Genomic DNA, 72,089 nt, shown 5'->3' with positions numbered 1-72,089 from the left:
AACATGGCCTGACACCTACCCCCCATTCACACACCCACTACAACCTACACACAACGCACGCATACACAATACATACATATACCTCTCCCCCCACTGACTGAACTCTCTCCTGTGCAATACGCCCATATGCCATACTTGTATTACTGCTAAATGTATGCCAATTGTAGTATGTTCATGTGCACACCGGACTGCACCTTGAGCACTGCTGTTATTTTGAATTTTTTAAAATTGTTTTGTTTTAATTCTTTTTTTTTAATTAAGGGAGTGCCATTGTAATTTTGTTGTGTTGTTGTCTTGCACAGCAGTACAATGACAATAAAGTTTCTATCTTATCTTATCTTATCTTATCGTACCATAACATCTGTTCCAGTGTCTCGTCTTGGTATGAATGAACCAACAGACAGGAAGCTTACCCAGCTTGGCCAATGAGGCCAACATGATCCACAGCACTATCTCAAATGGTGCCTGCACATGGTGGTAGTCCACACTGAAAACCCTTAGAGCCATGGGGAGATTCATGGCCAGGCTGCCATCACTGCTGTTGAAGTCCAGTTTTGTGACCAGAATCTGGGGCTGAGGCACTTCAGCGCGGGCTGTCAGGCCTGGACATCTGAACAGGCAAGCGCCGAGCAACAAATTGTGAATCCAGAGTCTAACCATCCCGTAACCATGCTGGGAATGACATGAGAGAGGAAAAGATTAGGAGAGCAGTTATAGAGACAGGGGAGGGCCCAGCACATGGACTAACTCTCTCTCTTCCCCCCTCTCGAACACAGAACACACACACACACACACACACACACACACACACACACACACACACACACACACACACGTCTATCCAGTGAGTGCCCATGCAGCTGCTAATATGCACAGGAATCCCTGAGCTAGCAATGATGCTCAAATACCCCTATAGAGTGCAAATACCACTATAGAGTTTATGAGTGAGAGCAAATTTTGGTGCTCTTCAGACACATAGACAGCACAACTTGCAAACTTGGATGAAAACAGAACCTAAAATTGGTACTTATAATATATTTATAGACAAGGAGTATTAGGCCTGAGTAACTTGTGTTTTTTTTTAAGAATTATTATTCTGTATGATATTGTATTGGATCAACTGTAAATGGCAATAAGGCCGCAACAGCTGGCAGATGACTTCTCTTCAGTTGTGCATGTTAATGAGTGAAACTGTTGTGGTTTGCTTTGTCTGAATGGCAAATTGGCAGCTTAAGTCAACATTGCAAAGCCAAACAAAAACACAACGAATCAAGTGAGAATTGCATAATAATGTGAAAAAAAACAGCGTTAAATGATTAAATTTTGTTTCGATAGGAGTTTCGTAAGAGGGAATAACAGACATATGTATCAATCTTTTCAGGTATTGATAAAATGCTTTATCATTCTTTGTGGCCAAGTTGACTAGATCCTCATTTCCATGTATTGGTGAGATAACAAACCGCAGCAGTTGCTCATCATCAGGGTGATTACCTCCGATGATATTTGCAGCCAATGCCGATTGTTTCAAAAATAGACCGACGTTGTGTTACCATAAGTTTATGGTCATTAGCATCATCTAACTGTCCTTTTTAGTTTACCTGAGAACAACTAAATGAAAAGTGCAAAAAATGTCTCTTTCTCTCATGAATGTCATTGTGCGGACATGCGGAGTCCCTCCTCACCTTGTTGGTGCTGGTTCATGAGGCATGTGCGACTCCAGCTCGGTCACTCGCTTCTTGGGCGGCACGGTGTCCCAGTGGTTAGCACTGTTGCCTCACAGCAAGAAGGTCCTGGGTTCAAACCCCAGGCCATCCCAGGTCCTTTCTGTGTGGAGTTTGCATGTTCTCCCCGTGTCTGCGTGGGTTTCCTCCGGGTGCTCCGGTTTCCTCCCACCATCAAAAAGACATGCATGTTAGGTTAATGCTCCTGTCTGTGCCCCTGAGCAAGGCAATGGAAAGAACTGCAGTTGGTCCCCGGGCGCTGCATCTGCCCACTGCTCCTATACAATAGGATGGGTCAAATGCAGAGAACAAATTTTGCTGTAACCTGTACAATGACAAAAAACACACGTGGCCTTCTTTCTTTCTTCTTCTCTTAAGTTCGACAGAGATGTTCACACTGAACGGTGTGTCATGGTCGCTCTTCTTGGTGCCCTCAGTACCTACCCACAGATGGCTGAACTGCTCTGTGGCTATGAAGCTGCAGGATAACATGAGTGGATTGTACATAAGACCCTTTCTTCTTACAGGGCATCGTGTAAGAGCGGGTTTAAAAGTCACTTGCAGGGGCCTGGACAGGTTGTGTTCTCTCTCTGTCGGTTGTTCCCAAGGTCTTTAACAAAACTCATCACTCTGATGAAGTGGGAGGCGTGTAAGTGGCGGGTGAGTGATGTCACGTTCGGAGCCCGTCAAAAGAACGCACGCTCTGAACATCTGTCCACACTCACATCCTCCTTTAAAAAGGATGGATGGGGTTACTCCACCCGGTGTCAGAAGTGAAGAAGCCGTCCGGATGACTGGCAACGCATCTTCAAACTGAAAACGAACATCCAGTGGATAGATTCAAACCGCTCTGGGATATTTTACTTCCTGGATGACTGAAATTAATCTACATAAACATATGTTGTGCCAGATTTGTTTTTCAGAAGCATAGTTTTGCACACACTGCGAGAGGTTAAGGTTTTTCTCTGCATCTGTGAATGACTTAGCCAATGACCAGGATCAAGGCTCGGGATCTTATTTATGCTTCCCTAATGAGTGGTCCAGCTGGTCTCAACATAAATTGAAGTCTTAGCTCTCTCCTGTGGCAGAACTCTGCTCTTACATCATGTCACGGATCCCATCTGCAGCAATTCTGTTTTCACCACCCTTCACATCCGTCCCATATCTGTATCCAACAACTGGCCTCATTCAACTGTGTGCACAAAATTATGAAGAAGAGGCATGGTTACAGTATTCTGTAAACCCCGAAATCCAATGACATGCAGTGTCAGGTATCAGATACTCCTGCCATTGCGCCACTTACCTCAAAATTTTGTTAGAGGTTGGTACCCAGGCACTGGACTGTGACTGGCTGCCCACTATCAACCTATATTCAAAGAAATAGATGGTGCTGCAATTTCCTACTAACTGTCCTGCTACCAAGGTGAGTTAGTACATCTCCCCAAAACCAAGTTCTTCCTCAGAAGGGAAGTCCTCTTAGCCATCCGTCAGTTCTTCCTCCTGGGCGTAGTCCCATGGTGGTAATTCAACAGACCTTTCTCCAGGACTTCATTCTCCCAAAGGAGGGAACCCTCCTCCTCCACTCAACCTGTTACAAAGGTAAGAAACAACTCTCCCTAAGTGTCACATACCTTCTTCTTCTTCTTCTTTTGCAGGGCATCAGATGTTCCCAAAGAGGGGACGTTTTCATGAACACGAGCATATCAGGGTGTTATATCTTGTTTTGACTCTCATAATGCATATTTCAAGTTATTGCAAGTAAAATTGTCTTGTCCCGCTAGCAAATACTATTGCTTATTTCAAGGAAGTGTACTTGTTTCATGGTCACAAGACTTGTTAGAAAGTAAAACAAGAAATTTGGTAAGAGACATTCTTTCTGTTTTAAAGGAAATGTCTTGAAATAAGACTAGGTCAAAGCCTAGATAAAATGTCAAAGTTGATATCTTCAGATGTCTTGTTTTGTCTGACCAACAGCTCAAAACACAAAGATATTCAGTTTACTGCCATGTATGACAAAGAAAAGCATCAAATCCTCACATTTTAGAGACTGCCGGCCGCAGAGATGCAGTTGGCGAACGCATGCAGTACGAGGGTGGGTGTTTGAACTAAAATAGGGATCGATTGGCCTCTAAACTTGGAGAAAAAGGGAAAAATCAGAAATAAAAATGTAGAAAAAATCCTCACATTTTAAAAAAAAAACTTTAACCAGAAAATGTTGAGGATTTTCACTAGAAAAATAATCAATTATTCGTTTATAAACATAAAGTGGCTTCAGAAAGTTTGATTTTTAATAAAATTGACAAAGATTTCCCTAAACATGTTTTCAATTTGTAGTAATGTAGTAGCAGCAGGCGTGCACAGCGCACTTGTTACCATTCAATGGCTCATCTTTTTCGTCTTCTACTTTAATTGGTGGTTGGCAAACAGCTTTTTAGTGCACCACCGCCACCTTCAGTGACTCATTGTATTAGGTTAGCCTTGTATAAAATGTGTGTGTGTGTGTGTGTGTGTGTGTGTGTGTGTGTGTGTGTGTGTGTGTGTGTGTGTGTGTGTGTGTGTGTGTGTTGTCTTACCTCCCATAGGTGAGATGTCCTGCTGATCTTGCTGAGGATCAATCTGTGCTTCATTAAGGAACCGCTAGACAGAGGTGAGGAAGTTGGATCAGTGTTTCCTACAATTCCATGACGCGGTGGTGCTTTGGCAAAGAATTCTTGTTTTTGATCACTATTCGGGTCTGATTATATTTCAATATTTTTTTCAAATGCTGAGAAAGTCTGTAATTATAATCAACAGTCTACTTTTAAAACATTTTGACTAGGCCTAGGTGAGTTGTCAGGTGATCTCCACCTCCCTCTCTCTCAGACCTGAGTCCAGCCAGACATAGCAGAGCACGAGGAGCTCCCTCACACCACCACCAGGACCACCCTGACCACAGCATCAGACCAGAGCCAGACTTCCACAAGCTATCTCTTGGTTTCCCCAGAGAACTGCTCTGTGGCTGAGCTGTGCAGCTCCAGCATGGTTTGGTGCTACCACAGACCGCACCATAAGGAGACTGAACAGAGCAGAGTTGACAGTTCAGGCTGTTCATCCTCCTAGGACTGTTACAGGAAGCCCAACCCTGCCACTGCCAGTGGGATTAGCAATATAGGTGGTGTATCAATGTACATGATCATGGTTTACATATTGGCATGTTGAAAAAGATTTTATATTTGCATACAGACACATCTATGTGAGTACATGTACACACTTGTTGGACAGGTTTATGTGTTCACTGATTGCACGTGATTCAACTTGGCTCCAGCCTGTCCAAATCCTTGCATTTCAACTTTGTTTCTCTCCCCTGCAGATAACGCTTCATTCAACAGTTTCATCACAATTTTGAATAAGTGACATTATACTGACATTTAATTTTTGGGTTTGCAACTTCATTATTATACCAACATTTTTTTCCCCTAGTTTTGGAGACACATTGTTATCTGGAGATATTTCTTTATGGTAACACTGGAGAGCTAACTGAACAGTTTTTTGTTTGTTTTTTGGCGTATGCCACTTTACGGCCCTTCTGAAACGTTGGAATGGAATTTGCCATCAGACCAACTCTCATGACTCTAATCCAAGTGGTACCGCCAGAGCTAGTGGTTATAGTGAATTTTTAATGGCCGAGGTTCCCACCTCAATGTCTCTGCTCCGAGGGTTTATGGATTTGGCACCGTTCTTTTCAGCAGCGTTCTCTCTGTTTATCACTGCAACCTTCCCCCTGTTTTTTTCTAGATACTTGGTTCCTTCCTGACCTCAACTCCTCCATGGCCATCTTGAAGACATCGTCAATGACGAAAACAGAGTCAGCATGTTTCCCCTACCATTCCTCCTCCCCAACCTAGCACAATGCATCCTGCAGTGTTTCAATTCAACATATCTGCATCTCTGTGGTTATCCTTCCGTGTGGGTTAGATGGATGGATGATAGAATAGAACCAGAGGGTCTAACTGACAACTACTAACTATGCAGTGTGATGGCCCCAGAGCCTTGGTTGTGTGTACTATGTGTATGTGTGTGTGTGTGTGTGTGTGTGTGTGTGTGTGTGTGTGTGTGTGTGTGTGTGTGTGTGTGTGTGTGTGTGTGTGTGTGTGTGTGTGCGTGTGTGTGTGTGTCTCTTGCAGGTCGTTGGCAGGGTGGAGCTGAGGCGTCATCACAATCACCGGGAAAACCTGGCCAGTGATATAAGTTACTTAACCTCTGACGTCAAACACCGTCACCCTTCACTGAGCTCTGCGTGCACGTTTGTTTTGTTACCTCATTTTGTTTTATACGGACAACACATATCTCACACGCTGCACTCATGCACTTTCACACACCAATACCTTGAATTCTCCCCCTCAAATTATCCTCCCTCTCCATCAGAGGTTTGCAAAATGGCTGTGTCCGAAATCATTCACTACTCACTATAAAGTCTACTAGCGCACGACATTTTGTAGCGCTGTCCGAACGAATAGTAGGAATTACTATACTGTAGCCAGTGTTGTAGTCGAGTCACTAAACCTCGAGTCCGGACTCGAGTACTACAACACGGACTGTAGCGAATTCGGGGGACAACGCAACCACAGGAACTGCCGCGGCCGGGAAGCGAACCTGTACCGCCCGCACCGCAGGAGACATCGCTAACCGCTCGACTAAAGGGTCAGACCCGCGACCTAGCGGCCAGCGTGTCTTCTTATCCATGCACGTTACAATACTATATATGGTGGACCAATAGTATCCCGCAATGCATCGTGAAAAGCAGTGTACAACCAATCGATGGTCGCTGTTGTTTCCCCGATATGAACTTAGGGAAACCCAAGCAATGTATACCATCATGCATTGCGCTGAAAGCAAAATGGCAGACGGACCAGAGGAGAGGGAGCTGTCGTACAAGTGTAAGCAATTTTCGGTTTAACTTTCGATCATATGATGAAGTTTTTTGTAACAGTTTATTAGCCATGTAATAAATTGTGAATGCATTGCGCCATTACGGCCCAAATCACGGCTAGCGACCCAGCTGTCTAGTCCTCATCTATTGATCACAAAAAAATATATGCAGATTTACACAATGTAAAAATGCTCCATTAGAAGCAAAACTCCTACATTTAAAATCCTACTTAAGTAAAAGTGTAGAAGTATTACCAGCTAAATGGACGTAAATTACTACAGCAAAAGTACACATTTTGCAGAAAACCGGGCTGTGACTAATATATTGAAACGCTGCTTATGTATACGTCAACTCATCAGTATTAATGAAGTACTTTGTTAAATTTATTTAAATCAGATACTTTTACTTAAGTAAAATGTATCATTGTTATTTAGTGTGACTGCTGGGCATTCACACTATTGCGTTGCAGTTCTTTATTTATTTTTTCTCCCGCCCATTTTTCGACACTTTGTAGCTCCTTCATACTTTTAGCTACTGAAACCATTCAACTATCAAAATGTTCAACTCATTAAGGACATTATTGCCCCCCTTTCAGATTTTTCATACCTTTTGAACCTTTTGAAATATCCAACTTTTTTCAGCCATTTTTTGAATGGTAGTCAATGGGGGACTTTTGCAACCTTTCCACCTCTTTTACTCCTTCATACTTTTAGCCACTGAAACCATTTAGGCATCAAAATGTTCATCTCTTTAAGCCCATTAAGGCTCACATTTCGGTTTTTTGGAAATCTTTTATACTTTTAGACACATTAAGCTTTTTCTACTTTTTCGAAAAAATGGAAGTCTATGGGGAAAGGTTGAAACCCTCATCACCTTTGAACTGTATCTCCTCCTTCATTTTTTGAGCTAGAAACCCCATTTAAAGCTTATACAGTTCAGGACATTCAGCTCTTTCAGAATCCTATTCAGATTTTAAAAATATTTTATAGTTTTTGAACAATTCAGCTCTAAATTTTAACAATTCTGCCATACACTTTGCCTGTTAGAATGTTCAGTCCTATTGTGACATCACATATCAACTTGAAACTCAACTGCCAGCCTAATTCACACTATCGCTTTGCAGTTCTTTATTAGTGGTACCACTTCCACTTTTTCATACTTTAAACTACAGAAACCATTCAACAATCAAACTATTTATGTATTTAGCACATTATGGCAAACTTTAACATTTTTTATACCTTTAAAACTTAAAATATTCAGCCATTTCACATTTCAGTTTCCAGGTATTTCAGGTAGGCTAGAGACTTTCTGACTTTTTCTATTTATCCATTTTCAGCAATGCTTTCACGATTTCTTTCAGCAACTCAGCACTCACACGCTTTTTCTGTGGAAAAGCATTTTTCTAGTTACTATTTATTATGGACGGTCCACCCGACGTTGGTCTGGCACGTTTGTAAATTCAAGATTCAAGATTCTTTATTTGTTACGTCTCATTATAAAAGTATAAGAGAGTAAAATTATTGAGTTTTATCTCCTTAACACTGCAGCAACAATAGCAATAAAATAACAAAACAGAACAAAAAAGCAGTAATAATAATAAATAGTGTGTGATGTAAGGTGCTGTGTGTGTGTGTGGGCCCAGCCTTAAGAAATGTGCATATATGTGTAGTTGTTTGCATATTTGTGTGTGTTTGTGTATGCCAAGCTACTTGTGTGTGTGTGTGTGTATAAGTAAACTGATGATCCACTGAAGACGATAGGTCAGTCAGTACCATAAGGCCGGCACCAGGCTTAGTGTCTTTTAATGTTCTTTGTTCAAAAGCCTGGTTGCTTGGTGGAAAAAGTTTTAATTGTGCAACAGCAATGACGTAATTAACGGCGCAGAGAAAATGACCCGAGTAGTGTCCAAAAGTGTTTTTTCATTTTGCCAATGAGATCACTATACATATATTCCTCTACATAGAAGTCCCTTATATAGGGAGTAGAGATTAGTGAATGACTGAGTGATTTCAGACACAGCCAATAACTTTTACTCTAGACTTGTGACATACTGAATATTAATGTGTTACCTTAGCACCCACACCTTAAGGCATCATCACAGAAACATCTACTACTACTACTTTCGGCTGCTCCCGTTAGGGGTCGCCACAGCGGATCATCCGTTTCCATTTCTTCCTGTCTTCTGCGTCTTCCTCTGTCACACCAGCCACCTGCATGTCTTCCCTCACCACATCCATAAACCTCCTCTTTGGCCTTCCTCTTCTCCTCTTCCCTGGCAGCTCCATATTTAGCATCCTTCTCCCAATATACTCAGCATCTCTCCTCCACACATGTCCAAGCCATCTCAATCTTGCCTCTCTTGCTTTGTCTCCAAACCTTCCAACCTGAGCGGTCCCTCTAATATAATCGCTCCTAATCCTGTCCTTCTTCGTTACTCCCAGTGAAAATCTTAGCATCTTCAACTCTGCCACCTCCAGCTCCGCCTCCTGTCTTTTCGTCTGTGCCACTGTCTCCAAACCATATAACATAGCTGGTCTCACAACCAACTTGTAAACTTTCCCTTTAACTCTTGCTGGTACCCTTCTGTCGCAAATCACTCCTGACACACTTCTCCACCCACTCCAACCTGCCTGCACTCTCTTTTTCACCTCTCTACTGCACTCCCCGTTACTTTGGACAGTTGACCCCAAGTATTTAAACTCAAATGCCTTTGTCACCTCCACTCCTTGCATCCTGACCATTCCACTGTCCTCTCTCTCATTCACGCATAGGTATTCCGTCTTGCTCCTACTGACTTTCATTCCTCTTCTCTCCAGTGCATACCTCCACCTCTCCAGGCTCTCCTCAACCTGCACCCTACTCTCGCTACAGATCACAATGTCATCCGCGAACATCATCGTCCATGGAGACTCCTGCCTGATCTTGTCCGTCAACCTGTCCATCACCATTGCAAACAAGAAAGGGCTCAGAGCTGATCCTTGATGTAATCCCACCTCCACCTTGAACCCATCTGTCATTCCAACCGCACACCTCACCATTGTCACACTTGCCTCATACGTATCCTGCACCACTCCTACATACTTCTCTGCAACTCCTGACTTCCTCATACAATACCACACCTCCTCTCTCGGCACTCTGTCATAAGCTTTCTCTAAATCTACAAAGACACAATGCAACTCTTTCTGGCCTTCTCTATACTTCTCAATCAACATTCTCAAAGCAAACATTGCATCTGTGGTGCTCTTTCGTGGCATGAACCCATACTGCTGCTCGCTGATCATCACCTCTCCTCTTAACCTAGCTTCTATTACTCTTTCCCAAATCTTCATGCTGTGGCTGATCAACTTTATACCTCTGTAGTTGTTACAGTTCTGCACATCGCCCTTGTTCTTGAAAATCGGTACCAGTATGCTTCTTCTCCACTCCTCAGGCATCCTCTCACTTTCCAGGATTGTGTTAAACAATCTAGTTAAAAACTCCACTGCCATCTCTCCTAAACATCTCCATGCCTCCACAGGTATGTCATCAGGACCAACTGCCTTTCCACTCTTCATCCTCTTCATAGCTGCCCTTACTTCCTCCTTGCTAATCCGCTGAACTTCCTGATTCACTATCCCTACATCATCCAACCTTCTCTCTCTCTCATTTTCTTCATTCATCAGCCCCTCAAAGTATTCCTTCCACCTTCTTAGCACACTCTCCTCGCTTGTCAGCACATTTCCATCTCTATCCTTGATCGCCCTAACTTGCTGCACATCCTTTGCAGCTTGGTCCCTCTGTCTAGCCAATCGGTACAAGTCCTTTTCTCCTTCCTTAGTGTCTAATCTGTCATACAACTCACCATACGCCTTTTCCTTTTCCTTTGCCACCTCTCTCTTTGCTTTACGCTGCATCTCCTTGTACTCCTGTCTACTTTCTTCATCTCTCTGACTATCCCACTTCTTCTTTGCCAACCTTTTCCTCTGTATAATTTGCTGTACTTCCTCATTCCACCACCAAGTCTCCTTGTCTTCCTTCCTCTGTCCTGATGACACACCAAGTACCTTCCTAGCTGTCTCCCTCACTATTTCTGCAGTGGTTTACCAGCCATCTGGCAACCCTTCACTACCACCCAGTGCCTGTCTTAACTCCTGCCTGAACTCCACACAACAGTCTTCCTTCTTCAACTTCCACCATTTGATCTTCGGCTGTGTCTTCACTCGCTTCCTCTTCTTGGTCTCCAAAGTCATCCTACAGACCACCATCCGATGCTGCCTAGCTACGTTCTCCCCTGTCACCACCTTGCAGTCTCCAATCCCTTTTAGATGGCGCCTTCTACATAAGATATAGTCCACCTGTGTGCACTTTCCTCCACTCTTGTATGTCACCCTGTGTTCCTCCCTCTTCTTGAAATATGTATTCACCACAGCCATTTCCATCCTTTTCACAAAATCGACCACCATCTGTCCTTCCACATTTCTCTTCTTGACTCCATACCTTCCCATCACCTCCTCATCACCTCTGTTCCCTTCACCAACATGTCCATTGAAGTCCGCTCCAATCACCACTCTCTCCTCCTTGGGTACCCTCTCCACCATGTCGTCCAACTCACTCCAGAATTCTTCTTTTTCATCCATCTCACACCCAACTTGCGGGGCATATGCACTGATAACATTCAGCAATAAACCTTCAATTTCCAGCTTCATACTCATCACTCTGTCTGACACTCTCTTCACCTCCAGCACGCTCTTGACATACTCTTCCTTCAGAATTACCCCTACCCCATTACTCCTCCCATTCACACCATGGTAGAAGAGTTTGAACCCACCTCCAATACTCCTGGCCTTACTCCCCTTCCACCTGGTCTCTTGCACACACAGTATGCCTACCTTTCTTCTTTCCATCATGTCAGCCAGCTCTCTCCCTTTACCAGTCATAGTGCCAACATTCAAAGTTCCAACTCTCACCTCCACATGCCTACCCTTCCTCCTCTCTAGCTGCCTCTGGACATGCCTTCCCCCTCTCCTTCTCCTTCGCCCAACAGTAGCATAGTTTCCACCGACACCCTGCTGGTTAACAGTACCGGTGGCGGTCGTTGGTAACCCGGGCCTCGACCGATCCGGTATGTAAGTCTTATTTATGATCCGCATATTTGATTTGGCAAAGATTTTACGCCGGATGCCCTTCCTGACGCAACCCTCCCCATTTGTCCGGGCTTGGGACTGGCACTAAGGATGCACTGGCTTGTGCATCCTCAGTGGCTGGGTTATCATCACAGAAACATAATGTAGCGAATTAGGGGGGCAGCCCGGGAACCGCCGCCACAGCCGGGACGCAAATCCGTATCTCCTGCACAGCGGGCGACAACGGTAACCAGTCGACTAAAGGGTCCGACCCGTTAGCCAAGGGCTAACGTGTCTACTTATCCATACACGTTACACTACCCCCCTCCTCCGGGAAGCACGTCCCTGTGCTTCAGCATATCAGCTCCCTCATGCCCCTGGGCGCATGTGCTTCCAATGACCTCATGGTCTCACCATCCCACTCCTGACACCTACTACTACTACTACTACTACTACTACGTTTGGCTGCTCCCGTGAGAGGTCGCCACAGCGGATCGTCCGTTTCCATTTCTTCCTTTCTTCTGCGTCTTCCTCTGTCACACCAGCCACCTGCATGTCCTCCCTCACCACATCCATAAACCTCCTCTTTGGCCTTCCTCTTTTCTGTCCCTGACAAGAGCCCTGGTGTTGTGTTTCTGTTCATATTGGCTCTGTGCTCGCTTTCATAGTATCTGTGTTCACTGTTGTTGCTCCTGCTGGCCCAAGTGTAGATGTCGCCTGTTCCTTCTCACCTCTCCTCCCCTCAGTGGTTCACTTGATATGGGCGCTGAGTACAGCTCTCCCGGATGACAGATGCTGGTCCTTTCCTTGTCTTGTCCTCGTCCAACTTTAACAGAACTTGATCTCCCAGTTTTAACAGTGGCAAGTCCTTTACTCCATGTCTCCTGTTGAAGTAAAAGGCCTGTTTTTGCTTAGCCTCTGAATCTGCATCTGATGAGGGCTTTACCAGGCTACTTGGGGACCAGATTCCTTTTGAATGAAGGGAGTGTGGTTCTGATCTCTGTCCAATGAGTAGTTTAGCTGGGCTTACACCAGTAGAGGTCATTGGTGTTGCTCTGTAGAACATTAATGCTAATAGTGGGTCTTCTTGTTTAAGCATGCATTTTGCGGTTTGAACAGCACGCTCATCATGTCTGTTACCCCGAGGGTTGTGGGGACTGGATATGATATGCACAATAGGCGATTTTCCATAGGAAGAACTACACGAACTCCCAAGCTGGCACGAACTACAAGTGGAACTACCCCGTAGTCGGCCCTCTTGAGTGTCGTGTTTCCATAGCGATGTAGGAACCACCAGGCTCATGAGCTGATGTCAACATTTTGCGACAGCTTTCACCGCGACATAATTTTCGGCGCGCCCTGGTGCCTACGACAACAACAGATGAAGGAACTTTAGCTTTTTTATTTTCTCCTAGGTGTGTGGATCAAGTACCGACACCGGCACTGCTTGGCTGTGTGATGTATACTGAGCCCATCCAGGTGGCGAGAAATGTCTAGGTAAATCTTCTCGTTTCTCCTTGAGGACCCGAACTCCCACTGAACCTCGTCGGTGGCGTAGTAAGCCTGCACCTCCTCGTCTGTCCATTTTTCTCCATTTCGCTTGATCGAAATTCTCTAGTGTTGTGCTTGCTACCACACAGGTCGGTTGCTGGCTTATAAAAATGGCGCTTGTTGAACACTGAAATAGTAGGCTGGTTGCTTCCGACATTCAACCAATCAGCGTCGAGCCCTGTCCAGCAGGTTTTCAGGGCCGCTCAGAAGTACCTACCCCAGAGCAGGGACTACAGACGTTCCTGTAAAAGTCCCAGTAAGAGTTCCAGTCAAGGGGTAGTGCCTCTAATGGAAACACAAGCAAAGCTACCAGCCCCCTAAAAGGTTCAGGTAGTTCAGGTAGACCGGCAGTGGAAACCAGTTATTTCGAAAATAAATGGCAAGGTGGGCCAAATAGAGTCCTGTGTGTCCCCCCTCCTTCCTTGATCATGATGATGATGATGATGATGAGAGACTGAGGGCCCCCCCCAACAACACCTGGGGCCCCACCCAACTAGAACACAACGCAGAGCTAACGATGAGAGTGACGGGCGTGCAGCAGGCTGACCAGCATAGAACACCATAGGACTGCCCCCGTTACATTGGTGCCGTGACCCTCCTGGATCCTGAGAGCGACATCAGTTGCTCGCCGCGGGAGGCTGCTGTCGTCATCAAGCCCCAGACGTCCTCAGGTATTTCTATAGACTGTACACTCATGTTACAGTGGACTGGAGTTGAGCTGTGTGGACACTGGACAGTCATAGCTGTGGTTACCATGGACTGGGCTTGTGAACAGGACATTTGTATATATTGAAGGAAGAAAAACACACGGAAAAAAGGGGGAAAAAAGTTAATGTTGATATGATTGAAGGACTCGTGTGAATAATCTATTGATGTAAACTACTAGATATGTGAATATGTGATTAATCTATTGGTGAATTTGTTGATTTTGTGTGATTGTTTCAATCTCTTAGTGCTTTCTAGATTCAATTATTTAAATGAATTGAGCTTTTCACTTTTTTATTTTATTTTTTATTTTATCTGAGTGTTAGAGGTAGGAACATGGCAGAGGGTGGTTCGTACGTAGGTGAGGGTAACATTGCTGATCAGGATCTTTTGGATCGCCAGTGTGCTATGGAGAGGGGGTACCAGTTAGATGTGGGTGGGAGTTTACGGCTAGGTGTAGGTAGGAGTTTCGGGCAGCTCTTAGAGGGCGGGGAACCAGACACCAGAGCACCAGGACCTAGAGACCCGACCACATTTGGCACTCCTCAGTTCACCTCCACACGCTACGTAGAACGGGCCAGGCCAGGTATCAGTGAAGGGGCTGTGCTAGGTAACAGCGAGCAGCCAGTGGGTGAGTTAGCCATGCTCATTACTCAGTTAGCAGAGAAGATAGGAGAGTCAATCACTGCTAAGCTGCAGGAAACACAAATGCTTAGAAACACACACACAGACAGTGCTAGGTCTGCTGAACAGCATTCGGAGACAGTGCCTAGTGTTAGAGTAGTAATGCAGACAGACGCTAGGGAGCCTCCTATTTTCAGGGGCGATAGCTCTGATAAGTTTACAGTTCATGAGTTGGAGAGCCTTATGACTTTGTATTTGAGGAAGCGAGCCATTCCAGTTAGTGAGCAGTCACATGAGATTCTAGCTAAGCTTATGGGGAAAGCAGGGGACGTGGTGAGGATAAAGCTGCGCAACACATCTGTCGACCACATAGCGAACCCCCACATTATTTTTGATGTACTGAAGCAACACTTTAGTGACCTCACATACTCGAGCATGCCCCTGGCGGACTTTTACAGTATGCTACCCAAGCCAGGTGAGGACGCTATGGAGTATTGGATTAGGCTTAATAAGACAGTGGAGGTGGCTGACGAATGCTTGAAGCGGCAAGGCCGTAGTATTGAAGAGCCAAGCCACGAGGTAAGCATGATGTTTATCAAACACTGTCCAGATCAGTCTCTTGCCAATGTTTTTAAGTTCAAGTCCGCAGGGAAATGGTCTGCTAGCGAGATCCAGGAGAGGCTTGATGAGCACATGCTGGAGAGGAAGTCTCATGTTGCTGCAGGTGGATAACGTGAAGCAGGCGCGGTAGAGCGTAGGTTCCATTCACAGGTTCATGTCCCTGTAGTCGACGTGGCTCCCAACTTGAACACGACCGTGCCGGTGGTGCCATCTCCCGTCCCGGCTCATGCGTCATCTCCTACACCATTTTGTGCAAGGTCTTCTACACCGTCTCCCGCACCGTCTCCCGCACCTGTCTCTGGCGGTGATGACTATATGAGGAGTTTGGTGAGCTTGCTAGACCGTTTGGTCACAATGCAGACTCAGGTTCCAGTTAGCGCTGCAGTCCGGACACCGACGCTGACTCAACCGCCAGCTAGCGCCGCAGGGTGGGTGCCAGACGCACCACAGCGGTTGTGCAGGGTTTGTAAGTCTCCGGATCACTCCACATTTTCCCACTGCAGCCGGGAGAACCGATGTATAAACTGTTTGTCTCCTGGTCATTGGAAGAGGGACTGTCCTCACCCTCAGTTGCCCAACCAGCTCCGTTCTCAGCCTGGTGGAAGAGCTGGTCGTCAGTCTCGTCCGTTAAACTACTAAACCCACACCTAGAGAGGGATGGTGTGGGTAATGTAGATGTATCCCTCACTGATGTCTCCGACCTGGCTCACTTGTATGAAGACAAGTGTGCCAAAGCACCTCAGGGTTCGCGTATGGTCATTCAGGCGACACAGAGGATTCAGGCTTTCAGTGACTTGTTCTATGCTCCTGTTCTTGTCAACCAGAGTGTGCAGCTTATAGTCCATGGGCCAGAGCCCAAAATTTCCTATTTCGGTACACTCAAGGTGGCAAAACTTACTTATAATTTTTGAAAGGATCCATGTCTGTAGATGATATTTTGGTATGATAACCATTCCTGAGTGACAGCTGTATCACAGTTATCAGCTCATGAAGTTAACCACCCCCTAAAGTAAATTGCATTTTAGACGCTGGTGCATATCCTGGTTTAGCCTCATGGTCAGGACATTTTTCAATGTTCTATAATACTGTGTTTGGTATCATTTTAAAGGGGACCTTCTTAGCTTTCATTCAAGCCCTGTTGTGGATATTTCTCACCAATATAGAGGTCACTTGAGCTCTTCAACCCGTCAATAACACACATCTTTCTGCAATTTTCGCCTAAACTATATACTTTCTTTTAGCCCTGTGGCATCTAGGAATATCAGGGACACAAAACACAAAAACTGGAATACTCACAGGACTGTAAAGATTCAGGAAATGTATAATATACCCATACTATTTCATTGTGTGAGGTGATTGTGAACCTTAAATTAGAAGGGCATTATTACTAAGAAACTAACTAGACCAAAGCCAGTTAGTCCATGGGTCAGACCAGATATCGATATCACCCAAGGTGACACAACTTCACTGGTGCCATTTTATTTGGTACACTAACAGAAGTAAAATAATACATATATTTCCTTTTTCTTTCAGGAAACCTGTTTCTGTGCCTCTCATGATTGTGTATTTGCCCAGATTTTTACAAATATAGCATTTCAACACCCCTGGTACTGATTAGCCTAGCTTAAACTCTGGGACAGTTCTTAGTTGGCCAACAACCAAGGATAACCAGTACTGTGTACTTCCATTCATTGTGCTAAGCTAGGCTAACGTGCAGCCAGATAGCTTTCTACTAAACACATATAGAGGAAACTGGTATCTATCTTCTTGTCTCACTCTGGAGAAGATTGTAAGCTAATTTCCCATAATGTTAGCATGTTCTTTTAATGTATATGTTAATATGATTAGTTAAAGTGGCTACGAGGAACTTTCATCTTGTGTTGATTTTAGCGGCCTCATGTGGACAAAATACAGCTGTTGCATAGCAACTAGGTAATGTATCTATTTGTGGCTATGTAAGATAAATAATGGTAATATGACGCTGGTGAAGCAAAGTAAACTTTGTTTTAGTAGTGTTCATACATCTAAGTTACATGTATTTGTTTGTATGTGGCAGGTGAAAACTGACTGAATATGGCCACTGGTGAACAAGCAAGTTTTTACCCAATACCAAAGCGCCCACGGGTGGAGTGCATTATCCACTGTTCTGATGATACAGATAAGCTGGTTTCACTACAAAGTGTCGACTCATGGAGAACTCTGCTCAGGGCAGCTCAGATACGAAATCATGCACCAGTTTTGAAACTGGCAAAAGACATTCCTGAGGGACAGATTCCAGCAATCTACTACCACAGAAAGTGTCGCAGTATCTTCACTATGAAGCAAATTCTTGATGGCCTCCTTGCAAAAGAAAAGAAAAGTTGTGTCTCTGCTGAAGAGAAACAATCTAAGAGAGTAGCTCGACATGCTCCAAGTACATCTAGGACTTATGATGCAGAGTGCATATTTTGTCAGAAAAACAGCAAATATTCCAAGAGACAGAATACGAGAGAAGTACTGGTGCAGTGTCGAGAACTGCGAGCTGATGCAAAGATCAGGAGTGCAGCCACAAAGAAAAGGGACAGCAGAATCCTTGCCATTGTGAGTAGAGACCTTGTAGCAGCTGAAGGGCACTACCACAGGTCATGCTATAGACTTTACACCAAAGAAGAGGTTTCCAAAGGAGAGGTTGCCAGCAATGAAGATGATGATGCTGCAGCCCAGTATGAAGCTGCTGTGAATAAGGCATACAATGAGCTGTTCCTCTTCATCAGGATGGAGCTTTTTGGCAATCCTCAAGTGATGACAATGACTGATCTCTCTTCTGGACTGGTAGCTTCAATGAACTCCCAAGGCATTGCCCAAGTCAAGGAATCAACCAAGAAGCACATAAGGCGAAACCTGGAGAGTGAGTTTGCTGGAGCCTTGCAGATATTCCCTGATGAGAAAGGAAAATTCCTCCTCTATCCCGATAACTTGTCCATGAGGGAACTTGCCAAAGAAAATCAGTCTCTCAAAAGGGAGCTGCAGACCCTGAAAAGTGTCAGTGCACAAGATGTTATAGCCAAAGCAGCCATCAAATTGAGAGCAGACATTAAAAGTCAAGATGTTCCTCAAACCTGGCCGCCTGAAGTCAAACCAGAAGCAGAATGTCCTACCATTCCAGAGTCGCTCATTATCTTCCTGTACTCTCTACTCACAGGCTCAAATGATCCTGATCATGCATCCCAGAGAGTGCAGTGCCTTCTGCAGTCATTTGGCCATGACATAGTATATGCAGTGACATGTGGAAATACCAAGCCTTCCAAGCACATTGTTCTGCCATTCAGTGTCAAATCGTTGACAGGAAATGTAGAGTTGATAAACATCCTCAACCGACTTGGTCACAGTGTGTCCTATTCACAGATGGAAGAGATCAACAATGCCCTGTGTCTCCAGAAACTCTCATCATCAGGGAGTGGCATTGCCCTTCCAGCTAACATCCATCCTGGCATATTCACAACTTTGGCCTGGGACAATATCGACCGTCTTGAAGAAACTGTCAGTGGTGAGGGAACATCTCACAGAGTCAATGGGATTGCTGTGCAAGCAAAGCCAGTCAACCCACTTCCTGTCCAACCCATGCCCACTGTTCCCAAAACAAAGAAGAGAAGCATTGATGGACCCCGACCAATGTTACCAACTTACAATGCTGGACAATGGGTAGGGCCACCACAAAGCAAAAAGTCAGATGCCGATACTGCAGCCAATACTAAGCTTGCCAGAGAGAAAAACCTTCTTTGGGTCCTAGCACGCATGTCACAACAAGAAGAACAGTCAGTCAGCAGCTGGACAGGCTTCAACATCCTGACTCGAGGAGAGATGACGGTCATCCCCGACAATATAGGCTATCTGCCTACCATCAATGCTCCAGCAACACAAATGTCTACTGTCAACGAGGTGCTTAACCAGTCACTGAGCATCATGCAGTGCTTAGGCCTGAGGAAGATTGTCTGTGTCTTTGACCAAGCCCTGTATGCGAAGGCTGTCGAGATCACATGGAAACACCATGACAAGTTCCATGATATCATCGTTAGGCTTGGGGTATTCCACACCATATGCACACTGCTGGCAATAATAGGAAAGCGTTTCCAAGATGCTGGACTCAAAGACCTCTGCATTGAGTCTGGCATGATTGCAGAAGGCTCAATTGCTGGTGTTATGGATGGCCGCAAGTACAACAGGGCAGTGCGACTACACAAGCTCCTGTATGAGGCTCTCATGCGACTGACCTTGAATGGTTTCCTGTCCTGGTTGGAAGAAACTCACAGGAATGACATGGTTCACCTGAATGAGACACTGAAGACCATTGACAGCCTTGGGAAAGAAGTCTCACAACATGCTTTGAAGGAGGTCCTCGAGAACAGCTCTTGTACACGCATCATGGATCTATTTGAAGTCTACCGTGAGTTCCTTAGAGGTGGAAACGGCAGCCTCTCGAACTTCTGGATGTCCTATTTGGACATGGTTGAAATCTTGTTGGGGCTCATCCGAGCATCCAGAGAGGGAGACTGGATGCTACACTTGGCTAGCATTCGAGCAATGATCCCATGGTGCTTTGCTTATGACAGGATGAATTATGCACGCTACCTCCCCTACAACTACGCCCAGATGTCTGAGCTGCCCATCACACACCCAGATGTGTACACAGAATTCATGGAAGGAGGCTTCTCAGTCCAACTGGGCTCCACCAATCCCTTTGGCCGAATCCCTGTTGACCAAGCTATAGAAGAAACGGTGAACAAAGACACCCAAACAGCTGGAGGGACAAAGGGATTCAGCTTGAAGCCAGGAGCTGTGACCAAATATTATCTCACAGCTGAGTATAGAAGCATGTACCTCAGACAGCTGAGAGACCTGACAGGTCAAGGCAGGTGCAAATGGTCTCATCCAGATCTACAGAGTCCAAGGATCAAGACAGATGAAGCAGATGTCCAGTCTCTCATGGACCTTATGGAGAATAACTGGCTCAATCCTATGTTCTCTGATGAGATTGATTTGGTTAGCCTCTCCACTGGCAACATGGCTCCACCTGATGTGACCATAGATCTCTTGAGAGCTCTTGAGAAAGGAGAAGAGGCCTACCAAGCATTCCAGCAAACAAGGTTAGATGCAGACCCACCACCTGTGAAATTCCACGACAAGATGACCAAGCAAAGTCTGAAAACATTCTCCAATGTCAGCACAAAACAAGCTCATGGAAAGAAAGCACAGGATGTGGTTCTGAAGGCAGATAGAAACCTTTTCAGTCACATGATCCTGGTGGCTGAAAGCAGGAAGGTGAATCTGCAGGATGTCCTTGCCTACCCATTGGGCCCACTACCATGGGCACTGGCAAATGCTGATGGGTCCTTACGAAAAACAAACAAGGCTGCACTTGCCAGAGAGCTTGAAAAGAATGTATCTCCTGCAGAAGACATCCCAATCCCATCTACTTCCATCATTGATGGGATGAGCCTGGTCCAAAAAATGAATGGCAACAACAAAACCTTTGCACAGGTGGCAGAGTCAGCCTTGACCCAGGTCCTCCATGAGGGAGCACAGAGTGGGAGGATTGATGTTGTTTTTGATGTCTATCACCAGACTTCGATCAAAGATGCTGAACGACTGAACCGGGGTGGAGACATCACTCTCCAGTACAAGAATCTTGCAGGGGGACACCACGTCCAGCAGTGGAGAAAATTTCTGTGCAGTTCCTCCAACAAGACCAGTCTCATCAAGTTTCTGGTGGAAGAGTGGAAACTCCCACGATACAGAGCTATGCTGCATGGCAAGGTGTTGTACATGACCTGTGAGGAAACCTGCTACAAGTTGACAGAAGATGGGTGTGAGGAAGCAGCAGAACTGCACTCCACACATGAAGAAGCTGACACCCGTCTGCTCCTGTATGCATTGCATGCAGCAAATGCGGGCTCAAAGTCAGTTATCATCACAGCTGAGGACACTGATATCATGGTGCTTTGTCTTGGCTTCCAGAAGGACATCACCTGTCCCATCTACCAGAAGTGTGGGACTCAGAACCGCACACGGTTTGTCGACATCACCAAACTGGCAAGTTCACTTGGAGACAGCATCTGTGACAGCCTAATTGGCTTACATGCCTTCACAGGCTGCGACACTGTCAGTGCATTCGCTGGTCGAGGGAAGCTGAATGCCCTGAAGATAGTGAGAAAGCACACTTCCTGCCAAGAGACTTTTAGTCAACTGGGACAGACATGGAATGTGAGTGATGAGCTGTTCCAGAAAATTGAGCAGTTCACCTGTCGGATGTATGTTGCTAATAGCAGCACTGCTGAGGTGAACAAACTGCGTTACCAGCTCTTCTGCACCAAAAGGGGAGAGGTTGAGTCCAGCCAGCTGCCACCATGTAGAGACTGTCTCTTTATGCATGTTCAACGAGCCAACTATCAGGCAGCAATATGGATGTGCTGTCTGCAGGCTAACCCTGTGGTGCCAAACCCTACTGAGTATGGATGGACAGACGATGAAGGCAAGCTGGCCATTTACTGGATGCGCTCCCCACCTGCACCAGATGTGGTCTTGGAAATGCTAACATGCAAGTGTGTGCATTCATGCAAAATGCCAAGCTGCATGTGCCTGTCAAATGAACTTCCAAGCACAGACATGTGCAGGTTACAGACCTGCAGTAACCAAAAACAGCAGGATGGTCCAGAACGCGACTTTGAACTTGGGGAGTCAGATGATGAGAGAAACGAGCAGTTTGATGAATGACAGTGTGATGATTCTGATGGTATTACTGTGGTAGTAGTCTATTGATGCACAGGATGTTGATTCTGGACTTGGTTACCCAGAGCTTGATAACAATAATGTAACCATATTCACATATACCCATTACCCTACCCATTACCATTACATATACCCACTAATGATATGGGATTACATGTATCATTGACTAAGTATATGTAAATGTCAATGTTGTTTAAAATATTAAAATGGTTCATTACCTCACTATGGTATTCCTTTTTATCATGTATTTTGATTGTGTATTTAAACAAATGTATAGAGACCAGTTTGTGACCTAACTGGCTTTGGTCTAGTTCTCATTTAAGGCTCACAATCACCTCACACAATGAAATAGTATGGGTATATTATACATTTTCTGAATCTTTACAGTCCTGTGAGTATTCCAGTTTTTGTGTTTTGTGTCCCTGATATTCCTAGATGCCACAGGGCTAAAAGAAAGTATATAGTTTAGGCGAAAATTGCAGAAAGATGTGTGTTATTGACGGGTTGAAGAGCTCAAGTGACCTCTATATTGGTGAGAAATATCCACAACAGGGCTTGAATGAAAGCTAAGAAGGTCCCCTTTAAAATGATACCAAAGACAATATTGTAGAACATTGAAAAATGTCCTGACCATGAGGCTAAACCAGGATATGCACCAGCGTCTAAAATGCAATTTAGTTTAGCGGGTGGTTAACTTCATGAGCTGATAACTGTGATACAGCTGCCACTCAGGAATGGTTATCATACCAAAATATCATCTACAGACATGGATCCTTTCAAAAATGATAAGTAAGTCTTGCCACCTTGAGTGTACCGAAATATCGTCTGGCCCATGGACTATTAATGGCATGTTGGATACTGGCTCTATGTCATGCAGTATCAGTGAAAATGTAGTAGAGAAGCTCCGCTCTGGGGGTGTTTTACCTGAGAAGCAGCAGCCTGAAGAGAACATTGTCTTGATTGGCTGTGGTGGTCTGGAGACTAGGCCTGATGGTTTTTATGACCTCAACATGCAGCTTTATGGTGTTTCCTTTGTCATACCCACTCTGGTCGTGCCCGGTCAGCATGATGATCTGATAGTCGGCACAAACGTCATTAAACATGTGGCCCATGTACTCAAGAGTGGTACTGAGTACTGGGACATCACGTCCAGACAGGAACATCCATCTAGTCCTGACGTTGGAACAGTTCTTGTCCATGTTCATGAATGTAGAGCGCTGGAGGGGTGGTGCAGTTCCTGAGAAGATAGGTACTGTTAAGCTCACCCAGGCCGTGACACTCTTACCGAGGCACGAGCACTTAGTCTGGGGCAGACTTCCTGCTATGGTGCCTATGTCAGCTGGAAGCACTGTTGTTGTGGAGCCGACAGACTCCAAGGCCATGCCACGCGGTGTCCTCGTAGGTCGACTTGTCACACCACTCTGGGGTGATAGGTGGGTACCCATGACTGTTGTCAATCCATCTGACAAAGCCATCACGCTGAAAAGGAACTGCAAGTTGGCTGATGTGTTTCCATGCTTGGCGATTGAGGACTTTAATGTTTTCCAGGGACTGCAATCAGTCGCGGGGAGGCATGAGTCCAACGCCTCAGGTATTGCCTGTCCCCCTGTCCAGCCGGCTAGGAGTTTGTCAGAGCTCGGACTCAGTGACATTGACCTCAGCTCCTGTCAGGTTAGTGAGGCATGCAGGTCCCAGCTCACTCAGCTGCTCACCGAGTACCATGACATCTTCTCCAGGGACTCTCTGGACTGTGGCGAGGTCACAGGATACACACATCGCATCCATCTGGTGGATGAGCGCCCCTTTCGCTTGCCCTACAGAAGGGTTCCCCCAGCCCACTATCAGAAGTTGAGACAGGTTCTCACTGATATGGAGGAGAAAGGGGTTATCCGGAAGTCCTCGAGCGCATACGCTTCACCGCTGGTTATGGTGTGGAAGAAGGATGGCGGGCTTCGGATCTGCACTGATTTCAGATGGCTGAATGCTCGGACCTTGAAAGACGCTCATCCCTTGCCACACCAGTTGGACTGTCTTGCTGCGCTGGGTGGTAACTGCCTCTTTAGTACGATGGACCTCACCTCTGGCTTCTTCAACATCCCAATGCATGAAGATGACAAGAAGTACACTGCTTTCACGACTCCCCTTGGGTTGCATGAATACAATCGCATGCCGCAGGGCCTTTGTAATAGCCCTGCAGCCTTCATGAGAATGATGATTGGGATCTTTGGGGATCTGAACTTCACGAAGCTTTTGTGCTATCTTGATGATCTTCTTGTCTTCGCGCCGTCAGAGGTTGAGGCTCTGTCGAGGCTCCGCACTGTGTTTCAGAGGTTGAGGGAGAACAACTTGAAACTGGCTCCGAAAAAGTGTCATCTGCTGCAGAAGCGGGTGCGGTTTTTGGGCCACGTGGTTGATGGCGGAGGTGTGTCTGTCGATCCCTCCAAAGTAGAGGTCATCTCCAACATGACAGTGCAGGATCTCATGGAAGGTGATGGGTGCACGCCTTCTGTTCGTAGGATCAAATCTTTCCTTGGTATGGTATTTTACTACCAGCATTTCCTCCCGAACTGCTCCTCCGTGGCTAAGCCCCTGTTCGCCCTTACAGCTGGACAAAAGAGGAGGGGGAGGTCAGCTAAGGATAAGAAGCCCCATGGCAGCTTCCGTAAGCTTACCTCCGCAGACTGGATGGCGGAATGTGGGGAAGCATTTGATCTGTTGAAGACAATGTTACTGGAGTGTGTGGTGCTTGCCCATCCAGACTTTGAGGTGCCTTTCATTTTGTCGGTCGATGCGTCTTTGGACGGACTCGGCGCGGTGCTGTCTCAAGTGCTCCGAGGAGAGTCCAAGGCCAGACCTGTTGGTTTTGCAAGCAAGTCCCTCAGTGCCTCACAGCGGAAGTATCCAGCTCATAGACTGGAGTTCATGGCGCTGAAGTTGAGTGTTTGTGAAAAGTTCAGCCACTGGCTGAAGGGTCAAAGCTTTATTGTATGGACAGATAATAATCCGCTGACTTATCTCCTAACGAAGCCGAAGCTTGACGCGTGTGAGATCCGCTGGGTGTCAAAGTTGGCGTCTTACACCTTCGATCTCAAACACCTGCCAGGGAAGAAAAACGTGGTGGCGGATGCCTTGAGTCGCGACCCTTTTTCCAAGCCCGTCAGTCAGAGGCTACTTAGGGAGCCCTACCCGGCCCTTGTTCAGGAAGCCGACGGGGTTGAGGGGGACTCTGTGCAGGATGTTTTCAGACTCAGCTGCCAGTCCCAATCAGTGAGTAGTGCGCGATCTGGGTTTGCTTGTGATGCAGCTGAGGTCAGGGCTTTTTGTCAAGCCAAATGTGACTGGCCTGATGCATCAGTATTCAGAGCACTCAGTTTGGTCCAACACCTTCAGCATCTGTCGGGTGGTCAGGATACACTGCCGATGTTATCCACCGAGGAGCTCAGGTTGAGTCAGGAGCAGGACCCCTGCATCTCCAAGGTGTTGCCCTTTGTCGCTGTTTGGAAGCGGCCATCGAGGCGTGAGAGGCATGGTGCTGACCAGAAGGTCCTCAGGCTGTTGAAACAGTGGGAGAAGTTGGAAGTCAATGATGGTGTTTTGTACAGGGTGACAAAGGACCCAGTGTCCAAGCAGAGGAGGTCTCAGTATGTTTTGCCTCTGAGCCTGAAAGACAAGGCACTGTCTGGCATCCACGATCACGCTGGTCATCAGGGCCAGGACCGTACTCTCTCTTTTGCAAGGCAGCGTTTTTATTGGCCTGACATGGAGAGGGATATCAGAACATATGTCAGATGCTGTCGGAGATGTGTGTTTGGGAAGACCCCAGAGCCAGCTGCTTGCACGCCCCTGGAGAGCATTAAAACCTCCGCACCAATGCAGCTTGTGTGTATGGATTTCTGGTCCGCTGAGGACAGTAAGCAGCGGTCAGTCAATGTCTTAGTGGTTACTGACCACTTCACTAAGCTTGCTCACGCATTCCCCTGCGCCAATCAGACAGCGAAGCAGGTCGCCAAGAAACTGGGATCATGTATTCTGTGTTTACGGGTTTCTGGAGAGAATACATTCTGACCAGGGCACAAACTTTGAGAGCAACCTGATTGCAGAGCTTCTCAAGTTGGCGGGTGTAGCGAAGTCCCACATGACGGCCTACCATCCTATGGGTAATGGCGAGACAGAGCGTTTTAATCGCACGATGGGGAATATGCTCCTTTCCCTTCCGCTTCAGCAGAAGCAACAGTGGCCTCAGCAGATCCATTCTCTCACGTTCGCGTACAATGCCACTGTTCACGAGACCACGGGTTACGCGCCTTTCTTCCTGATGTATGGGCGTGTCCCAAGACTGCCAGTGGATGTTATGTTCAGGCAGGTTTTGCATGACCCTCACATTGTTGACTATGACTCTTATGCTCAGTCTCTGCTTTCCTGTCTAAGGAGTGCAATGGAGATCGCTCAGAAGCACTCCACGGCTGAGCAGCAGCATCAGGCGCGACAGTACAACAGACACGCCAAGGGCACTGTCCTGTCTGTCGGGGATCGTGTTTTGGTTGCGAACAGGAGTGAGTGAGGGAAGAGAAAGTTGGCTGACAAATGGGAGGACGGAGTGTACACGGTTGTCGGTGTCAACCCCAATATCCACGTCTACAAGATTCAGGATGCAGAGGGGCACACCAGGGTGGTGCACAGGAACCGTTTGTTGGAGGTCAACTTCTTGCCCCTTCCTGAGTTAGATCAGGGTGAGGAGTCCAGTACAACCAGTCAGTTGCTTGACTGCACAGAGTCCGATGAGAAGGACAGTGCAGATGGCCTGACGGTCTCAGGGGATGCAATGGGGCTTGCAGTCTCATCACTTGGAGACTCGCCTAGATCTGAGTGGGCAGAAGCGGAAGAGTTCATTCCGTCTAGTCTGGTAGTCAGTCCTGTGGGGGCCACTGCTCAGACTCCACCCAACACACACGCACCACACAACACACATGCATCACACATAGAGGCATCACACTCACTCGATGTTGGTGTTATATCTCACACTGATTCGCACACAGAAGCACCACACTCACTCGATACAGATGTTGCAGCTCGCACTGTCTCATGCACACAAGTAGAGAGCGATGGTCGGGTTAGGACACGCACAGGGAGGGTGGTGAGGTCAGTGAACAGGTTAATAGAATCTATGGCTCAGATGCCATTTCTACGGAGTGTGAGGGTTTGAACTTTGATGGAGGTTGGAGTCATTCAGACTAGTTTAATCTGAGTTATTAGGTGTCTATCAGACAGGGTTGTTTTGGGCCAAGTGCATGGTGTGGCGTATCAGGCGTCACATTGATCTAAGGGAATACTGAGACTTGATCAACCTCATTATTTTCTGAACCTCGTAACCGAGGTAGCTCCTAAGTTGACTGGAGGACTAGGTCCTTCTTTTCACTTGTGCCAGTAGTCAGTGATGGGCTTTTCCTTTCCTCTTTCTCTTTTTATCCTGCTGTCAGGATGTTGGTGAATTTCAGGAGGGGTGAATGTAACCAGGTTAAAATTAATGTTTTTATTTTATTTTGTTTGAGTATGAAATATCACCAAATCCTGTCTGTGTGCTGTTATTTGTGTTTACTACATTTTATTTTATGTCATTATTTACTTTTATGTATGTTTTACAACGACCGTCATATTCATGTACTGTCGCTTTAAGAGAGAGGTCTTGTGGGTACACGGAAGAGGGAACGCGGGAGAGGCCATTTTTGTTTTGTGGGGGGAGTGTCAAGCAGCGACCGAGCCGAGCCACACGTGTTTCTTACCGTAGCACAGTTTTGCTGATTGAGGAGAACGTAACCTTGAGTATCCCTGTAAGAAGATACTGCAAGCTGTGGGATAAAATACTTGTTTATCCTTCCTTACATCGGAGTCCCGTGGACGGTTTCTCCTTCTAACGCACACGAGTGAAGTACCCATATGTGCCGTTCTAGTCTAGACTGCTGAATAGGACAATACAAAGCTCAAATGACCGGCAGCGGAAACCAGTTATTTCGAAAATAAATGGCAAGGTGGGCCAAATAGAGTCCTGTGTGTCCCCCCTCCTTCCTTGATCATGATGATGATGATGATGATGAGAGACTGAGGGCCCCCCCCAACAACACCTGGGGCCCCACCCAACTAGAACACAACGCAGAGCTAACGATGAGAGTGACGGGCGTGCAGCAGGCTGACCAGCATAGAACACCATAGGACTGCCCCCGTTACACATACCATGAGCATTTGCATGCTGGACTTCCACGTGGCCAGTCAAAACATTCACTGATCTCCCTTGCTGCAGGATCCCTGCATACACAATCTTGCATTCCTTGGTTGACACATCCATGTCGCCATCAGTCATGAATGAGAGATACATGGAGTCCGCTATTTTTTTTGCCTTTATTTTGTTTGAGTGTATCAGCTATCATTCCAATAAACTGGGCACATGTCGTGTCGTTGCTGTATGTGGGGTTAACTTTAACTACGTTCTTTTTTTTAGTAAGTCTGCGTGACCCTTGAATTTTGTGAATGGTAGCTCTTTGGCTGTATTGAATTTTATTTTCATGTCAGCCTCTTCTGCAGAACGATTTGCAGATGCCTGCCTTTCAAATGCCATTTTCCACTAGAAGCACTGGTGCCCCTTACTGAAAATTTTAGGAGCACCAGCACAAAATTCAGGAGCACCACTTAAATTGACACACAATGCAACACATTGATATTTTTTCCATTTTAATTGTATTACTGATAAATGCTTTGGTAATAAACAGACCACTTGCAGAAATAATAACAATATGCTGCTTTATTTTAAATGTCACAAAGTGAGGTTGTGCTTAAGAGCAAAAACCAAAAAAAAAACAACGATAATAAGTTAAATAAAATGTAAACTTTAATGTGCTTTTTGTAAACATAGGCACCAAGTAATACATTCATAAATGGAAATATAAGGTACGTGGTCAGTAACATTACTGTCATTACAGCACAAGAACCACAACAAAACAAATAAACACTGAACTCATATACAATATGCCGCTGCTACACATTCTCACTCCCAACTCGTCACATATGGACGCTTGTTGAGGACGACCTCTTCGTCACTGTTCAACGCTCTAGTTACCCCTTTAACGTCAACTTTCAACGTGGAGGGTAGTTGTAGGCACAAAAAACAAAACAAAAAACATTTGAGATTATCCCGACTGGTTTTTTATAGAAGTACAGAGTCTAAATCTAGCTTTTCTCGGTGTGCATTCATCAACATGTTCTAGCAGAAATATGTGAAATGACCACGACCTCTTAACACTCACATTATGTGGTTGTGGCATGTAATGTGTTGTGTTAGAATTACGTGCCGGCACCAGGGACGATTTTTTGTTCTCTAAAAACACTGATTTGTGTGTGATATAACTCATTTTGATGTAATGAGGTTAGGGTTAGAGCTAGGGTCAGGGTTGGGGTTTTTTGTGCCTATGAGTGATCTCAGTCCCTCCATGTTGAAAGTTGACGTTAAAGGGGTACCTAGAGTGTTGAACAGTGATGAAGAGGTCATCCTCAACAAGCGTCCATATGTGATGAGTTTGGAGTGAGAATGGGCTCGCCTCTCCTTCCCTTCACTTTAGTTTAGAGCACATCCCCCTGAGGGTCACTAGGAGGCTCTAAGGGCCAACCCTTGTAATTGGGCCTTCTAGCTCTTTTACCCTGACTGAACCATATCTGTACAGCCTCACTGGCTTCAAACTCACTGTGGCACTGCAATAACCGTGGAACAGTAAAATACTCACTGTACCTACAAATAAACATTTTAGTAATAAAGTGCAATAAATATGTCACTCACATATCTGAACAAGCTGTATTATACTGTACATAACCACCTATTTACTATAAGGTAGTGCTTTTTTACATTATTTATCATCACTCCTTCACTTCTTTGCACTATATCCTGTTTACATTCCACATAAACGGTTTCACCTGTATATAGTCATTCCTAGTGTATATTTCTGAAGATTGTGTGTTCTGGGTGCGAGTACAATGAGCCAAACCAGAGTCAAATTCCTTACATATGTAACCAGGTTAAAATTAATGTTTTTATTTTATTTTGTTTGAGTATGAAATATCACCAAATCCTGTCTGTGTGCTGTTATTTGTGTTTACTACATTTTATTTTATGTCATTATTTAGTTTTATGTATGTTTTACAACGACCGTCATATACATGTACTGTCGCTTTAAGAGAGAGGTCTTGTGGGTACACGGAAGAGGGAATGCGGGAGAGGCCATTTTTGTTTTGTGGGGGGAGTGTCAAGCAGCGACCGAGCCGAGCCACAGATTGCTCGCTTTGTTAAGGCTCTGTTTACTTTCTTTTTTTTACATGCCTAACAGCGTATTCCTAACAAGATGGCGCCCCCTTCGCATTCCCTATATATCAGATGTGCTGACATAAAGCAAGTAGGCCTACATGCTTGCAGCTATAAATGTTTTTTTTGCACAGTCAGCCCTTTCTTTGAGGCATGTGCAAGCCCCCTGGTAAAAAAAGGGAGCTCCCCCGAAAGCCATGGTATAGTTCACACACTGAGTGTAGTCAGATTTTGTTGCGTCAGGTAGACTATCCCAGTAACTATAAGCAGTGCCACCCAGGCGTGTGGGCAGCAATTTAGCCAAACTGTCCTCTTCATAATTCGGAGTAGCTTCTACAGCCACTTCAGAATATCTGCACCATTTACTAAAGTCCTCTTTTCCATCTCCCACGAAGACGTGAGGAAAATCTCTCTTGCAATATTGCCACATACTACCGTGGGTGGAACCAGAATGAAAAGGCAGTTCATCCCAAAAGTCATTGTTACTTGCCATTGTTTTTGTTTTTGTTTTTCTTCTGGCAGAGACACGAAAAAAAAGTGCATTCTGAGTTCACAGTGGGCACATACAATTTCACAGTCTTAGCTTTGTTGAGCTAGGCAGGTCCGTTTTAATGCTGTTGCATCCTGAGTAGCAGATTAACAACTTTACCGTACGACCTCCCTGCAGTCAGTTCTCAAGCAGCGAGCTCCCCGCATCACGGGTGATTACGGTAACCAGTCGACTAAAGGGTCCGACTCGTTAACCAACGGGCTTGCGGGTCTAGTCTACACATCTGTGGTCATATACTGTTACACTATGTAGTATATACCATCATTGCGAGGGGGAAATGTTGATTTATCTGAGGATAAAGGAAGACATTTAAATCAGTTTTCAGTTATAGTCAATTTATGTTGATTTGAAACGCAGTACTTCAAGGTGACATTTGACGTGACTGCATCATTGGAGTTACATTATGGACTTGCCTTTGGTAACCCTTCTCATTATCCAGTTTAATCTGTAGGCCAAAAGATATCGTTTTTTCAGCTGGTTTTATTGTATCATGTATGTGATATTATATTTGTGTACGGTTTGATTTGTATCAATAGCTGCATAAAAAAATGTATTAACCAAATATAGATTTACGTACAAACTGTGGAAATGTATGTCTTATATAATGAAATGCATATGTAATCCCCTTGTTCTGGCTATACTTTGGAGAAACCACACCAGTCTTTGAATTCAGGGTAGCTACTGCAGGCCCATGTATTTCTGGCACAACTCAACTCTGGCAAAATCAAAATGAACAGTTGGATGTTGTGGTCATGTAGTGTCAGCTCAACTCCAGCCCTATTCATAGAGAAATATTAGCTAGCGGAGAAGAATAGCAGTCATTACATGCCTCATTAGCCTGAGTGAATATTTCATCTATCATAAAGTTTAACAAAAGAAACACTGCAGAAAAGAGTATAGCATGGAAAAATTTTGTGCATACATTTATACATTGATTGCCATAATTGGATTGCACTTTCAGCAATTTTATAACACTTTTTAGCCATATTTTGAGTGAGCTGTATAGAACAACATACCAACTCTGTCGCTGTCATGTGAAGAAGGGACAGAGATGTTACTATGTCATGCACTTGACCAAAACTGTCACCACTAGTAGGTGCTAAGTGAATGATGCCAGGTTTGAATATGGAGAGCACAAGAGAAACTCATTAAGGATGCTCGCATTCGTTCGTTTCTCTGTCCAACTTATTCGAAGCATCCTACGATAAAGCCACGTCTCTGCAGCCTCAGTCCTGTTTACCATCGCTTTCTTCAGTGTCCAACTTTCAGCTCCATATGACAACACTGGCCAAATGGGTGCTTTGTGTAGGCTGACTTTCACTTCTTTTCTTATTCCCCTATCTTTCTATATTGGTACCATCTCCATCATTATTTTCTTTGCTAGGGTAATTCTGATTTTATGTCATCTGTGCAATCACCATAATTTTTCTTAACTGAACCCAAGTATTTGAAGCTCTCTAGGTGTTCTACATCTTGTCCGTCTACTGCGATTGTAATATCTGATTCACCCACTTTCATGCACTTTGTCTTTTTCGTTCAAACTGAGCAACCTCTTTTTCCCTGCCTCATTTACTCGACTCAACATTTCGTTTGGATCTTGCTGTCCATCAGCTGCTAGTACTGTGTCATCTGTAAATCTAAGATTGCCTATCTTATAACCACCTATGCTCACTCCATAGTCATCTATATCTGCCTCACGCATCACTTGTTCTGTGTATAGTGTGAATAAGCGTGGTGATACAATGCAACCTTGACGTACACCCTTCTCTATTGGAAAAGCTTCTGTGTTCTCACCATTCATTTTATTATTACCAAGATAGGCGTATAAAGAAAAGTACATCCAAGACACATGCAATGCTCATGTCATGCAACTGCTGAATTAAGGTGCTAGCAACGTTTTTGGTCCAATTCATCCATCCACCCATTTTACAAGCCGCTTATCCTGATTAGGGTCGTGGGATACTGGAGCCTATCCCAGCAGTCATAGGGTGGAAGATGGGGAAATACCCTGGGCAGGTCGCCAGTCCATCCCATATGGACCAATTGGACCAAATGGTCCAATTCATGCACTGCATATATGCAGGTAGTGCAGCTGCATCGGGGCCCGCAACAGTTTAGGGCCCACACTTACGGATCCCTCTTTATCTCACCACTGTCATATCAAAGATGTCGTGCACTGAGTCTTAAGGTTTGTTCAAAAATGTGCCAAGTGCCCGCGCGTAATTGTGGACATGCGGACTACTGCGTAGCAAAATCCCCACAAAAGAGTTAGCTAGCTGGCGAAGTGTCAACACTTTGCACAGCGAAAAGCCTGGAGAGTTTACCTATGATGTAAGTAGAACCCATTTGTTATTTTGTTTTGTGTTTTTCTAGTAATCACTTCATTTGGCTTCAACTGTGCAAAGCATTTCGCTGTTGCTGGTCGTTTTAAAGCTGTGTGCTTTCACTTCTTTCATTCACTACTGAAATTACGCTATGTTATGTCTGACTGTGATGGGTAGGCCGGGGCCCGCTTTGGCCATCTTTGCACTGGGGCCTGGCGCTGACTCTTTATGCCTGTGTTAGTAAGGCTGGCCCGCTGGTCGGTCCAGCCAAAAAGTCCTATGATCTCAATGCAAATATACTTTCTTGAAACAAGTGATAACATCTGCAGGTAGTGTAAGAAAATTTTACTGGTAATGTCTTGAAATTAGCCTTAAGAGAATTCAAACAGAAAAAAAAAATCCCTTGATAAGCTAGTCTTATTTTTTATTTTTTGCAATGTTTTGCATTGTGACTCGACTATCATGTGACTCATGGAAAATCTGGATAATAGTAACAGCTTGGATTATGTAAATTCATATGTAAAAATGTTTGATACAGAAGTGGATGAATGCAATCTTGAATACAACGGGAAAATTAACAACTAATAACAACAAACTCAATAATTATCATTTGTTTTGATTGCAAATGATAATATAATATAACAACTCTGATGGAAGAGAACCAGATTTGTCTGTACCTGGTCTTTTGACATACTCAATTAACGGTGTACGTTTGTGTTCACTAATGCAATATGGTTCTTAATCATACAATAGGGTTGCTTAATTAGAGAACCACTAAACAGATGTTTTTATTGCTAGTTATTTAATTTTCATGGTCTTTTCTCCTTTGCCCGCATGAGTAGGTCTACTTTACCAATGAACAGAGAATGGCACAAGTCAGTGAAAGTTGGCCTTTTAAATCATGGAATTTCTTTCTCTTTGCACTTTGTGTTTGTTATGGCTTTCCTATTTTATACAGCTAAAAAAAATTGAACTGATTGAGGATGTATGTGTATATATACATGTATATACATACATGTATGTATATATATATATATATCCTGTTTTGGCAGCTGATAAGTGCATGATGCACAAAACAGGCTTGTACGGTTATGTATTAAAACTTTTTTTCCTGCATCTGTATTGATATTCCGCTCCTCATTAGTTGAGCACTTCTATCAACACCATTGACGGTTTCGGGGGAAAAAACGCTCTCTCTCTCTCTCTCTCTCTCTCTCTCTCTCTCTCTCTCTCTCTCTCTCTCTCTCTCTCTCTCTCTCTCTCTCTATATATATATATATATATATATGAATATGCAATATGATGAAGGATCTATTGTCTTTGAGCATGTACAGTAACTTGAGAGAACTTCAAACCTTTGTCATGAAGCTGGAAAATACCTCACATGTTTTAGCTTGAGCCTGATAGGCTATGTGTGGTATATTACAGATGGGTGACAAGTTAAAGGAAAAACCTGAACGCTTGACTCCTACAGTGAAGGGGTCCGGGGGCTCTGTTATGCTGTGGGGGCACAGTTTAGGTCCACTTGTCCCCTTAGAGGGAAGGGTCACTGCAAATCAATACAAAGTTATTCTGAGTGATCACCTTTATCCTGTGATGAGACATTTCTATCTTTATGGTGAGTGGTCTCTTCCAGGATGACAATGCCCCCATCCAACCAAAGGGCACGAGGAGTCACTGAATGGTTTGATGGAGATGAAAATGATGTAAATCATATGCTATGGCCTTCACAGTCACCAGATCTCAACCCCATTGAACACCAATGGGGGATTTTGGACCGGCGTGTTAGACAGCGCTCTCCACGCCATCATCAAAACATCAAATGAAGGAATATCTTTTGGAAGAATTTTGTTCCATCCCTCCGGTAGAGTTCAGAGACTTGTATAATCTGTGATGAGGGGCATTGATGCTGTTCTGGAGGCTCGTGGGGGACCAGCACCTTACTTTCACTACCCCTGGACATGCCCTCCTCCTCTCCTTCTCCTTCGCCCAACAGTAGCATCGTTTCCACCGGCACCCTGCTGGCCAACAGTACCAATGGCAGTCATTGGTAACCCGGGCCTCAACTAATCCAGTATGGAAATCTGATTTATGATCCGCATATTTGATTTGCCAAAGGTTTTACGCCGGATGCCTTTCTTGACACAACCCTCCCCCATTTATCCGGGCTTGGCACCGGCACTAAGAATGCACTGGCTTGTGCATCCTCAGTGTCTGGGTTGGCCCAACACCTTACTAAGATACTTTATGTTGGTTTTTTCCTTTAATTTGTCACCCGACTGTACATAGATTACCTTCAAAAGATATTTTCAGAGAGAGGGAAAAAGTTCTCCTGTTTCAAACCTTAACTTTTACATCATGTCACAGATACCATTCGCAATTAATTTATTTCCACTATTTCACCCCCCCCCCCCAGAAAACCGCTGGCTTGATGCAACTAGACAGTTATGCAACGTAGCCTACCAGGAATTGGTTTGAGCTTAAAAAATACTCTCTTTTGCAAACTCGGGTTGCCTGAATAACCTACAAATAAAACAAATTATCCAGTGAACCAACTGCAAGGAGCCATCCAAATGAAATTCCATTTATTTCTTTCAACCATTATTGGGGAAAAGAGACTTAGGCTATCATGAAAATTGTAAATATTAAATTTTAGCACTATTAATTTGAACACTGCAACCAATATGTTGGCAAAAAGACTTAATTGTAATGCTTTTATGAGCAGCCCTTATTTTCAGTACTAGTGTTTTACTAAACCTTAACATACTGGACTTACTCTGATCGGCTGTTGGGAGAGTTCAAGAATTTCCTGTCGTAAATTCTGCCACCACAGAGGCCCAACATTGGTTTCAACTGTGTCTGAACAGGAATAAAGAAATTTCCTTTTTGAAACTCGAGAATAGGACATGTGACAAATTGATTCATTTGAGAATGATTTTATTTTCATTTGTACTCCTTTTGGTCAATGAATGAACCACAGAGGGCTAACGAATGGTGAAACTTTATTTACATTGACTTTATCTATTTTCAGTTTAATACACAAAAGTGTGCGATTAAATAAAATTGGGACATTGACATTTTTCAGTATCCTATACATACACGCTGATACATTTCAAAACAGTGAAATTGTAACAGTGGCTCCTCTCATGTCTCATGTGGTACCATGCTCCAACAGCAGATGGCGTATGAGAGCTTATGTGTTCCATTTTAGCATCTTTTCAACAAGGCAGTAAACAGATGACGTTATTTTGGGAAACTAAAAGTGGGAACAAACCCTATGAGAAGCATGAAGCATGTCTTTAATCATGTATTGCCATCACATCATGTCCAAGGTATGTGTTTGTTTGTGTGGGGCTGTATGTATGCTTAAGTAAATGAGGCTGGCTGACTGCTATACCATATCTGCTGCACTGTGTGTGTGTGTGTGTGTGTGTGTGTGTGTGTGTGTGTGTGTGTGTGTGTGTGTGTGTGTGTGTGTGTGTGTGTGTGTGTGTGTGTGTGTGTCACTGTGGCTGAACATTCTCAGACTCTGAAATTCGTAGCACCGGGGAGCTGAAGTGGGATGAGCAGGGAGGGATATTCTGGGTGTTCAGATAGCTGATCACCTTCCCACTGTCCTCTGCTTGCCCGGTCTCCAGGGAGTCCGGTTCCTGTGGCCGCAGCCTGCGTGCCTGCAGTGGAGGCACCAGGCCGTGCAGGAGGCTGTTCCCTAGATGAGAATTGCATCGGGCCAAGCTGTCAGTCAGATGTTGCAAGTACACCTCCTCCAGCTGTTTCTCCAACAGCCCATTCAATAGGGAGTTGGACATGGGCTCCAGCCCCGGCCCAGGTAGATCCAGATTAGCGGTGAAGTTGTCCCCCATGGCCAGGTAACCCTGGTCGGGCACTGAGGAAGACCCCAGCTCCCTCTGGGGCCCTCTGTCAACTTGAACTTTATGACGAGTATTTCCAGAAACAGGGGATTGAGTTAATGAATTGAGAAGCCCTGGCATGGAGCTTTTCAGCGGGCTAACTGAGTCACTTTGCTCCCCAGTCTCCTGGAACAGCTGTAGGTCTGGGTAAATCTGTAGAAGACTGCATGTGTCTAACCCAAATGAAAGATGAGGGTCAAAGGTGTGTACTGGTGAACACCCAGGGATTGAGAGGCCGGCAGCCGGCCTGGACACGGCAGCCAGTCCCAGGCTTTGGGTGAGGCCTAGCACTTCCTTGTTAGGGCCTGATTGTGATAAAGTAAATTGAAGGGATAAAAGTTTTTTAGTCCAAATCATTACTTAACATTCTAGCTGTGTCATAAAAATTGGTTAGATGAATATTATCACAATCTAAAACATCATCAGTTGTATTTCTACGAATAGGGTGCACGTTGTAGTAACTGCTCCAGAAGGGCTTGTTAGATCTCACACTACTTCACGCCAGGAAACAAGTTTAACAAAGCACAGTGTTTTGCACAATGTTAAAGAAGAGTGTGTTTATGGTTATTATGGGTCCTTACCTGGTCCAGCTAAAAATGCATGTAGGTCTGAGTTTGAGCTCGAGGGATTTGCAATAAAAGGATCCAGACACTGAGGGTATAGCTGGGGTGGGTGCAGTTCGGCGGTAGAGGCAATCCTGCTGTCCTCTCTGTAGGTTAGCACTGTGAGAAAGGCCTCTCCCAGCATGGCAGTGGATGTTTCTGTTTCACCTGCCTGGTCTCTTTTGGCTGTTTGTCTTCAAAATTAAACTAAATGTACGATTGCGTATGGAAATGTGAAGTGTGACTGGCTTCTTTCACTTCTGCATAGAGAAGCTGACCCCTGCCCCCGCCCCATAACCCCTACGCATCCATACACACACACACACACACACATACACATGATACTTCCCCTATTAATCGGTAGACACGGCTATGGTTGATAAAAAAGGAGAATAGTGCATTGGCTACATGACTGATGTAACTGCAAGGACTGGCGAAGAGATGAGCCATGGAAAAAGGAGGGGAATGTTTTAGGGATATTGCAAAGCAGGGGACTATTTTAAAGGTATTACAAAGTATTGATAAGAGGAAGAAGATGCTTATATGAAACTAGGAGTACCAGTTTCGTAATTATTTATAAATATATGTTCCTTATTATATATCTGAAGATTGTTGTGTTGTCGTGTTGTTATTTTATGTGAAGTACACTGAGAGCTGCGAAACTGGAGTAATATTCTGTGTATGTGCAAACCTACAGGGCCAATAAACATGATTTTACTACTTCTATTTCTGCTTAAAAACTGCGCTCAACAGACAGAATGGACATACAGTTGTGCTTGAAAGTTTGTGAACCCTTTAGAATTTTCTGTATCTCTGCATAAATATGACCTAAAACATCATCAGATTTTCACACAAGTCCTACAAGTAGATAAAGAGAACCCAATTAAACAAATAAGAAAAAAATATTATACTTGGTCATTTATTTATTGAGGAAAATGATCCAATATTACATATCTGTGAGTGGCAGAAGTATGTGAACCTCTAGGATTAGCAGTTAATTTGAAGGTGAAATTAGAGTCAGGTGTTTTCAATCAATGGGATGACAATCAGGTGTGAGTGGGCGCCCTGTTTTATTTAAAGAACAGGGATCTATCAAAGTCTGATCTTCACAACACATGTTTGTGGAAGTGTATCATGGCAAGAACAAAGGAGATTTCTGAGGACCTCAGAAAAAGCGTTGTTGGTGCTCATCAGGCTGGAAAAGGTTACAAAACCATCTCTAAAGAGTTTGGACTCCACCAATCCACAGTCAGACAGATTGTGTACAAATGGAGGAAATTCAAGACCATTGTTACCCTCCCCAGGAGTGGTCGACCATCAATGATCACTCCAAGAGCAAGGCATGTAGTAGTCGGCCAGGTTACAAAGGAACCCAAGGTAACTTCTAAGCAACTAAAGGCCTCTCTCACATTGGCTAATGGTAATGTTCATGAGTCCACCATCAGGAGAACGTTTAACAACAATGGTGTGCATGGCAGGGTTGCAAGGAGAAAGCCACTGCTCCCCACAAAGAACATTGCTGCCTGTCTGCAGATTGCTAAAGATCACGTGGACAAGCCAGAAAGCTATTGGAAAAATGTTTTGTGGACGGATGAGACCAAAATAGAAGTTTTTGGTTTAAATGAGAAGCGTTATGTTTGGAGAAAGGAAAACACTGCATTCCAGCATAAGAACCTTATCCCATCTGTGACACATGGTGGTGGTGGTAGTATCATGGTTTGGGCCTGTTTTGCTGCATCTGGGCCAGAACGGCTTGCTATCATTGACGGAACAATTAATTCTGAATTATACCAGCGAATTCTTAAGGAAAATGTCAGGACATCTGTCCGTGAACTGAATCTCAAGAGAACGTGGGTTATGCAGCAAGACAACGACCCTAAGCACACAAGTCATTCTACCAAAGAATGGTTAAAGAAGAATAAAGTTAATGTTTTGGAATGGCCAAGTCAAGGTCCTGACCTTAATCGAATCGAAATGTTGTGGAAGGACCTGACGCGAGCAGCTCATGTGAGGAAACCCACCAACATTCCAGAGTTGAAGCTGTTCTATACGAGGAATGGGCTAAAATTCCTCCAAGCAGGACTGATCAACAGTTACCAAAAACATTTAGTTGCAGTTATTGCTGCACGGGGGAGTCGTGGATCACACCAATACTGAAAGCAAAGGTTCACATACTTTTGCCACTCACAGATATGTAATATTGGATCATTTTCCTCAATAAATAAATGACCAAGTATAATATTTTTGTCTTATTTGTTTAATTGGGTTCTCTTTATCTACTTCTACAACTTGTGTGAAAATCTGATGTTTTATGTCATATTTATGCAGAAATGTAGAAAATTCTAAAGGGTTCACAAACTTTCAAGCACCACTGCAGCTCTATTACGAATAAAATCTCATGCACATGCCCACTTTCACCAGGACACCGGAAATGTTTGACTTTCAACGACTCTAAATCATCCATAGGATATAGTAATATCCCAAATATGCACCTATTACACAACATACGGTTCACAACAGTACGCACAATTAGTCCGCTTGTGTAATTATCAATGAAAAATGAATCCGATTCTGTAAACTCAAAATCCTCTTTATTGTACATGAAAATTACACATCGTTATCAGGAAGAAGGAATGTAAAATTTTATTGGACCTTAATGTGTCAAATTGGTAGTTTAAAATTTTTTTTTTTTATTTAAGTTTCGATTAATCCAGAAAAGAGTCAAGTTTGTCAAGGTAGAAACGCTCAGAAAACAAATGAAATGTAAAACAGGACGCTTGCAGCATAGCAAGACATTTGCCGCACTTCCTAAAAACAAACTGAAGAAACAACGGTTCACAACAGTATACACAATTCGTCCGCTTGTGTAATTATCAATGAAAAATGAATCCGATTCTGTAAACTCAAAATCCTTTTTATTGTACATCAAAATTACACATCGTTATCAGGACGAAGGAATGTAAAATTTTATTGGACCTTAATGTGTCAAATTGGTAGTTTTTTTATTTTTTTTATTTAAGTTTCGATTAATCCAGAGAGGAGTCAAGTTTGTCAAGGTAGAAACGCTCAGAAACAAATGAAATGTAAAACAGGACGCTTACAGCATAGCAAAACATCTGCCGCACTTCCTAAAAACAAACTGAAGAAACAACACCCACCGTGCATCTTACTTCCCGACTGCCATTAAAGATGCGTAGATTTTGGCATGTATTATTATTTAAGCATATATCATCTCATAGAAAACAGTTTGCTCTTAAAATAGCATCAAGACAATATAAACTAAATAAAAACATCAAGAATGGGTTTCCAATATGTGACTCCAACAGAAGGTGCTGCATTTTTGGCTATGACATGACTGGGTAGTTTTATGCACAACTAATAAATCACCATTTATCAGAATATTTCCAGGATTCAACAGACACAACTCTTTTTAACGCTAAGTTGACTTAACCTGCATGGAACAAGCTTCACCCTGGAAAGAGAGGTCACAATTTGACTGAATAGAAACCACTTTTCATAACCTCATACCAACATGAGAAGGCGATACACTGCACTTTGAATCAACTTACAGGTCTATGTAGCAGTTATCAAATTAATTTATCAAACACACTGAGAATGCACTCTTTTAGTGCATTCTCAAACAGGAAACTGCCATGATGTCTTACCAATCTGTTAACATTTATACTGATGAGTTGCTCCCATCAGGCCAAATAGCTTCAAGAGCCAAGGTTAAAGGGCCATACTGGTGTTTCTGCATATTTCAGCGCATCTACTACAAATCAAGCATACTTTTGATTTTAGACTTTTGAATGCATTTTTCCTACATTCCAAGCAGCCGTTGGTTTCCATTCATTTCAATGCTGTGTGAAATTCAACTTGCAGAGACTTAATGCTTGCTTCAGATTGAACACTCTTGTCGCCATTAACATTATTTGTCTGTTAAAGATACAGTATCATTGTGGGACAATACAGTTGAATTGTTTTGAGGGGTTGCGTTTTGCCAACTATTGGTCACGACACGTGAAGACACCTGCACAACAGATCGCACGTCTTCACCCGAAAATAGTCCCTGGATGAAAAGATTGTTTTACCGACGAAATTCAGACGTCAGTTGCTTCCTCATGGAGAACAGAAATGTTAGCCAGAGAAGCAGAGAATTTCAATGTGTATTTACTAACTGAAATTTGAATGAAAGAAAACCCTCAAAAACCTCAAAACTACAGTAAATACAGTATAGTATATGCAATTTGTAGTAAATGGGCTGAAACTCAACAATACCGGTATGACCCTTCAACAGCAGGAGACACGACACTTTATGGGCATCGTGCTCTAGCAACTCCTCTCAGTACGGCTGAAAAGGCACAGCTGAACACAAGTTAATTAAGAAAAACAAAACAAACAGGAAAAAAACAAAAGAAGTTAAAAACTGCCCAGGTATTAAAAACTTGGGTGAATGTTGTAGATACCCCCCCCACACACACACATTTATTAAGATTGAGTCCAAATGTGAAGCCTCTAAATCGTGGGATGTGGCCAAGTTCTCAGATGAGACATGGGGAGACTACTGCTGTTCTCTCCTTGCTAAAGCCTCAGCCTCCTAGAGCGAGAGAGAGAGAGATAGAGAGAGAGAGAGAGAGAGAGAGAGAGAGAGAGAGAGAGAGAGAGAGAGAGAGAGAGGGAACAAATAGGAGGGGCACAGAAAGACAGACAGTGCAAAAGAGACAAGGAGGGAGAAAGGAACAGTGTCACATTAAAATGGAGGATCTTGGTTTATATATCAACCACAACATGACAGAGGAAAGCCCCTCTGTTTCTATGGTAACTGGCACACCTCCCTACAGTTCCCCCTGTGACCGACGGGAGGCGCCAAAGTGCAGGACTGGGAGACGGGCCTGCTGTAAGGAGATCCTGAACAGATGCATTATGCAATATGCGAGTTCTCTATTTGGAAATCAGTCTGCGATGATAAATGAACGAGCCGGTGTGTCACGGAGCGTCGTTGGCCTATAGGAACACTTTGCAAAGTAGGGACAGCTGTCTCTGTGTGTCAGTTGTCTGTGTTAGTTTTTTTGGAGGCTTACCTTAGAGCCGGGGGGAGCAGTTAGACCCAGAAATGCATACACAGCATTATCTTCTCTGGCATCAAAGAAGGCCTCGTAGTTCTGGGAGAGGAAAAAGGGGAATTTTAGAGTGCATGTTAACCCCACGCTCAGATCAATCTGGGATCGCCTTAACCTAAATCTGGATCATGACCTTCGTGAATAGTTCAAATGAGCTCCAAGGAGTAACAACCTCAGCAATGACCAGCCCCAGAGAGTTTTTTTCCTCCACAAGATCTTTGCAGGACAGCTATTTTGAGATTGTTAGAAGAGGGACTATTTGTCCACAGACTGGCCTCATTGGGAATGGAGGGTCTGATGGTCAGGTATTGTACCTGTCTACATGCCACCAGGCATACAGTTACTGAGTGTTCTGTAAGTGTAAGCACCCTGGGGAATTCTCTATTTATTATTTTTGATGTTGAATACAGCCAGTCCTATATTGTTTTACTTCTGTGCATCCATTAGCTGCATTTCATGATGCCTCACTGCACAACAATAAATCTACTCAGTCTGATGGTCCTAACAGCAGAATTCTGGTACCACAAATTTCACGCATGGGTTGAGTATATTAAAGTGAACCACTGAGCTGTTAAAAAACATCAACTTCCAAGAACAATCCTATGTCATATATTGCAAGTAGGGCTGGCCCTGGGCATAGGCAAAATAGGCAGCTGCCTAGGCCACCATCCAATCAGAGGGGGTGCAAAAGTAGGATTTTATCTATCTATCCATCTATCTATTTACTTATTTATCAGGGCTGTGTTTGTGTGTGTGTGTGTGTTCCTACATGTGAAAGTGTTTGTGTATTTGCGTCTGCATGTGCTGCTCTCACCCCACAGTATTTGCTTTCATTGAAGATCTGTGGGGGGAGGGGGTTCCCTGTGGTCGGCCTCCACTCCTCCGGAACATTCTCCCTCATCCACTTCCTGTTATCTTCATTGGCTGCGATGTCACACTCCTCAAACTCAATCTTATTGGCTGCAAGAAAGCCCGTCACATCCTGTTGCTGCTTCTTAATCTGTAGAGGAGAGGGGGTAGAGAAAGCAGAAATTGCCATTAAGCCATCGTAAGCCAGTCTTTTATCCTGAGCTCCCTTGCTGAAATATCCAGCTCAAACCAGCATATGGTGGTTGCTGGTCTTTGCTGGACCAGCTGGTCTTTGGTGGTCATATACTGTTTGTTCTCTTGCTAGTCCAAGCAGTTTTGGGTGGGTAAACTACAAAATCATGATGGTCAACAAGCTAAATCATCTAAACTGAAAAAAAGAAAATCATACACTAATCTGGGTCACAATACAAACCATTTGAAGATGGTCACTATCTTGACTAGTTTATGATGGTTAAGCTGTTTTCAGCAGGGAGATGCACTCAAGAGTTTTGTCTCAGTTGCCTTTGTTTGGCATCTGTTCTTCATTAAAAAGCGGCAGAGGGTTGTGGTCCACCATATTGTCTTCACTCTGCTGCAAATATTGAAGGAGCTTAATTTCTAATATGAAAAACTAGACAAGATAAACCACTGGCTAGTCTTGCTAAGATACCATTTTTTAACAATTGAATGAAATGATGCAAAAGTACCACAAAAGAGGGGGAGATTTGGACGAGGTTGTGTGGTGACACACAAACTTAATGTTGATGTCTAATCCCAGTTGTAAAACATTATATGTCGAAATACATTCCATGCAGTGCAGTAAGATTTTGATCTGCTTCATTAAAACAAGTAGCGAAGACTCCATCAACAACTGCATGCTGATATGCTGCGGTAGCACAGCCAGTGTGGGGAGTGTCATGGTATGCATTCTTTGGTTGGTATGACACCAGATAACCCAGACATCCCTGACCACAAAGAACAGAATGACACATAAAGACAGAGACAAGAAGCTACTGAGTAGAAAGACAATACCAGGTTCTAGCCCACTAATGCAGCAGATATTTCTGTGTGTGTGCGTGCGTGCATACGTGTGTGTGTCTGTGCTTGCGCACATGCCTACGTCTCTGATGGAGGCAGAATTTGACTTGGTAAGTGAAATTGTGACCCAATGGGGTTTCAGTGGGTGTGTGCAAGGAGGAGGATGGCCCTACAAGGAGAGGCGGAAACAAGACCTCTGCTGGGAATCAAGAGGAGGTAACTGGTCAAACACACACCAAATAAGGCCTGCTTTAGGGAGCCACACACATCCAGCCTCTGCTCTGCGCACGCACACACACACACACACACACACACACACACACACACACACACACACACACAGAAACTCACAAACACACATTTGTCTATGTGACAGGCTAATTCTATTGGAGAGAGGGGACTCCCCCAACTTTATGGCAGAGAGACAGGTGGATAATCTAACAGCCGTCTGTTGTGACAATACTGAGGCATGGAAATGAGACAGTTTATAGAGGTGTGCTGTTCAACGGATTAGCAGCTCTGCAGATTGAATGATTGAATCATTTGAATCATGACGATCTAAATTACAAGGCCAAAGGCTGTGAGCCAGCTTTTTCCACCTGCTTTGGAAGCATGCATGGGACAAAGCATCCAGGGCAAACACCATGAGCTTATTACCCTACCGAGTCTCTCTCTCTCTCTCTCTCTCTCTCTCTCTCTCTCTCTCTCTCTCTCTCTCTCTCTCTCTCTCTCTCTCTCTCTCTCTCTCTCTCTAGACACAGCTTCTGCAAACACACATGCCATAGGCGGTTTTGTGTAGGGGCCAACAGGGGCCAATGCCCCTGTAACACTGAGCTTGGCCCCCCTCCGAATGAAGAGTCTACAATAATAATAAAATTATCGATTTCTTGCGATGATATGGCGCTTACACCGAAGGTGGAACAAATGTGGCTCAACATTCTAGTCGGATCCCTTAGAGCAGTACACTGCCACTGGCTGGCTGAAGTGCAAAAGAAAGTAGGCTACCAACCACCTGTCAGCTCTGACCAGAAGCAAGAATTAAAGCTAAACGTTGCGATACTACCACAAAGAATTGAAGGTGAGCAAAACTATTTTATTTATGCAATTGTTACAAGGTAAGACTTCTGGTCAGGAAATGTTGTTGACTAGTTAACTTAATAGCAGCCAGTGTAAACAGCTACAGCTAACAGTTTGCTCGTATTAACCCTTTCATGCATATAGTCACCGGTGTGGTTAGCAGTTTAGAGCATATGCTTAAACTGGTGCGATTAGAAAACTAGATTGTAAAAATTCTAGCGAATTTTAGCTTTGAAGAAGCAGCGATTTAATGTAAAAAAATATAGCAAATGCTAACTGAATACTATGAGAAGCTTAATAACGCTAATGAAACATAATGAACCATGGAACGTAACGTGTGCTACATAGCATTAAAAATAGGTTAGAAAATGTCTCTCCGTGAATGGTTAGCCTGAGCTGATGGCATGCTATACATTTGTCTCTATTGGTTTTGCTGTATAGCTGTGAAATGTTAACGCAAAGGCTACCACAACACAAATTAATTCAAGGAAGCTAGCAACGGTATATTAATGTTCTGGGTTGCTGAAGTGTTGTGCATTCCTCTCCATTGTTTTGCTCTATAGTTATCATCAAAATTAAGAGAAAAAGGACATTATGTCCTATTTCGCTGCCCCTAAAAATAAAAAGGATAACAATGAGGCAGACACTGAGACAGAGCCAAATGGTCCAGGTGTTGAGAGAGCTGAAGAGAAACAGCAGGAAGTGGAGAGTGCCACAGAGAGAAAGCCAGAGGACTTGTTGGAGAGACTGGTTTTAAAAGTGAGGGCACAGATCAGGAAGGAGAGACAGATGAAGATCCCGAGAGTGAGGGTGACATACAAGCAGAGTGCGAGACAGACAGAGGATACATGTGCATCCACAAGCACTGGACCGTCAGGCTTGTGATGTTGAAAAAATATTTGCCTGCTTGTAAAGCAGTGTAATTACAGTTCATAGGGTGTGTCCATGTAGAAGTGTTTAGTGTTATGATGTTATGGTGTTTCTTGATTGCTATTTGTTAACTGCACACCTGTTTCTATGGAAGAATATGTAAAGCCTGCTGTGAGTTGACCTAAGCTCATCTGTCCTTCATCCTCTTTTTTCTTTACTGTCATTCAACCTCTTCATCCACTCTGTCCATGCCTTTTCTGTTTGCCGGCACACATTTTGCACACCATCAAGACATCTAGCTGGCATTCTTGTACATAGTGACTTAAAATATGCGCGGTAATATCTCATCTCATCATCAGCCGCTTCTCCGGGGTTGGGTCGCGGTGGCAGCAAGCTAAGTATGGCACTCCAGATGTACCGCTCCTGAGCAACACCCTCCAGCTTCTCCTGGGGGATCCCAAGGCGTTCTCAGGCCAGATTGAGCATGTAGTCCCTCAAGCAAGTTCTGGGTCGACCCCGGGGTCTTCTCCCAGTTGGACATGCCCAGAAAACCTCCAAAAGAAGGAAGGCTCCCAGGGGGCATCCTAATCAGATGCCCAAACCACCTCAACTGGCTCCTTTCAACGTGAAGGAGCAGCGGCTCTACTTCCAGCTCCCTCCGGATGTCCAAGCTCCTCACCCTATCTCTAAGGCTGAGCCCAGACATCCTATGTAGGAAACTAATTTTAGCTGCTTTTATCCGCAATTTCACCCTTTCGGTCACTACCCAAAGCTAATGGCCATAAGTGAGGGTTTGAACGAAGATTGATTGGTAAATTGAGAGTTTTGCCTTCCGGCTCACCTCCCTCTTCACCACAACGGTCCGCTACAACGTCTGCATTACTGCTGATGCTGCGCTGATCCGCCTGTCAATCTCCCGCTCTATCCTACCCTCACTCATGAACAAGACCCCCGAGATACTTGAACTCCTTCATTTGAGGCAACAACTGATCTCCAACCCGGAGGGAGCAATCCACCATTTTCAGGTGGAGCTGCTGACTCTCATCCTGGCCATTTCACACTCAGCTGCAAACTGCCCCAGTGCGCGCTGGAGGTCGCGTTCTGATGAAGCCAACAAAACCAGATCATCTGCGAAGAGCGGAGATGCAAATCTGAGGTTCCCAAAACGGACACACTCCTCACCTTGGCTGCGCCTTGAGATCCTGTTCATGAATATCACAAACAGAATCGGAGACGAGAGACAACCTTGGCGGAGTCCAACACCCACCGAAAACGTGTTTGACTTGGGGGTGAAAATGAGGACACATGTCTCGCTTTGGTTATATAAGGACCGGATGGCTTGTAGCAACTGCCCCAGTACCCCATACTCCCGCAGTACCCCTCACAGAGTGCCCCGGTGTACATGGTCATAAGCCTTCTCCAAGTCCACAAAAAACATGTAGACTGACTAGTCAAACTCCCTTGGCTCCCTCAGCACTTCCGCAAGGGTAAAGAGTTGGTCCGTTGTTCCACGGCCAGGACGGAATCTGCATTGTTTCTCCTGGATCCGATGTTTGACAGTCGGTCGGAGCCTCCTTTCCAGCACCTTAGAGTAGACTTTCCCAGAGAGGCTGAGCAATGTGATGCCCCCATAATTGGAACACATCCCCCGGTCCCCTTTTTCTAAATATGGGAACCACCACCCTAGTCTGCCATTCCACAGGTACTGTCCCCGACCGCTACGCGACACTGAAGAGGTGTATCAGCCAAGACAGCCCAACAATGTCCGGAGCCTTCAGCATCTCAGGGCGAATCTCATCCACACGCGGCGCCTTGCCACTGAGGAGCTTCTTAACTACCTCTGAGATCTCTGCCAGGGATATGGGTGGGGCTTCCCCTGAGTCTTCAGACTCCACCTCCTCCACTGAGGACATGTTAGCCAGGTTCAGGAGCTCATCAAAGTGTTCTTTCCACCACCCGGCAACATCCCCAGTTCGGGTCAGCAGTTCCCCTCTCCGGCTGAACACAGCCTGAGTTAAGCCCTGCTTCCCCTTCCTGAGTCACCGGAAGGTTTGCCAGAACTTCCTTGAGGCCAACCGAAAGTCCTCCTCCATAGCCTTGCCGAATTGCTCCCACACCCAAGTTTTTGCTCCCGCGACTACCGAAGCCACAGCCCTTCTGGCCTCCCGGTACCTGGCTGCTGCTTCAGGAAACCCCCGGGCCAACCAAGCCTGAAAGGCCTCCTTCTTCAGCCTGATCGCTTCCCTCACCACTGGTGTCCACCAGCAGGTTCTTAGGTTGCCACATCGACAGACACCGATGACCTTATGACCACAGCTCCTACCTGCTGAATCTGCAGTAGAGGCTTTGAACATGGCCCACTCAGACTCCATGTCCCCATCCTCCCTCAGGATACATGAGAACTTCTTCCGGAGGTGGGAGTTGAAGACCTCACGGACAGGGGCCTCCGCTCGATGTTCCCAGTTCACTCTCACTACAAGTTTGGGTTTGCCAGGTCTGTCCGGCAGCCTTCCCTGCCATCTGATCCAACTCACCACCCGGTGGTGATCAGTTAACAGCTCTGCTCCTCTCTTCACCCGAGTGCCCAAAACATATGGCCACATATCTGATGATACGACCACAAAGTCTATCATCGATCTTTGGCCTAAGATGTTCTGGTACCAAGTACACTAATGACCGACCCCAAGTTCGAACATGGTGTTTGTTATGGCCTATCCATGACTCGCACAGAAGTCCAATAACAAGGCACTGCTCGGGTTCTGATCGGGGAGGCCGTTCCTCCCAATCACGCCCCTCCAGGTTTCTCCATCGTTGCCCACGTGAGCGTTGAAGTCCCCCAGCAGAACTATAGAGTCCCCAGGTGGAACCCTATCCAGCACAACACCCAGAGACTCCAAGAAGGCCGGATACTCCAAACTGCTATTTGGTGCATATGCACACACACAACAGTAAAAGCATTCCCCCCAGCGACTCGCAATTGTTTAGAGGTGACCCTCTCATTCCCCAGGGAGAACTCCAACACGGCAGCACTCAACCGGGGACTTGTGAGTACTCCCACACCCACCCGGCGCCTTTCACCTTGGCCAACTCCAGAAAAGTAAAGAGTCCAGCCCCTCTCCAGGAATTTGGTACCAGAGCCCATGGTACAGTGCATCCAGAAAGTATTCACACCCCTTCACTTTCCCCACATTGTGTTATGTTACAGCCTTATTCCAAAATGGATTAAATTCCTTTTTTTCTCATCAATCTACACACAATGCCACATAATGACAAAGTGAAAAAGGTTTTGGAGCAATTTTTGCAAATTCATTAAAAATAAAAAACTGAAATATTGCATGTACATAAGTATTCACACCCTTTGCTATGACACTCAAAATTGAGCTCAGGTTCATCCTGTTTCCACTGATCATCCTTGAGATGTTTCTAAATCTTGACTGGAGTCCATCTGTAGTAAATTCAATTGATTGGACATGATTTGGAAAGGCACACACCTGTCTATATAAGGTCCCACTGTTGACAGTGCATGTCAGAGCAGAAACCAAGTCATGAAGTCAAAGGAATTGTTTGTGGACCTCCAAGACAGGATTGTATCGAGGCACAGATCTGGGGAAGGGCACAAAAAAATTTCTACGGCTTTGAAGGTCCCGAAGAGCACAGTGGTCTCCATCATTCATAAATGGAAGAAGTTTGGATCCACCAGGACTCTTTGTAGAGTTGGCAGCCCAGCCAAACTGAGCAATCGGGGGAGAAGGGCCTTGGTCAGGGAGGTGACCAAGAACCCGATGGTCACTCTGACAGAGCTCCAGCGTTCCTCTGTGGAGATGGGAGAACCTTCCAGAAGGACAACCATCTCTGCAGCACTCCACCAATCAGGCCTTTATGGTAGAGTGGCCAGACGGAAGCCTCTGCTCAGTAAAAGGCACATGACAGCCCGCTTGGAGTGTGCCAGAAAGCACCTAAAGGACTCTTAGACCATGAGAAACAAGATTCTCTGGTCTGATGAAACCAAGATTGAACTCTTTGGCCTGAATGCCAAACGTCACGTCTGGAGGAAACCAGGCACCTCTCATCACCTTCCTAATACCATCCCTACAGTGAAGCATGGTGGTGGCAGCATCATGCTGTGGGGATGTTTTTCAGCGGCAGGAACTGGGAGACTAGTCAGGATCGAGGGAAAGATTAATGGAGCAAAGTACAGAGAGATCCTTGATGAAAACCTGCTCCAGAGTGCTCAGGACCTCAGACTGGGGCGAAGGTTTACCTTTCAACACGACAATTACCCTAAGCACACAGCCAAGACAACGAAGGAGTGGCTTCGGGACAAGTCTGTGAATGTCCTTGAGTGGCCCAGCCAGAGCCCAGACTTGAACCCCATTGAACATCTCTGGAAAGACCTGAAAATAGCTGTGCAGCGACGCTCCCCATCTAACCTTACAGAGCTCGAGAGGATCTGCAGAGAAGAATGGGAGAAATACCCCAAATATAGGTGTGCCAAGCTTGTAGCTCCATACCCAAGAAGACTTGAGGCTGTAATCGCTGCGAAGGGTGCCTCAACCAAGTACTGAGTAAAGGGTGTGAATACTTATGTACATGCAATATTTCAGTTTTTTATTTTTAATAAATTTGCAAAAATTTCTACAAAACCTTTTTCGCTTTATCATTATGGGGTATTGTGTGTAGATTGATGGGGAAAAAAAGGAATTTAATCCATTTTGGAATAAGGCTGTAACATAACAAAATGTGGGGAAAGTGAAGGGGTGTGAATACTTTCTGGATGCACTTATGTGTGGAGGTGAGCCCAACTATGTCTGGTTGGTACCACTCCATCTCCAGCACCAGCTTCGGCTCCTTCCCTGCTAGAGAGGTGACATTCCACGTCCTGAGGACCAATCTGCGATTCTGGAAGTTGGCACGCCCTGGTCCCTGCCTTTGCCTGCCACCAGGCCTGCACTGCACCCTACCCCAATGCTCATCCCCACGCGTGGTGGGTTCACTGGATGATAGCTCCATGCTGGCTTTTTGGGCTGGGCCTGACCGGGCCCCATGGGCCAAGGCCTGGCACCAGATGCTCACCGGCAAGCTCCCTTACCAGGTCTGGCTCCAGGAGGGGGCACCGGTTTCCCTTTTCCGGGCGAGGTGCTGTAACTCCCAATGAAAGAATACCAGCAGAGCTACAGCATCATTTCTTGGGAAACCCAATTAAACACGGTAACATGACGTGGTTAAAAATGATATATCAGCAATGTTACAAGCCACCAATAATAAAGGGTGTGTAGACATGTCTCCTCTCCTTGTTTTCTCCCTCCCATCGGTGCTCTCCAGCCATTCCCTTAACAAGCCTGCATTGTACTGTTGCCAAGCAAAATTAATTTGCAGGGAAACTTGGACAGATTCCATCGGCCCTAGACTCCAACTGCACCGGAGGAGTATTCCCTCCTCTACCCTTAAGTGGGATTTCGGAGGAGTTTAGTAGGGCTGGAAACAGCCTTTGTCTGTCCCTAGGTTTTGGGTGTGGAGATAAACAGTCCATTTTTCTCCTCCCTTGTATTGCTCTTTTGTTATCTATCCATCTCTCTGGAATGCTGGGAGAGAGTGAGTCTTCAGTATCGTGGAGCGAGAGACAACAAAAGTGAGCGATATGGAGTGGGAGAGTGAGTTGGAGAAAGAGGAAGGCAGACAAAGACACTGAGATAGGAGAGAGTGTGTTTGTGAGTCTGGTGAGTAACAGACCTGTGGTGGGCCAGGTCCTGTCTGTCTAATGGCCTTTTGACAGACTGGACTTATATTTCTCAAACCTCTGACTACCGAAACTGTGCTGCCTGGCTTTCTGACACAGTCACTCATTTGCATATGGATATGGCTTATCAAGTTACACTCAAACCTCTATTGACTCAAAACCAATTATTTTGGAAAAAAATGTAAAGGTGAGAAAATAATGACCTGCATAGGTTTTCATAGTAATTCAGATTATATATATATATGTATATATATAAATAAGAGAGAGAGAGCAAGAGAGAGAGAGAGATAACAGTGGGTGAACTAAGTATGTGTGGCTATAACTTCCACTATATCCTTGCACAGACACACCTGGCCATATAGGACTGACAACTGTGTTTATCAGATATGAGTCAAATGCTTCAATTCACTCTTAAATAACTTATCAGAGATGTTTAAAGAGACTTGACATACCAGATAACAGTGCCGGTAAATTGTTGATCATTTAAAACAAAAAACATTTGCCAACATTTATCAGTATGTTAATATACTTTCTGAGCCCCATGTGACTGTCTTAACCCATTTGGCACTCCAAGCAGGTTACTGCAAGCACACAGCCTGTTTTGCAAATACTGTTTGACCCAGATCTGAGGATTACTGTCTTTTGATAATTTTTAATTAAAGCTGACCTGCTGCTTCACTTCTGCGATTGGGCGAGACATCACGTTCTCGAGACAGTCCGAGAACCGTGTGATATCACTAGCCGAGGAAGCAGCCCTTTATTAGTGATCCAAAAGACAGTGTCTGAGATGATCAGATTTCTCTCATATCCCTGACATCTTTTTGAATAACTGTGTTATTCACGCTGGTGTATTTGTAGTTACTCTATAAAGATCCTAATTTATGAAAGAGATCTTAAGCCTTTCAGCATGCAGTTGCATATTTTCATCATTGTACCTAAGATGAGTTTTGTGTTTGTACCATGTCTCTACAATTTAACGTGACTGGTTATGATTAGCTAGTTCATATGGCCTTGTATCTTGCATCATCACGTGCGGTACACGATAGTGAATCCCTGGAATGTATACGTCCAGATCAATCTGGGGAAAAAAGGTCAGACTAAAACACTAACAGTGGCCATTTTCCACCAGGAATTGACTGGATGCATCTGCAACACAGACTGTGTCGGCCTAGATTAGTATTACATAGATTGATTGATGGAGTTGTTCCTTATCCGATGCAAGGGATGGAGGATAGACAGGATGTTGGACAGGATGTTGTGTTGCTGTAAAGCCCCTCGAAGCAAATTTGTTGTGATATTGGGCTATACAAATAAAATTGACTTGACTGATTCAATCAACCATGTCTACTGGGTTCAATTCACTCCACTGAAAATGTACACTGAAATAACAATAAGATGATTAAAGGAACCTTCATTCTTAATAAAAATTAATGGCTAGCATATAATGGATAGAGGAACTGCTTTTTGTGGCACATTATTTAATTTTCTGAATCTAAAAGAAAGAATTGCCTTCATAAATTACCAAATTGGAAGTCAATCAATTCTAATCTTAAGGACAGTGAGCTTTGTTTTGACTGGATCATGTGCCGTTTGCTGGTGACAACCATGAGCTTACAATGGCATAGCAGGAATCCTATTGGAGACAGTAGCCTTTGCCAGTTGATGAGCTCAGTTTTGAATTACAACATCCTTACAACACAGTCCGGGTTGAGGTTTATTACTACCCAAACGTGGGCTCACAAAGGACGAGAGGCCAAACACTCTACCTGTAAAAAGTTGGCAGGCCCTCTGTCTCTCTTATCACTCTGCAAACAGAAGAATGACTATACTCATCTGACTCTGACCTACAACACCCACAGTAGAAAAGTGGCAACTGTTAAGTGATTAAAGTCAAAAGAATACACACACATACACGCAAGAGTACAATGGTTTCTTCACACCCCTGATAGCTGGTGCATACATTATAGAAGTAAAGGAAGTGTTTGACAGTGTGGCTGTGGTGCCAAAATGAAAATGAGGTAGTACAATATGCATTGTGATGTTGGCCATTGACCTGGGTTCCTTTGTTCACAAGAGAGACTTCCGTTTTAAGTTAGTCATCTATGACATACTAATGCTAGTACTGGTGCTCTAACTGCTTATGTATTCACCTGTGTTGGGCGTTACATGTGTGTACTAGTCTGTGTGTTATGTGTTTACAACATAAATCCTGTTTTGTTTTTTTTGTCATATTCAAATGGTTATTTGACTCAAATGTTGCTGAAGAGGATTGCATGTTTTATAACTATCACATAAAGATATAGGATTGTTCAGGAGTTTTAAGTCTTGTCCCTGTGTACCTCACAGCCCAGTCTGGTGTATGACCAGTTTAGGTTATAGCTCTACTTAAGGGTGAGTGGGACCATGGAGGTGGTATGACCTAATACTCAACTAAACATTAGCTGTAACACTAGAAGTCTACCAGGGAATTCAACGAGAGTCATAACACTGTTCCTAAACATGACTAAAGCACACTGCTTTCATCGGGGTGAAACTGTGATGACATCAGTCTTATTTCCTGAGCACAGGTAAGACACGCCATGTGTATTTGCATTGCACATATTTATCTATGCATGTAGACACAGACTGGCTGTTGCAGGGATTAAACCTGTAACATTTCTGTTTCATGACATTAAGCCTAAAAACAAGTCCAGCCCCTCCTCTATAAGCATGCAGATATGTATAGGAAACATACATACATACACACACACAGGCACACAGGTGTAAAAGAGGAAGTTACAGACTGTTCACATGCAAAAAAAATTTTACCAAACGTGAAGACAGGAATTAACGAGGCATCACAAGTTTATCATTATCTGTTTTGTGATTATGCCAATGCTGTACTTTTTAACTGGCCCTTCATATTTAAACATGCTTGTTGGGAATGTCATACCTCCACCGGACTTCTGCATAATAAGGCTCTTGAGAGGTTTATTCTCCATAATCATAGCAGAAGCTTTGTGCAATGCATAAAACTTTTTTGTTGACTTCTTTGTACGATGTCGAGCCTCTTCAGGAAGGGTTCTGCAAAGCACCATCCAGGACCAAAGGCTATAAAAAAATGATCTTCTTAACACCAGTCAGTCCCCCAATATATACCATGCCAGATAGCTACCTTTGTCTTTAGAAAACACAAGTGTCTGGATAGTGCTGACTGTTGTGCATAGTCACGTGTTGGAAGCTGATATATTATGTTGGCCTAATTTCAACTCTCCCTCTATCACTGACCTGCAATCACTTCCTCAGGGGAGTCCAGAAGAAAGACAGACTTCTACTGTTGTTTCTTCTCCAGTACTCATAACTCTCCCCCATTTTCTTTATTCAGTCATCTGTTGTGAAGGTAATATATGTTGCTGGATGGGAGTGATGAAATTAGCTGCAGACAGAGCTGGATAGTAAAATGTGATAGCAGAATTTTACACCCGCTGATTCAGTGAAACAAAGCTTGGGCACCTTGATTCAAAGGATGAGGTTTTCTGTTGCAATTTGTCCCACGGAAAATTGTAAATTTGTTTTCATTAACGTTCACAACAGTTTTATTCAACAAGAATGAGATGTACTAGTAGCACTGAGGGACTTTTTAAAAAAAATGCTTTTGTTCAAACAATTCAGATAAAGATGGGAATCTATGGAGCATCCATACTCTGATAGAATATCGTTTTACAAATTTGATTTAATGGAAAAATTGAGATCGCTTTACCAGAGAGTGTACCAGCTCTGACAAACAGCCCATACTTCAGTACATAATCAGCACTGGAGTAACAATACTGGGTGTGCAGAACAGTGATGGCATGAGAAAATGTGTGTCTTTGCCAGCGGGATTATGGGGTGAGTGTCTGTCTGTCTTCCTGTCTGTGAATGCCCTAAAGCTCGTGTGCATGTGCGAATGGACGTGCACACACATCCTGGCATGTGTGTATGTGGGGGCACAGCGCAGTGCTCTTTCAGAAGGATGCACTCACTCACTCGCTGCTGAAGACAAATCAATTAGCAGTGTTGCATTCCAGTACTGTTATGGTGCTGGACGGCTGTTACTGCCAGTAAACAAGCTAAGTGAACAGAAAGGCCCCGTGCCACAATGCTGCATCCCTACCTCTCCCAATCAGATGTGAAACCTTGGAAAGACAAATGTTTTTAAAAGGTGTTGATGATTTCTAAATGCCCGAATTACAGGAACTTGTGTCATTCTCCCCCCCCCCCACCTGATATCATAAAGGGAGGAACTTCGAGTATTTTTGAGCCAGTGAAATTTGGCTGCCACTTTTGTGTACATTTCTATTAATCTCTTCAAAGTTAGGCTGAACGTCTTTGTTTTGCAGCCCAGGCTAGGGCACTTGTATGTTTTTACATACCAAACTATGATATCCAGTATCAATAAAGCCAAAGCAATGTCTTTTTAACAAGCATTGTGAATTGTATGTATAATTTAAGCCTTTTCGGTAATGCACGGGGGCAGAACATGGGTCTGTATTGATCTGCAACTCCAACTTGTCTGAAACAGGCTAAGTGTTTCAGAGCTGCAGCTGCGTTTCTGAGGGCCCTGGACAATTGCATCGCCATCATTCCTCTTTCAGTCTGGGTGAAACGCAAGGTCTTGCCTGGCTGCAGGAACCCAGTGCGGATAGATAAGAAGGTACACCATCGGCCTTCCTCTGACAACAATCTCTCTAGTTTCTGTGTCAACGATTTACAACTCTCGACATCACCGGACATGCGAACTACCCCACGGGGCATCTGATGACGGAGCTGAGGTTACCGTGCACATTTGTTAAGAGACTGACTTTAGGTGAGAAAGGCTGAACTTTTATAAGCAGGAAACACAGATAAACCAACCCCAGCCGAGAGAACTAGCACAACTCCCTTATTTAGAGTTCCTGAGTAACAGAATGAACAAGAAAACAAAATTCATCTGCCAAATGCTAGAGTTGTCCTCAGTCTTTTTCTGTGAACCCCCCCCCAGGATAGATAGATAGATAGATAGATAGATAGATAGATAGATAGATAAAAGAAGAGGAGAGAAACTACCTGTGTCCAAACTGCTGAAGGGAAGCAGACCAGTAAGCTTAATGGCCAGTCAAACCACTCCATCCACAGTGGACTGTCATCTCATGCACACCAAGTCAGTGAATTACACACACCCTCAACAGGCATGATGTTTCTATAAAGGCAGTATGCTTTTCTTTTCTTTTTTTTCCCCTTACCGAAGTGGAGCCAGAGGACGATGCTATGTAGACTTTGATCACCATGTTTAGGTCCCTGATATTGACGATTGTCCAGTACACCGTAACTAAGCTGCTCTTCGCAGACACTTTACGAGCGATTGTTCGAGCAGCTCGGCCAAAAAAAAAAACTCCCCTACTAAATCCCGTCTGGTGGGCAGCGCAGACTGTCTGCGCAAATGCTCCCGTTCCCAACTCTGGATGGACCTCGCATTCCTCCTCCGCCTCTACCGCTTCCCCGCCCCTTCTCCTCCCTCTGCCGCCCCCCCCTCTCTCTCTCTCTCGCTCTCCCTTCTTCACCTCTCTCGCTGCTCACACACAAGCGGGCACACACACAATAATCCACAGTATAGACACCCCCCACCCACCCCACCCCCCACCCCACTTGCTGTGGAGGTGGTAGAGCAGACTTGTATCGCCCTAATATTAAGCAGACTGTGTCTGCGCGAATCTGGCGCTAAAAAGTAAGTGACGTATGTGTATGTTAAAAAAAAAGAAAAAGAAAAATTCCCGCCTTATGTGGATCAGCGTTGGCGGCGGTTATTGTTGAAAATGAGGGTTCATCTGTATGATGGTGGTCAGACAACGGAGAGAGAAAGAGGGAGAGAGAGAGAGAGAAGGGGAGCGGGAGAGGAGGAGGAGGGGGGGCTGCTGCGATTTTGCCCCAGTAGTTTTTCATTCTTGCTTTGTGCAGCTCCGCCGCTAGAAGTGCCGTCTGCGCGAGCCACATTTAACAGAAAGGCTTTTGTGGCCACCTAGAGGCGCGCTGGACAGGCGACGCGAGCCGTCTCTTCAAATGAATTTAGTAAAGCCGCCTGACAAACAAAAAAAAAAATGTGTCGGAAAGGAATGGGCGCCATATTGGACTCAAAACACCCGAGAGAAAATACCCTGAGTCGTGTCCTTGTTTGGTGCTGCGGGTACTAAAACCTCGGTTAAACGGGGCCGTGGTAGTCAAGAAATGCATGACATTCGCAGAGTGCTGCCCAACTTCTTCGGCTTGTGTAAAGGGCGCGCTCACACACACACACACACACACACACACACACACACACACAAACACACACACATACACACACAAACACAAAGAAAAGAAGGAAGAGAGAAAAAAAGCCTGCGACCTCCGAGGACAATTTAACTCGTTTGTACCAAAGCTGTGTCTCCGAGTGCGATTCTTCCAGGCTACCTCCCATCTATCTCTGCAAGAAGCCATTCGCGCATACCCCAGAACATCACCGGCTCCAAATTTCCAAGTGTTCTGCAGCCCGAATGGCGTTGTCTGATTGGCTTAGGTCACATCAATCATGCCTTTAGCCGCACCCCTCCCCCCATTCAACCACTCGCCTCTCTGTTCCTGTGTGTTTACTACACTGCCGAGCATAAGGGAGACGCTCGTCTTCACATGCACTGAACCCACTGAGAAAAAAAAAACGTTTTTAGTTGCATTTGTAAAAAAAACCTCCACGAGATCAACATGCCCAAGAGAAAGGTATGTATTCTGAAAATAATTTGAATTGTTTGGCTGGGATATCGGCCATCCCTCCAATGCAATTGATGATAAAGACATCCATTCGAGACATTACTTAATTATAAGCTGGATTCTAACGGGTCTACATGGCTGGCGATTTTTGCTGATTTTCTAGATATAATCTATATTTTTTGTATGTTGGAATTAATATTTTCCCGATCGCGGAGGAGCCATTTAGCGCTGTTTAACGTGGACAGCCGCTGTCCTTTAGGGAGTCAGAAGTCTCTTTTCGGTCTCCATGCAGTTAAAGCACAACCAGCAGCCATGCTTTGCAGCTCTTGTCTACCTTCCCTCGCCGACCTACCGAGAACAAACGCGTCACTTATCACCGATTCTCCCTCAAACCGCCCGAAAGTGTCACCAGAAAATGCGCTAGTGCCTTTACTTTCCGTTTTGACGGCAAAATTAAACATTCGCCGTCGCGATTCGATAAAATTATATATTTTCTCTCTTTGTTCGTAGTCCCAAATGGCTGCCATTACGCCGCTCAGCCGTGTGGTGGCGCCCGGGAGACTCTGTTGGTCCCTCCCCCTTCTGAAAACCTCCCGCGCCAGCTTTCAAATCTGAGCTCCATGAATTGAATGAGAGGGAGAGATGGGGGAGTAAAGGAGAGGACCAGGGGCTGGGTCCCCAAATTATGGGCTCAGAGGGGCACATGGTCATGGTCTCACGGTGCATTTATGAACTAGTGTAAAAGTCCAACATTTCAAGGGTCCAATTCTTTAAAATCATCTGTATTGAAAATTATTTTGAGTTTTGACATTGCACTAAAAAGTTTTTTAGACTTCCTTATAAATACTCATTTGACACCATTATAGCCCTTAGTGACAGCTCCTTGGTTATTCAAACTCCCGTTGTCCGAATTGTGTTTCTCATTTTTCTTTTTTTTGTCTTTCTTAATCTCTTGTGTGTTTTTCTCGTTTGCAGGGAACAGACGGAGAAGCCAAGGAGGAGGTATGACCGCAGCACATTGTGTTATTCATACAATATTTGATATGATATTTTACCTTCTATGTTAGATAAACACGGACTTAACTCGGTGAGAAAGTGGTGTTTGTGTGTTGCCTTGAAGAACGTTGTTCTGAAAGTAGTCTCAATAAAAATTTGAAAAAAAAAGACATGAAAACGTTCTTTCTGCTTTCTCAGCCCCAGAGGAGATCAGCTCGGTTATCAGCGGTAAGAAACACATTTCCAACACAGAATGACCCCCCATTATTCATGCACGTTAATGATACTGACAAATTCTGTTTGAAAACAAACAAAAGTTAAAAAAAACCTCAGACACACATAGTATTAACTGTAAACCAATCAGTTTCTATAAGAAACGTGAAAGCAAGTATAGAACTAGGTTAAGATATTTCAAAATCATATATTACTTTGGTCATAGCAATAATAAACTCTAAAACAACCTATAATAACCTACCAAACTTGACAGCGGGGACATGCTGCTCACATACTCACTAAAACTGTGTTTGAGACAGATAAAATGTACAAAACAACGCGAAACTGCAGTTTTTTCAAGAAAAAAGGTCAGTTTTACTTTGAAAACTTGATTTGCAACTGTTGGTAGTGATTTGTAACTGCTAAACTGTTCATTAGTGAATAAGCAGTTATCTCCACTTCTGATATTGATGAATTACAAAGAATTGGCATATTCTGAAGTTTTTCAGCTTTGAAATGATCCAACCCACATAATGAACCCATTGATAAAGGAGCATCTTGTAGTTAGCACTTCTGAGAGACATACTTTGCAGCCAGTGGGCTTTTAAAGTGCCTTTATGCCAGTTAGCAGGTGTCTGTCATTAGCTTGTCTTGATTCCTAGACATCAATTCCATATCCATGTTAGATTAACCATATTAGGCCTTTTTTGAAAAGATTTTAAGCATTGTGCAAAGCTAGGATGGTGTAATAGTGAGGAAAAGCATTTTGCACTACAAACTGTTGCATCTTTTTTTGCCTTTACAGAAACCGATCCTACCCAAGCCGGAACCAAAGGTGAAGAAGGCTGCAAAGGTAAGAAAGTGGGCCGGAAACCAGCCAGGTTTTCGATGTCAATACCTACACACTTGTCTTAACGGGTCTTATTTGAAATAGAAGAAAACACAGGGAGCATCGGAGTTTTTGGTACACTAACGGCCGTCTTTGTGACCCTTGCAGAAAGAGAAGGCAGTGAATGATAAGAAGGAGGACAAGAAGACCAAGAAGGCAAAGGAGAATGCTGAGGCAGAGGCAAACGAGGAAAACCACTCTGAGAATGGAGAGGCCAAGAACAACGAGGTGTGAAGATGCAGGGCAAAAGTAGTCATCACATTTACAATTTGTCGACAATGTCTTGAACCGTATGGTTGTCAAATCATCTCGTGCTTTCGACACCATTTGCAAAAGTTAGAATTAACTCTTAACACACGCACACTAGATCGAAAAAAGGTCCACCTCTGGAATTGCCTATATTCCGTGTTGTGACCTTGTCCTTTCCCCTTTGTCCCACAGGTGGAGGCAGCTCCTGAGGAGGCCAAGGAGGAGGCCAAGTCCGAGTAGCACCACTGCCCCAAACTTCCTCCTCCTCCTCAACAATCCCTTATCCCGAACCCCCAGCCAGCCAGCCAGCCCCCCCAAGTCTCTCACATGGTTTCCCTCCAAGGCGTATTGTTAACAGAGGAATATTTTTATCAATGATTTTATAAGTATCCGTACAGATTTTTAGCACAAAAAGCAAAGCTGAAATATGGAGCACCTTGCAGATTTGCAGTGGTCATATCAAGTGTCTGCAAGCAAGATGAACACACTAAAATCTTTTTTAAATGGCATTTCATGATTGTTGAAGGCTTGTTTGGTGTAGAAAGTGCGTCCCTGCCGGATTGGCTATGTTGTGAGTTGTGTATTCCCGTGTTTTTCTCTTTCCCGATCCTCCCCAATACAGATTAGAATCCCCCCTCTTCCCCTCCCCCTTACGGTTCAACCTATTATCCATGTTTTAATAACGGTTTAACCATGTAATATGAGTGATTTCTTTTAGACCTCTAAATGTGCAGTGAGTTCCCTTGCTTCTGTCTCATGTTCCTGTTTTTTCATTGAATCGTGTTTAAAGCGTGTTGAAGTGTGTTGTCCATAAGAAAGAGGAAGACAAACATGTGAAACATTCCGGGAACAGCGATGCCTCTGACCTGTCTCCTAAGACGACCCTGCGTGTAGAACAGCTCCTGCTCCATCTGTGCTGTCACGTCAGCTTTTCTAAACACTATATGGTTTTTTTAAATGATTGAATTTGGAACCTTCTCTGACAAATGCAGGTGTCTGGTCCCTCTCTTATGTTCTGGAATTCTCTTAATAAAATGAAGTCCTGGGAATTTTCCTCAAGCCGATGTCCTAGGTCTGGTTTTTTTGTGTTTTTTTTTAACCACAAAAACCATAATATTACAGACAGTTTTACACAAACACAACCAGAGCGATGCCTTGTGAATTTATCAGTGCTGATAGTTCTATAGCCGTTTGTGTAACAAACGGCAAAAGACGGCGATGTTCACGATAAGCCGTCACAGGGCAGTCGTTCAGCGAGAGCATCAGTTCTCTCCGAGCAACTGGATTTGTGGGATTGCGGAGTTAATTGAGAGGAAACGAATAAAAACATGGGATTTAGGGGCCTTTGTGTCACTTAAAGAGAAAGCTTTGCAAAATTACAAGTCCTTGGCGGTTAAGGCCCCATTCATGACATAAGACTAAGGTAAATTCTAGCACAAACATTTACATCTCGGGTAAATCTTGAGGTAAAAGTCACGAGACAGCCATTGGTTGTGTGAAAAACTCAACAGTGAAAACAGTTTTCCCAGAAATGTATTTTCCCTGTAGGCCCACACAACATGTATGTTGGTTAGATAACTGCTGCAGGACACTGATTGGGAAACCCATTCATCACAGCGGCTCGCTGTACTGTTGACTCCTGCACAGGTTCATCGCTGCTCTCCAGCGATTGTGGGGCTGGTGATTTAAGACGCGTCTTCTCTCGGGGTTTATTGGCATTGAAGTTGCCTGTGTCGATTGCAGGCACACTTACTCACATTCCTCTGTGATGTCAGATCGACTCGGTTTATCCTACTTTCCACTTGTCTGCAGGTAGATAAGAGCCCAAGGTCAGCCTCCTGCAACATGCATGTATTCAGCCTCGTGCTCCATGACACCGCTGAAGTGCAAAAGACTATTCTGTCCCAGTAGTGAGGCCATACATCATACTGTTCATTCTGTTGTGTACACAAACCTTGTAATTGCCATCAGCTAGATGAAGGCCTCCGGTGGTGTCTGCCTATTTCTTTCGAAGGACAGCAGGGAATGTGTGTGTACCAGTATCATCAGGTGTAGTAGGGGCAAGTAGAGCCTCCTCTGTGTACACTGGAGGAGCCGGCAGTACCGATGCAAGGTATCGTGGAAGTGAAGTTACTGTATTACGCAAGAATCACTGCTTCTTTTTATGTTGTACACACTCGCACACACACACACACACACACACACACACACACACACATTCGCACACTCACACACACACACACACACTACTATAGACACCAGTTTGTGTTGTGATGCTGAGAGCACGAGGGAAGCAGACCTTGGCTTTGCTTTTCACCTGTGGTGGCGTAGGCAAGGTGTTTGAATCGGTGTGTTCGAGGCCTATCTCGAGTGGATACGCGTGCACGCGTCAAGATAAGACTCGAAATGGCCTTGCCACAAGCTGTAAAAACGGTCTTCCATTGCGTGTGGATGAGTGAGTGTGCGTGGGGGGGTGTTTGGGTGTGTGAGCCTCACACGCCAGCCTTGTGACCTTTCAACCTCCACATACATGAATAACGTTAATAGCCATTCGTCGAAACACCCACGCTGTTCGGCAACGCTAATTGTGAGACAAGGCATTTCACAAGAGCAGTTTAATACAAATACTTCACCGGGCTTATTGTGTAAACGAGCACGTTAAGAGCGTGAGTTCAGCCCCGCATCGACGTACACGTTTTCCAGGGAACCGCGTGCGATTCCGAGCCGAACATTTGCCACCATCTCTGGGTTTCGCGCAGCTGTTGGCAGACCATTTGACCTGCATTGTCATGGCCGAGCAACGGGCTCCATTTTGTCGATATTTTGTTGTGCAGGGCGTCATTGCCACCCGCCGCCGCTAGATGGCAGCCTGCTCTCATCTTTGCTGCTCTCCACACGGTGCCGGGCTTTGTTTCGTCACCCGCTTAAGCGTTTGTCAACCTTTCATTTTCTTTTTCGGGGGGAGGCCAAAGTCTTTTAAATCCGCCTAAATCTCCTCCTCTTTTGCTCGCATCTCCCCCTGATCCCTTCATAGTTTCCTTTAATCCGTTGTCAGCATCATCTCTGTTATAAGTGCCCTTTTTTTTGTTGCTCTGTAACCTGATTTAACTAGACAGCCCAGTTAGGTGCGAGTTGTTATTTGCAGCAACAGACTGGGTCTGCGTGCATTACGTGGCCCCTCGACTGAGGTATTGACGAAGAGCAGCTGTATGGAGGGAGGTAAAAGGAAAATGCACGATTGATCAGTCAGAAAAGTTCGTTATCTAAGACAGGGTGGTCTCCCTTTAGATGCAAACCCCACCACCACCACCACCCCCCCACCCTCTCATCTCTGCAGTTTTTTCGATTTGTCTCAGCTTCTGCACCTTCATTGATCCATCCGCCCATTCATCTAGTCCCCCTGTGATCAGCTCTCAGAGTCGCTTGCTGCTTTTGATTTCTGATATGCAGACGAGCGCACAGTTCACAAATACAGTCCTGTCTGATTCACACTGACATCAAACAGCCAATTACTCTAATCTCGTCACATCGCCCCCCCTCCGTTTGTGTCTGACTCCCTCCTCTGTTACCCTACTTGTTGCCAGGCCCGTCGTTCCATTGGTCGGTGCCCCCATTTGTCCCCAACTGTCTGCCTCCCTGCCTGTTAGTCTGCTTGACTACCTTCCAGACTTGATGCTCTTCCCTTTCTCTTGTTTTTGGGTTCTGAGTCTGAGTAATCTCAGTCTGAGTAATCGTCATAAAGTCGTTTTCCCCCGGTCCTGCACAAAGCCCGCAGCACGAGCGTGTCCCCGTTTAGATTCTTTTTTTTTAATAATGCTATGCATACTAAAATAGCTTCTCCTTTTTATAGCACGCACTGCCCTGTTTCATAATGTCATGCATTTTTAGACCGAGCTCCCTCCCTCCCTGCTTTCCCTGTCACCCCCTCCCCCACCCCCCACACTCCATTCACAACTATGTCCTCATCCTTCTGGTCATTCTCTGCGATGCGTGGGCGAGTCCAGCTGTATACATGTGCGAGCGTGAGTCTCCCTGTGTGTGTCCATTGATCCAGCACCATGATCCAGCGTGAGGATGACCTTTAATTAGGACACCATTTAAATAACGCCTTTTTATGTCACTAGTGTGTGCATGGAGACGAGTTTACCCCCCCCCCCAAAAAAAAGACCGTGCAAGCTTGATCACTCACTCACGCTTTCATGCATACATGCATGGAGTTGCTCTCTGTATCGGCGTGTGATGACAGCACCGTCTAAGCCATACGTCAACAGACAGAGATGTTGGAATGGAACAGATGTTCGGCGGCAAGTTCTCCAAGGGCTGGTTTAAGAGGATGTCGCTGCTGGCTGGGTGTCACTAATTGTTTGTGTTCAGCTGCCAGGCTGCCGACTCTCTATGGGGGTGGGATGGGCAAGAGGGAATGAATGGTAGAGGGAGAAAGAGAGAGGAGAGGAAGGGAAAGTGTCGGGGGGTTAGTAGCGAAAAGAGGAGGAAAAGCAAAGGGATGCGGAGGGGAGGAGGGGGGGTTTGGGGAGGGGAGATGGATGCAGATGGGGATGTAGCTTATTCTCTCCGTCACGCAGACGAGATGGAAATGAGTGGGCGCCTGTGACGTCAATCACTGTAGACATAAGCGGGCGCGCGCGCACATACATACCGTCTCTAAGTCCCATGCAGATACACGCTCCACTGCTATGAGCAGCATTGCCATGGCTCACACACTTAGCGCACGTAACAGACCCCCCGGCTCCACAAACACATACACACCAACAGATAAGCAGCTCCGTGTTTCTCTGACCTGACTGGACTGAAGATGTCAGCCACCCCTTTCATCCATTTATAGACAGTGAAAATAACTCCCGGCATAAAGCTATTTTGTGCCACAAGTCAGCTAATCGTGTTAACACTGAACACATTGCGCACTGTAAATGAATTATCATTGTGAGAAAATTGCAGGCCGTAATAGTGAATCCAAACGTTTTTACAGGTAGGCTACACCAGCGTTTCTCAAACCTCTCCTGGCGGACCACTTGTCCTGGATGTTTTAGATCTCTCCCTGCTCCAACGCAGCTGATTCAAATGATCAACTCGTTATGGGCTCCCGAAGCTGCCTAATAACAAATCTGATCATTTAAACCAGCTGTGTTGGAGCGGGGAGAGATCTAAAACATGCAGGACAAGTGGTCCGCCAGGAGAGGTTTGAGAAACGCTGGGCTACACCTTATGATCACTTTTACAGCAGGAGGAATGTGCAATTTGCAGAAAGATGTTTAGTTTGTGATCAGATCCTTACTGTGTACAATCCAGCTTGGAATCTTAGTTGGTATGATCTGGTCAAACTGGTTGTGAACTGGTTTGAGATGGTGGACCAGCATGGCCAAGCCTGTCATAAGCTTGTGTAGCTCTGGTGGGGGTGGTAGACCAGTTTGTCTGTCTGATCTATCTGGTAATATATCCTTGTGGACCAGTTTGTCCAAGCTGGTTGAACCAGGTGCACCATCAGCATATATCTATTCCATCCATCCATTATCCAAACCGCTTATCCTGCTCTCAGGGTCGCCGGGATGCTGGAGCCTATCCCAGCTGTCATTGGGTGGCAGGCGGGGAGACACCCTGGACAGGCTGCCAGGCCATCACAGGGCCCACACACACTTACACACATTCACACTTAGGGACAATTTAGTACGGTCGACTCACCTGACCTGCATGTCTTTGGACTGTGGGAGGAAACCGAAGCACTCGGAGGAAACCCACGCAGACACGGGGAGAACATGCAAACTCCGCACAGAGGACGACCCGGGATGACCCCCAAGGTTGGACTACCGCGGGGCTCGAACCCAGAACCGTCTTGCTGTGAGGCGACCGCACTAACCACTGCGCCACCGTAGCCGCCCCATCAGCATATATGTATGCTTTAATACAGCAAACTAGATTTTTACAGAAGGGATGAATGCCCTGCATTCCACCCCCAGTCCAAAGACACATATACGTATATCAGCTGGAGAACCTAAGCCAGCTGTAGGTATGAACTCAGTGCCATTGTGTTGGTGTTTTCCCACTGCGATGGACCAGAGAGGGTGAAACAGGCTTCATCCCCTGTTACACTGTAAAGGAATATGCAGGGAAGCAATGGTTGGGTAAATGTTCCAGTCTCCAATAGTGTTAAGCTAACATCTCATCTCATCTCATCTCATCTCATCTCATCTCATCTCATCTCATCTCATCTCCTCTCCTCTCCTCTCCTCTCCTCTCCTCTCCTCTCCTCTCCTCTCCTCTCCTCTCATCTCATCTCATCTCATCTCATCTCATCTCATCTCATCTCATCTCCTCTCCTCTCCTCTCCTCTCCTCTCCTCTCCTCTCCTCTCCTCTCCTCTCCTCTCCTCTCCTCTCCTCTCCTCTCCTCTCCTCTCCTCTCCTCTCCTCTCCTCTCCTCTCCTCTCCTCTCCTCTCCTCTCCTCTCCTCTCCTCTCCTCTCACCTCACCTCGCCTCATCGTCAGTCGCTTCTTCGGGGTCAGGTCGCGGTGGCAGCAAGCTAAGTAGGAGACTCCAGACGCACCTCTCCCCAGCAGTGCCCTCCAGCTCCTCCTGGGGGATCCCAAGGTGTTCCCAGGCCAGATTGGGCATGTAGTCCCTCCAGCGAGTTCTGGGTCTACCCCGGGGTCTCCTCCCAGTTGGACATGCCCGGAAAACCTCCAAAGGAAGGTGCCCAGGGGGCATCCTAATCAGATGCCCGAACCGCCTCAACTGTCTCCTTTCGATGCAAAGGAGCAGCGGCTCTACTCCGAGCTCCCTCCAGATGTCAGAACTCCTCACCCTATCTCTAAGGCTGAGCCCAGACACCCTACGGAGGAGACTCGTTTCAGCCGTTTTTATCCGTGATCTGACTCGTTCGGTCACTACCCAAAGCTCATGACCATAGGTGAGGACTAAAACGAAGACTGACTGGTAAACTGAGAGTTTTGCATTCCGGCTCAGCTCCCTCTTCACCACAAGGGTCTGGTACAACGTCCGCATTAGTGCTGATGCTGCACCAATCCGCCTGTCCTTAAGATTCCGGCTGTTCCAACTGTTTGCAACTTCCAGCTGTTAAGCTAACAGCTGCACAAAATGCAAACTAGACATGTTGGCGTAGTGCAGGGGTACATGGGATGTTGTCTAAAGAATGTGTTGGCATGCTGTCTTTCTCAGTAATTCTTACCCTTTGCTCAGTTGTAATGGCTTTCCATCAATCTCAGGCTTTTTACAGTGTGTGACTGTGTCATACAAGTAACTCCATCATGATCTGTTGTGCCAAGTGCAGCTTGCGTAGTTAACAAGGTACTGTGGGTTTTCAGTAACCCAGAGATGTGGCTTAACTGCCACCTAAAAGACAGGTGGACCGACATAATCCTCTGAAGAAGCAAGTGATAATGGCATATATGTGTGGCAGGAAACGTAAATCACCGTAATGCTATTGCATCGACAAATCAAAGTCTAGGGTCCTTGTGAAGGCCGTGCAAGCCAGGCGTGCACGGCGCGTCTCTTCGTCTGGTTGAAAACCTTTGTGGCCCTGCATTTTGCTGCACCCCTTCCCGCTTCATTTCCTGACTTCACAATGCCTCGGGCTGTGGAAGGACACCCAAAACACCCCTTCAATACACCTGTGCCTGCTGGAAATATCAGCGCTGTTCATAGACTGGCAAGTATTATGGCCTTACAAAAAATGGCCCCTTCAAGGTCTTCGCATTCAGGCTGCGCCCCTGTTTTGGTACGTTTTGTAATGGAAGAAAGCATCCACCCATGTCAGAGAGCAGTGACGACACAGACTTCTATCTGGAGAAATGAAAACTATTTTTGAAACGCTCCCCAGTGCCTATCCAATTTGCATTTTATTTTCACAAATGAATTGATGGATGTAGTGAGAGTGTAGTGAGAGTGTATGACAGTGTGTGTATGTGTGTGTGTGTGTGTGTAGTAGTAGTGGGGGTGCAATAGAGCTGAGGCACTGGCAGCTACTTGATTTGCTAATCCCTGTAGTCCTTTGTACGTATAATGTCCTTCTTGGCTGTTTCTCATCAGCGTCTTTATCTTCTTGCACCCTCGGCTGGAAGAAGACTGAGTCATAGCAGTCAATGAACCGGGTGGGTGGGTGGGAGCCACAATAGAGCTGGGGCGAGGAGCAGGAAGGGGGGGTGGGTGGGTGGCAGGGTTTGGCTGGAGGATGGAGAGCAGGTTGGGGCTAAATTCATCCACGTTCGCTAAGTGGTGTGGGAGACTGCGGCGACACGAGGCGGTACTCTTCCCAAACAATACGCGCAAAGTCAAATAAACGTAAATAAAACCTGCGACCGTCACTCCGCGTGTCTCAAGACGTACAGGACCGAGTCTGTGAACGCGCTTGCACCTTATCCCCGAAGGGTTGAAATGACAGCCTGCCGGGTAGTGCGGCGGTCTGTTCCGTTGCCTACCAACACGGGGATCTGCGGTTCGAATCCCCGTGTTACCTCCGGCTTGGTCGGGCGTCTCTACAGCCACGTGTCTGCGGGAGGGAAGCCGGACGTGGGTTTAAGTCCTGGTCGCTGCACTAGCGCCTCCTCTGGTCGGTCGGGGCGCCTGTTCAGGGCGGAGGGGGATAGCGTGACCCTCCCACGTGCTACGTCCCCCTGGTGAAACTCCTCACTGTCAGGTGAAAAGAAGCGGCTGGCGACTCCACGTGTATCGGAGGAGGCACGTGGTAGTCTGCAGCCCTCCCCGGATCGGCAGAGGGGGTGGAGCAGTGACCAGGGCGTATACAATTTGGGAGGAAAGGGGGGATTGCTGCCTGCCCTTCAAAACACATCCTAATTTAGTTCACCTTCATCTCTTCATAATTTCGAAGAGCAGCTGACCCGTTCCCCAATGGTCTCCGTGTTATTTTGGAGCAAAGCTGTGTAACAGTCACACCAGACTTGGAAGGGCTGCTAGTTAGCAGGACACATGGAGGAGGAAAGGGGTGAAAACGGGAGGAGACAAGGTGTGAGGTTGAACGCCATTGAGTTATGAAGCCTTGGCTGTTGCAACACATCTCAGCCTTTCAGCTCTCTCTGTGGCCCCTCCTCATGGCGTTAAGTCTCCTTCGTATAGGAGAAGGTACGTAGCATTATGAAGCAGTGAAAATGCTCATTATCTCTGCCTGGGTGTTAATGCAGTTGCTGCAGATGCCTGCCGCACACAAAACCATCTGAGAAATGAGAAACACTGACGCGGCAATAATGGACTCAAACCTCTAATTTTCATATCTTAAGTTTCAGCACTCGGTGTGTGTGTGTGTGTGTGTGTGTGTGTGTGTGTGTGTACGGAATAAGGAGACAATAGGGAGACAAATAGCGAGAAAGGGGTGTGTGTGTGTGTGTGGGTGGGTGATTATTATCTCGCAAGTTTACCGAGTTTCAAAATGTTTGTTGGGAAACGAAGCGGTGGGCAGGCCATTAGAAAAATATTGACGTGTGTGTGTGTGCGTGTGCGTGTGCGCGCGTGTGTGTGGGGATATTCCGCTCTGACATCACTGCTGCCGTCATTGTAGCCACCTCGGAGTGACTCCCCTGTGACTGAGGGCCTGACAGCCTCCCCCACTCTCTCCATCAACTCCCCCCCGCTCACATTCACCCCCCCACGCCACATATCACCTCTTAACGCGTCCTTTCGCTCCATTTATCTTTCTGTCCTCTCTCCCTTTCTCTCTGTCTCTCTCTCTCGTCTCACCCATCCCCGTCTTGCTGCTTTTCTCCATCGCCCTCCCACTCATTCAGTGCATTGGTCTTCCTTGTCTTCTGTCATGCTCTCGACACCCACCCTGCTGCCCGTCTGTGTCTCTATGGAAACCTGGGGTGGACAGGGGTGGCTCGGAGGTCTGTGAGACACTGATACAAACCTTATTAGATCACTCTCTCTGTCTCTCTGTCTCTGTCTCTGTCTGTCTCTCTCTCTCTCTCTCTCTCCTAGAAGCACGCAGGCATGCACACACAGAAGCGCTATAGCACACGCGTAAATAGATCCTATGTGGCCGCACCACTACCTGCCATCCCAACGTGAGCACACTCACGAAAAGAGACACCCCCGCCCTTTCATTATGGCCCCTGGCTTAATCGGCGGCGTGAAGTGGGAGGAGAGGACAGAGGGAAGGAGGAAATAGGTAGGGAAGCATATCATTTTATTATAGGTCTCTTCAATTACTGAGCGGCGGTGGGGACCACCTGATACCCCCCTCTGCACGCATTCCCAGCCAAGGCGTGCCCTGCATGCCTGCGTGCCTGCATGCATGCACGCAGGCACGCAGGCATGCACGCACACACATTTGCTTTTCTCTATTTGTGAGAACCCTCATTTGCTACTTTCATTCCATTGCCCCTAACCCTAAACCACCAGAACCACATGTCTAATTTTAATCCTTACCCGAGCCTTAACCTGATACTACCTCTAACCTTTACCCCTGAACACAAGTCCGAATCCTAAAACGTCCCCTTGGAAAGGTGAGGATCAGCCAAAATGTCCCCACTTTGCAAAATGTCCTCACTGTAATGGTTAAAAGGGGAACTTGGTCCCTCACAAATATGGCCATCCTCTCTC

General features: G+C 45.3%; 3 protein-coding genes across 3 annotated transcripts in view; 1 reads left to right on the top strand and 2 right to left on the bottom strand.

Moving 5' to 3' along the window:
- LOC130133117 (sodium/hydrogen exchanger 2-like) overlaps nucleotides 1-5,535 on the bottom strand; it is an 18,065-nt gene extending 12,530 nt beyond the window's left edge. Inside the window, exons 1-2 of the mRNA XM_056301928.1 lie at nucleotides 5,516-5,535; nucleotides 414-610 (exon numbers count right to left, since the gene is read on the bottom strand). Of these exons, the coding sequence (XP_056157903.1) occupies nucleotides 414-610; nucleotides 5,516-5,535 (217 nt within the window). The remainder of the gene's footprint in view (nucleotides 1-413; nucleotides 611-5,515) is intronic.
- A 35,084-nt stretch (nucleotides 5,536-40,619) lies between these two features.
- Nucleotides 40,620-57,887, bottom strand: sh3bgrl (SH3 domain binding glutamate-rich protein like). Its single transcript, XM_056301927.1, has 4 exons — nucleotides 57,658-57,887; nucleotides 43,661-43,846; nucleotides 42,808-42,888; nucleotides 40,620-42,323 (listed from the first exon to the last, which is right to left on the bottom strand). Exons 1-4 carry the CDS (start codon nucleotides 57,700-57,702, stop codon nucleotides 42,288-42,290), a joined length of 348 nt encoding a protein of 115 aa, XP_056157902.1. The 5' UTR covers nucleotides 57,703-57,887; the 3' UTR covers nucleotides 40,620-42,287.
- A 1,146-nt stretch (nucleotides 57,888-59,033) lies between these two features.
- LOC130133118 (non-histone chromosomal protein HMG-14A-like) lies at nucleotides 59,034-62,566 on the top strand. Its single transcript, XM_056301929.1, has 6 exons — nucleotides 59,034-59,164; nucleotides 60,131-60,157; nucleotides 60,350-60,379; nucleotides 61,170-61,217; nucleotides 61,362-61,481; nucleotides 61,695-62,566. Exons 1-6 carry the CDS (start codon nucleotides 59,150-59,152, stop codon nucleotides 61,740-61,742), a joined length of 288 nt encoding a protein of 95 aa, XP_056157904.1. The 5' UTR covers nucleotides 59,034-59,149; the 3' UTR covers nucleotides 61,743-62,566.
- Nucleotides 62,567-72,089: the final 9,523 nt, after the last annotated feature.

The sequence above is a fragment of the Lampris incognitus genome, unplaced genomic scaffold, assembly GCF_029633865.1.
Source record: "Lampris incognitus isolate fLamInc1 unplaced genomic scaffold, fLamInc1.hap2 scaffold_228, whole genome shotgun sequence".
Taxonomy (NCBI): Eukaryota; Metazoa; Chordata; class Actinopteri; order Lampriformes; family Lampridae; genus Lampris; species Lampris incognitus.
The sequence above is the reverse complement of the archived record's forward strand: the minus strand, read 5'-3'. Positions and strand labels throughout refer to the sequence as shown.

What these genes read in the sequence shown, in the direction of transcription:
- LOC130133118 (XM_056301929.1), top strand. An exon ending in ACGGAGAAGCCAAGGAGGAG is followed by an intron (nt 60,158 to 60,349) that starts GTATGACCGCAG and finishes CTGCTTTCTCAG; the next exon opens with CCCCAGAGGAGATCAGCTCG. An exon ending in GATCAGCTCGGTTATCAGCG is followed by an intron (nt 60,380 to 61,169) that starts GTAAGAAACACA and finishes TTGCCTTTACAG; the next exon opens with AAACCGATCCTACCCAAGCC.
- sh3bgrl (XM_056301927.1), bottom strand. Translation starts at nt 57,702, where the DNA reads ATGGTGATCAAAGTCTACATAGCATCGTCCTCTGGCTCCACTTCG. An exon ending in ATGAAAGCAAATACTGTGGG is followed by an intron (nt 42,889 to 43,660) that starts GTGAGAGCAGCA and finishes TTCCTCTCCCAG; the next exon opens with AACTACGAGGCCTTCTTTGA. An exon ending in CTGCTCCCCCCGGCTCTAAG is followed by an intron (nt 42,324 to 42,807) that starts GTAAGCCTCCAA and finishes CTCTCGCTCTAG; the next exon opens with GAGGCTGAGGCTTTAGCAAG.